The sequence below is a fragment of the Cheilinus undulatus genome, linkage group 18, assembly GCF_018320785.1.
Source record: "Cheilinus undulatus linkage group 18, ASM1832078v1, whole genome shotgun sequence".
In the NCBI taxonomy this organism is placed as follows: domain Eukaryota; kingdom Metazoa; phylum Chordata; class Actinopteri; order Labriformes; family Labridae; genus Cheilinus; species Cheilinus undulatus.
The window spans coordinates 42,344,268-42,416,356 of record NC_054882.1 but is presented as its reverse complement, the minus strand read 5'-3'; the positions used below and the strand labels follow the sequence as shown (position 1 = coordinate 42,416,356).

Below are 72,089 nucleotides of genomic sequence, written 5' to 3'. Positions count from 1 at the left end.
GTGAGCCTGCGTCTTTGTCACTCCTTTGAAATCCCACTAGATCCATCCTGACAGAGAGCTTCATTCAGCACCCATTCATGCGTAATAGCACTGAGCCAAGTTTGAGAAATAGAGAGAGCAGCTTTATAATTCTGTCTCTGTTATGAGCTGTGAGTTGGTTACAACTTACGCCTTTATCTGTCATATTTCTATAGCTGATATCCACATAATACACCGGAAAACTACGGTGTTTGCAGCGAGAGTTCAGGAGCGGGAGAGAGGGAGGAGCTGGACGGGGGTGAGTGAGAGAGTGAATAAAGAAACAGGCACTGATCTGAATCATGAACCACACATCTATCTGTTATATTTCATTGGTTTATATCCACAGAATAATGAGCAAACTTTGGTGTTTAAAGTGAGGTTAGTGTGAGAGAGAAGGAGAGAGAGAGAGGGAGGAGGAGTCTGGCAGGGGGGAGCAAGCGAGGTGAAGCGGGCGCTGTTTTGAATCATCAGTCACCCGTTTAAATGACTTGGATTGATGCGAAATTTCACATAAAATCAAACTTGTTCCAAATAAACGTCATTAGAACAACAAACGTCATTAGAACAACATGAGCTCGATTTTCTTTTATAACATACAAAATTCGGACAAAATAATCGGACCCAGTGTACAAAGGCCTTAAGGCAGGGGTGTCAAACTCAAGGTCTGGGGGCCAAATCCAGCCCGTGGTCCAGTTTTACTCGGCAGAATCATATCCTATTTTCATTAGAACTGGCCCACAGGTCTGAGCTCTGCAGATTTCTTCCGGTATAGAAATGTAAATTTAACCTTGAAGATTTAAAATATCCTTTCTTAGTGGAAAAAATGTGAAAAACTAAAGAATGAAAATAATGAGATCGAAAGTAAGGAATGAGAGAGGAATGAATTTGTGTTTTCATTTAATATTTTATAATTTTCATCTAAAAAATTATGATTCAAACTTAGGATTTTAACTTTCTATCTCATATTGAGAACTTTTAGATTTCTATTTTTAATTTCAAGTCATATTTTGAAATTTTAAGATCATAATATCAAATTTTATCCCATATTTTGAGTTTTAAACTCACGATTTAGAATTTTATCCCTTATTTTGACCTTTTAGATTCACAGTCTTGAATCCAAGCCCATGATTTGGATTTTATCTCATATTTTGACTTTTAAACTCATGTTTTTTTACTTTCTATCTCATTTATTTCCTTTTTGGAAACATTCTGAATTTTGTTTTTGTGATCTGACTTGTTGAACTAATATTTGGACTTACAACTTATCATTTTGACTTTTTTTTAAACAATCTCAAAATCATTTATCATCAGTTTTTCTCCCCCCTTATGTACCACCTGTGAAAATAAGGTTTACAGTTAATGGTTAAATGTTGACCCTGTTGGGCCCTCAGGTTAGACTTAAATTCAGATTTTGGCCCCTGCTGTGATTGAGTTTGACACCCCTGATTTAAAGCATGGGGTATCAACAAAGTCAAAAGTTCACACAACGTCAGGCTGTAAAAGAAGACGTAAGAACAGTCCTGACGTGCCAGTCTTGTTGAATCGTGGTCATAGGGTGTCTATTGTTGATTATGTCACACTACAAGACCATCTGCAGCTCCTATCCATCTATCCAAACAGCTGTCACCGAGGAAGAGGCAGGGCTACACCCTGGACTGGTCACCAGCCAGTCACAGATCAAAAACAGACAAACACCCAGACTTACGTTCACATCTACGGGCAATTTAGAGTCCCCAGGTTAACCTGACAAGAAACAACTGGAGACAGACCCACACAGAAAGGCCCTGGGAACTTTCTTACTTTGAGGCAGCAGCTCTAACCATTGCGTCACCATGCAGCCATATTTTGTTGTTCCTGGCAGTGAAGATCTGATCAGATGAAAATCTGTCTAAATCTGTGTAGCCTGATCTGGCCTTAAAGTGCTCACAGCTGGTCACAAACGGATGAAAGGCATCAGAGGGATGGGTTTAATCTTTTTTCTCTTCCTAAATGTGTCTTTGACAGTGATAATCTGGAGTTTACTGCAGTTCTGGATTTGTTTGTGCAGTCTTGTCACACTGGCAGCTCATCCAATACGGCCTCTTGTTCTGTGGCTTGATGCTTCTTCTAAATGTGCCACAGTCCTCAGTGTAATTGGTGTTATATGCAGTTTGGGCAGACTCCAATTATTATCCAATTAGTCCATAATGAACGCTACAATTAGAAAGTAAAAGCCTCTGCTTCCTCTCAGCAGCAGAGCAAACAGAGCCGAGCTCAGACATCACATTTAAAGACTATAGTAAGGTACATGCTAGAAGATCAGCAGTAGGGATGGTCATTTCAAACAAGGGTTGTTTAAAAGCAGTCCTTTGGTTGGTTTATTAACCCCAATCCCAAACCCTAACTTTATTGCTTCATTTGGAGATCTTTTAGAAGTATTATAGTCAGTTAAAGTACTGCTTTTTCACTGAGTGTCACTTCATGTACTGCCGCCTCAGTGTCTTTATCTTCAGGTTTGCTCCCATCCTCTCTCTTTGACCCTCAGTCATCACTGGGGACATTTTTGTGTATTTGGGGAAATGGTTCCTCTTTCTCTGCTCACCATTTTGGCTGTGTTAGTGCATATGGGCTATTTTTTGCAACAGTGTCTTTCGAGGCAAATCTTCTAATTCAAATTTCATTTGCTCTAACAGGTCAGGGGAACACTGTGAAACAAATTTACTGCCCTTTAAAGCCATTAAGGACAAAAATGTCTACTTCCAAAAAACTGCTATAAAAACTAGATTCATATTTTGACCTCCACCAAGGAGGTCATGTGATCAGGTGGGTTTGTTCGTTAGTTTGTTAGCAACATAACTCAAAAAGTTACGGACCAATTTAATGAAATTTTCAGGAAATGTCACAAATGGCATAAGGAGGAACTGGTTAGATTTTTGGAGTGATCCGGATCACCATCTGGATCCAGGAATTTATAAAAATATTTTTTGTTTTTTGGGTGTTTTTGCTGTGTGGATTTATTGTGAGTTTTTTTTCTGAGGAGACTGGTGGATTATAGACTTTTGCCTTTGCATTTACGTGAGTCATAGACATTTAAAAAAGACTTAACAGTGCTCAGATAAGGACCAGGTTGCTGTTTTTGATAGATTTGGGGTTTTAGTTCATTATGAAATTATAAAGACTGAGATAACATCTTTAACTTGTTGTGACCTACTTTTCATGTAAGTTTACTTACGACGTGCGCTTATGTTCTGGGGAGTGTTAAATAAATGAAAAGTGCTTTAAAGTCTTTAGGTTTATTGATTATATTTGTTCAGAATTGTTGTTTATTGCATTTTGATATATTCTTTACTTTAAAAGGTTTTCTATTTTCCTTAAAAATCACCCCTGGTGTGTGTTGAGAAAAGTTAAGCGTTACAACTTCACACAGAACATCAGAAAAACAGGATCAGCAGATCCCAGCTGTGACAGCTACCGTACGGAGGAATGACCCAGATACAAAAAAATGTAAACTTGCAAGGAGTTTTGTCATTGCAGGTATTGTGCGACTCCTCCTCATGGTTGGCTCCAAATCCAGTCTAAGTTCCTCCAACAGCTCCAAAATGGCAAGGCTGGATAGGCGATATGTTTTCATGACTGTTTCCTCATTCATTCCAAAAATGTTCACACGAGGGTGAAAAATGGGTTCTCTGCGTCGTCTTTCACCGTTTCAATGTCTCCTTCTTGCCACAATAACTGCAGCCATGTGTTCGCAATTACGCGTACAAACGGTTCGCACCTCCCTTTGAGACGTGTTAAATATAGACGCAGTTTCTATGAGCTAAATTGCTTTCAGGTTTGATAAATCGCTTTGCGTGCGCTGAAATAATAAATTTACATTTTCTCCCCCGATTTAAACTTTACTACCCTTTCGAGTCATTAAGGAAAAAAATGTCCACTTTCAAAAACAGCAATAAAATGAACATACATTCACATTTTTTCCTGCTTTTCTAATCAAATCTTTTGATCAACTTCAGTTCTAATAAAAAAAAATCAAATATTGAATAATTTCCAGGATTTTAACCCTTTAAATGCCATTTTGATTACAGGATGGTCACATTTTCTCTAAAAAAAACACACAGAACAGTAATTATTTTCCAGATAACTAACGTTGGGGGGTGGGGGTGTTTTTTTAAGCCAGTCCTGGGTTTGTCAAACATTAGCCAAAATATTGACTTTGATGCATTATTAGTTTTTGTGTAGCATCAGATTTAAAGTTTACGACCCTTTCGAGTCACTTGTGGACAAAAACGTCCCATTGGCTCCCATTCAAACCACATTTTTTTTACCTCATAGCCATTGCATGATACCATCATGCATTCTGTAATTATGGTGTCATTTTTGAGACAAGTAGTCAAATTTGTCATTTTTACTGTTCATCACTTAAATCAGCCGTTTCCCCATTATAGGCCTCTGCGTGAAAAGCCTGTCATTTCTTTAGTTTTCATGACTTTAAAGGTAGTAAATTAAAGCGATGCCTGAGGGTTAATCCTCTTGGCTAACAGATGGAAAGTTTTTTGTATTTTTATGTGAAACTAAGATGATCTGGATGGATGAAGCTGTGCTGTGAGGCCTGTTAACAGAGCCAAGGTTAAATCTTGAATGTTAAACAGTTAGTATGAATCGAAGCTGAAGCCCGTTCACCGGTGAAATGAACCTTTATCTACTACTGAGGACAGAAGAAATCTTTTGTCGTCTCCTGTATCTAAATTTCAATTCTCTCTTCTTGTAAAATCCCCGAGTCTTTTCTTCCTCCACATTATCCCACCGCAGGCCGTCTGCTCGCTGACAGAGATTGAACTGATGTGAACACAGCGTCTTTCTCTCTGCTGCTGCACGCAGAGCCTCAGAAATGAAGGATCACTCTGAGCTCAAAGACAAAGTCACGTAAGGTCCTGGATCAAAATCGACTGATGTCAGTGACTCATCAAGGTGGATCAGACGGCCTCAGGATGACTCTGAATACGATGCAAAGAGGGAGTTATTTCCAAACTCACTTAGACATTCAACTTTGGATTAATTTATGAATACTGCAACATAAATGAACTAGCTCAGCCTTGAAGAGTGAGAGGCAATAGTAAAGATAATCCTGTAAAGAAAAATCAGAAATGAATCCTCAATCACACTAAACATGTTGGAATGAAGTTTTTCACCACTTTAAAGGCTGCGCTGTTTCTGTGTGTGTCTAATATGAAGGTCTCTGGTCATGATAGAAAAGCACTGTTATTTTAAGGTGTGCTAACATTCGGTTTATATTATAGGAATCCTCCTTTCATGTGCACTCTGATGCAGCAGGGGGCAGTATGCATGCAGCTGGTTTGCAAATCCACCAAGAAGAAGAAAGAAGCGAGCCCCTGGGTAATTCTGAGCCACGGTTGTTTGTTTCGAGTCCATCCTGCCACCAGATTTGAAATCATTTTAAGGTGCCAACATGGACCCTCTTATTACTCCACATTATGGCAGGGGTTTCAATCTTTTCAGCCCGCGACCCCCAAAATAAAGGTGCCAGAGACCGGGACCCCCACTGTACCTGACGGTGGTTGAACAGCCAGGAATATTCAAGAATAGTCATGTGGAGACAAGGCCGTCCATGAGGAGGGATAAAGGGGGAGGTTTCTGGGACCCAGCCAAAGTGGGGGTCAGTAATGGTCTGTAATAAAGTTAAGCTGTGGAAACCATATTTTATATTTGACCTGAATAATAACCACTCTTATCAATGAAACAAATATCTTTATTTATTCATCTGTGTAGAAAATAGCCTTCTTAAAATGAAAATAACTTGTTGAAAACATATTTACAATGGGTTAAAACATGTTAAAATTGGTTGATAATGCCAAAAATGATGTAAAAGGTGGTGGAATTGTATTTCTAAATAACACAAATGGGTTAAAAACAGCAAAAAAAATAACCAAAGATGGGTTAAAGTGGCAAAAATGGGCACATAAAGTGGTGAAAGTGGATTTAAAGGTGGCTGAAATGGCTTTAAAGTGAAAAACAATTGTGGAACAAAGGTAGAATGGGATGAAAATTTGTTATAAACTGACACAATGGGTTAACAGTGGTTAAAATGAGCAAAAATGGGTGAAAATAACGGGTCAACAGAGGAAACAATAGGCAGAAAGTGGCAAGAATTGGTTTAAAGGTGACAAAAGTAGGCAGAAAAAAAAGTGGAAAGTGTTTTAAATTTACACAAATGGGTTTAAATGGCAAAAATGTGCTAAAACTGGCTAAATTGGTGTTAAAAGTGACAACAAAAGGGTTAATGTTTGGTAAAATTGGTGTAAAATAGCAACAGTGTAATGTAAAAAAAATATATATTTAGTTGTTTCTAAGGCATCTGACTCCCGTCAGGGTCTCGACCCCAAGGCAGAGGTGTCAAAAGTATTCACATTCATTCCTCAGGTAGAAGTATAGATACTAGGGTTTAAAAAGGGTTTAAAAAAGCTTTTTACTCAAGTAAAAGTATAAAAGCACTGGTTTCAAAACTACTTAAAGTATAAAAGTCAAAGTAATGTAAAGGGGAAAAAATGCCATTAAGGACAAAAGCTTAGGCCGCGCCACAGGGGCCACCAGTGCACCCCCCCCCCCCCCCCAAAAAAACTATTTCTAAAGGCCATAATGACTATAATGTTATATGAAAATGTTAATGTTGAAAATGTTTCAGCTGCATTTATGTCCATTGAAAATGAACCCATTCTAGTACAATGCAAACACATTCAAGAACCATGTATGTACTACTGAGCATTAATGTGTGTTAATGCTCACTATGATGAGATATGATGACTAGTTGCCTGTAAGTATTGGTCTTCCTGGCTACCAACCTCCTCGCTGGTGATTGGTTGGGACGTTTCGCTCCAGTTCTCTTTAGTCTCTGCCATGGACATCTTCGTACTAGGCTACATACGTCTGCTATTTCCTTGCTGGAGTGTGACGTGATTTGTGTGATATCCGAAGATGCAATGGATCACGTACAAACCAACAGGGTGTCAGAATGGTTATGTTTATACTTCTCATCCAATCACAATCAAACTCACTCTATCTGGATGGCGCGATTTATCCGGATAAGTTTTGGGGTTTTTTATTTGTGTTTTTTTGGACGATGACAAGCCAGAATGAAAACAAGCTGAAATGAAACAGGAGTAACGAGGATATTTTAAAAATGTGAGGAGTAGAAGTAAAAGGTAGGCTGAAAAATAACGACTCCAGTAAAGTATAGATACTCAAAATTTCTACTGAAGTAAGGTAACGAAGTGTGTGTACTTAGGTACTTGACACCTCTGCCCCAAGGTTGAGAACCCAGCATTACGTTAGAGCTCAGAGATGAAATGTTCCAGTGGAGGCGTTTAACGCCTCTGCAGCTCTACGCACCAACCACAACTAGCCTTTCTCCATTAGGTGAGCCGTGACTACGGTGGCAGGGAAGTCTCACACTCAGGGGCGGGTTTAGCAATTTGGAGGCCCCAGAGATCACTGTGGAGGCCCCCCCATCCTCGGTTTGGTTAACCACAACTGCTCCCTGCTTTAACAATTTTCAGCAAATAATAAAATAAGTACAGAGCACAGTGCAGAACAAGGCACCACAGCTTTGATATTTCCATTTTAAGAGCAATTACAGCTGAAGTGTCAGTAAGAACTGGATTTCATCAGGTAGGATGGACTACTTCCACCCTGCACAGAGAACAAAAGCGTCAGTGTGGGCCTGAGGTCCTTCTCTTAAAGAACAGAAACCATTACCTGCATTTTAATTCTAATCTACTTTCTTGTCCTTAATGTTTCATTTTTTCATATACAACCTCTTTATACGTGTATCCGGCCCCAAGAAGTTATGTCTATTAATTTACAAACCACAGGACTGTTTCAGAACCGTTTGATTTATAAATCACAACTTGAGCTTTCACAGTGCACCTGTTTGGAGTTTTGTGTCAAATCAGTAGTTTTATGAATTTTATTGTGTGCTTAAGAAAATAAAAACTATCAGTCCCTGTTCCAGAACTGTATTTATTTGTGAAAACAATACTGTACAGTGGTAAAATCTCAGTTAGCTCTGCTTAGTTTAGATGTGGAAAAACCCAAACAGAATATACAGACCTCCACTATGAACATCTACTAAAGCACATGGAGTACCAGCATTTCCAGTGAACACTAACCAAAAAGTCAGATAAACCAGGTCTGGCTCAGATAAACCAGGTCTGGCTCAGATAAACCAGGTCTGGCTCAGATAAACCAGGTCTGGCTCAGGCTGAACACCAAACAACATCCTTTGGAAATTAAAGTCTTTGGGGTCAACTTTTCAGTTCAACAAGTCTGGGATTACAGATGATAATCCCTGAACAACTTTTTTTTTCTGTGGACATCTGATGGAGGATTTGGAGGCAGGACGCATGGAGAACCCAAACAGGCTACTGATCAGAGATGGACAGGGAGGTCTGAATGATAAATCTGTTTACGTAATAGAAGAAGGGAGGAAAACAGAGACAAGAAACAAGTTCATAACTAAATTGAGTTATTTGAGAATTTTAAAAGTACAAAAGTATAGTAGTAGTATGTAGCTCACAGAATAGATCATATCAAGGTTATTGCAGTGAACAGAAAAACTACAAATGAAATGTAGAAATAATTGAAGATAGCTGAGACATGAATATCCAAGCCTTGGGGAGTATTAAAATGCCCGATTTGTCAGAATCTAAATGATCCAAATAAACAACTGCAAAGTGAAGTGCAGCCCTTTTTAATGTATTTTTGTATTTACTTTTTCAGACTCCCTTGGGTCTCTCCTGGGACGAGTATCAGAATAAAATTAACACTAACTTTTATAAAAACTCAACTTAAATGATGCACTTTTACAAATTAAAAACAAAACTAATAAAGACAGTAAAACCTAATATAAACTAAACTGAAATTAAAACAGAAAGTGAAACTAATGAAAATATAAAATGATTACAGCCTTGATCTGTTCGTACTGTGTGTAGTCCACAGTGGTGTACTCTCATTACGGTTCTGTGGAGGTCCCAGGCTAGCCTCACCTCCGAATGGGTTTGGGAGGCGATGCTGCTGTGATGGATGCGAGATGAAGTTTAGCACACAAGGCACCCACCAGTACCTGAGGGTAGACTGGATATTTAAGACCAGCATATGAGTTATACTGTAGATATCGGTAGAAATGCTCAATACGAAAAAGCCAGTGGTTCTCACATGGTGTGGCGAGGCACACTACCTTTACGCAAGTCTAGGTGTGCCTTGGGAATTTGTACGCTATGTTATTACAACTTTATGGCGAGTACTGTAACCAGGCCTGCCCACAGGTCTGGCTGGACCCCTGAAAACCCCCAGAGAATGGGACCTCCCCAGTTGGGATTTATTGATGATATCAGTGCATGTGTGTTGGATCAGTAGCATTGGTGCTAGCATCCTGGCTAACAGTTACCTCATTAAGAGCTGAAAAGCATAGCAAGCTATTATTGGTGTTTAAATGATTAATTCATGCTATTTTAAACCAAGTTAACCAATTTTTCTACCCCTTTTGTCACTTTATTTACAAATTAAATATTTTGCTGCTACTTTAAGCATTTTTGCCACTTCTTATTACTACTTCTGACCCATTTTTGCCACATTTAACCCATTTTTGCTACCTTTTTGCCACTTTTCACATAATTTTGCTATTACTGGCAATTTTTTCCCATCCTTTTTAACCTATTTTTACCACCTTATAGCAACTTTAAACCTTTTCTGCCACTTTTATGCCACTTGTGATTTGCCACCTTTTTGCCAATTTTTGCTCACTTTTCCTGTTGTTTGACCCCTTTTCTACCTTTTCTGCCCCTTTTAATCACTTCCAACACATTTTTACTGCCTTATTACATTTAATCCTTTTAAGCCACTTGTAACCCATTTTTGCCACTATTTTGACATTTTTAACAAGTTCTTTGCCAATTTCAACCCATGGATTTGCCACTTTTTGCCCAGTTTTGCCATGTTTTTTCATCACTTTTAACCCATTTTTGGCCACTTTTTCCATCTCCATGATCCCAGTTGGCTGGACCCCAGAAAGCTCTCCCCTTTTCTTCCCTTATAGGCCATCTTGACTATACCATTATTTAAAAAGTCTATTTTGCATTGATTTAGATATGGTGTGCCTTGGGATTTTCGGTTAACCCTAGGTGTGCCTTGGGTGGAAAAAGTTTGAAAATCACTGCAATAAGCAACTATAAAGGATGGGTTATGCTTCCTGTGTGGATGGCCGTATGGACACAAGCTGGCGTTGGATCGTGGCGTGGAAGCCTCTGGCACATTTATACTAGATAATCAGAGCCTGGCATTTTGCCAGTTATCCGTATCAGTATTTTATTCCACCAATCACCAATGAGTAAAGGGATCATCAGAAAGACACTGGGCAGAAACGGCATCATGGGAGAGTTCCAAGGCCAAAACCACTGCTGACAAAAAAAAAACACAAAGGCTCGTCTCTCATTTACCAACAAACATCCTGATGATCCCCAAGACTTCTGGGAAATATTCTGAGGACTGACGAGACAAAGCTGAACTTTCTGGAAGGTGTGCGGCCCATTACATCAGGAGTAAAAATAACACAGCATTTGATAAAAATAACATCATGCCAACAGTCAAACATGGTGGTGGCAGTGTGATGGTCTGGGGCTGCTTTGCTGCTTCAGGACCTGGTCCTGCTGTGATTGATGGAACCATGAATTCTGCTGTCTACCAGAAAATCCTGAAGGCCAACGTCCGGCCATCAGTTCATGACCTCAAGCTCAAGCACTCTTGGGTTATGCAGCAGGACAACGACCCGAAACACACCAGCAAGTCCACCTCTGAATAAATACCTCACCTCAAAATAAAAGTCCAGACTTCAATCCAACTGAGATGCTGTGGTGTGACCTTAAAGGTAGAATATCCGACATTTTACACTTAAATGTAATAAAAATCAAACATTTGCTCTGTAAATGTTTTTCTGAGTATGGTATCAACACACAGAATTAAAACTTCGGTACCCTGTAGTTTTGTTTATATGGGATGTTTATAACTCTGTCCGGACCGGACTGGGGCGGTAACCTTCTCCTCTGGCACACGCCCCTCTCCTAGAAATCCGCAGTGCTGCTGCAGGTTAACGTTTCACCCAAACAGCTGAGAAGAGCGCAAATGGCAGACTCCAGTGCGAAGCGTCCGACCGAAGGCCTGCCACCGACTTCCCCTCCACCTAAAACGCCTCGACATTTGTCTGGGAAACCCTCCGACAAAGCGAGAGGAAAAACTAGAGTTAATATCGGACTTGCTTTTCCTCGGTGGCGAGCACTACGCGACACTAAAAAGCTCTCACATGACTCACAACTGGCTTTGCTTCTCCTGGATGCGTAGGTACATCTTTTCATTCATTGTGCGCATTGCCTCAACATTTGTCCAGTGTTGATTTATTGACACGGCATTATTCTTACGGTTGGACGTTTAAGCTGAGTGTGATAGCGCGGCTGAAATAAATGTGGGGTAAAAATGAATGGAAGCTAGCCGTGCTAATGTTAGCCTGCTGCTAATCAATGGAGGCTGCAGATGGAGGTAGCTCAACTCAAATCAGGTAGTGTCTCAAAATATGTTTATCTCAGATCACCCAAGTCTAGTTTGAAGCTGATGTTTTCATTTTTAATTGATGCTATAACAACCGGCCAGGATAAGGAGAGCTCGTGAAATGATTTACTGCAGCTGAAAAAAGATATTAGCAGTAAAGGTAGCGCATTTGCCTTGAACGTTACATATAAACTTGTGTATGATCGTTGTTTAGGATCAACAGAAGCTAAAGAGGCTAAAGGGGGAGGCTTCAAAATGGCGGAGGTGTGTCAAAAACTCCTCTTTGTTTACATTTTCAAGGCTGTGCTCTCCTACTAGTCTACCTTTAAACGGGCAGTTCATGCTGGAAAACCCTCCAATATGGCTGAGTTAACCTTTAAAACCTACCATTGTGCAAGTCCGCCAGGACATATTCTTACATTTTTACATACTGTAGTGCCATTTTTGGGAGTATTTTTATTTGCTTTACATCAATATAACCCTTATATCCCAAGTTTTAAGAATATGTGTTGACTTATGTCTTCACTAATACAATAAATTGCTTAAAAGTGCAATAAACCTAAACAAAATGAAAATCGTTTTTGTTTTTTTCACATATATTTCAAAATGTAAAAAAGTTGCACAATGTCCTTCGAACCACAGGAAATTTATTTGGAGTCTGTACATAACTTGCTTTTTGAGATGTAGTCAATTTTGTAACCTGTAAAAAACCCGAGCCATATATGTAGTTGAACTCTTCATCCAACACTGTAATTAGTCCAAAATCTCATGCCAGCTCTAAAACTGTTTGGCACGACCGGGGTTTTGCAAATCCATAACTACATATGTGTGGAAGTGTGTCAGAGGTGTGTGATGGATGTCTGGTGTGTGTGGGTTGTGTGTCTGAGTGTTTTTGTAAAAAAGTAGGGGTGAAATGAGAGCGAGGGCGAGTATGCACGCAGGCTAAGTTCTTCAGTGTATTCTGTGGAAAAAACTACAACTCTGGAGAAAATACGCCACTTCCTGTTGTTGGGGTGGGGAGCCAATGAGGTAGGGACACTTAAGAATCATGTGACAGGTCATGCCCACAACGTGATGACGTTTATTTCAACGTAGGAAGTGCTGCAAACACCCGTGGTCTCCTTTATAAAGATTTTTGTTATGTGCATTTTATTGTGTATTTTTACAAACTCATCACTGTAATGAAAAAGTGCTCTGAAACATGGTGAATGAGTGAAATGTTAGTGTAACTCCCCAGGTTTTCTATGCAAAAAGAATGATCGATCTATCTGATCCAGCTTGAAATCTACCGCCAATCAAAAATGGATATGCTTATCGTAGCGCCGGCGCTATGCTGGGCTCTATAGGTTAAAACAATTCTGTGAAGAAGAATGGGACAACATTCCTCCACAGCGATGAGAAAGACTCAGCAGCAGTTATCACAAACGCACAAACGCTTGATTTCAGTTATTGCTGCCAAGAGTGGAACAACCAGTTATTAGGTTCAGGGGGAAATAATTTTTGATGGCACTGTTTATTTAATATGAGGGAGAAGAAAAAGATGGAGGCAGCAGATGGACAGACTACGGTAAAGTGGCTGATGGTCGTCCAGATAGCAAAGAATCACTGAAATGTTGATTCAACATTAATCCCTCAATTTTGCAATTTCAGAATCAACGTGAATCTGTCACCTCAATGATGTTGAGTCTATGTTAGTGTCCATTGCTGTTTGAATATCAGTTTCAACTAACACTCAGACAACAAAGAACTCATAACACAGACCAACAGTTCTTTAGCTATCTGTCAACCATATTTCTTTTACCACTTTACCACTGTGTTCGCTGTGCCTCCTTAAATCCCCTCTGCTGTCTGAGTGAGCCCTGATCTTTGTTTTCAAGGCTCAACATGACAGCAAAAAAGAGAGAAGAAGCGCAACCATAAAGGCGGACACTTGTTCTTCGCTTCCTCCTCTCCGTCCTCCGTTGGGCCGTCCTGAGCTGCAGCGTTCTTCCCCTCCTCTCTCTTCTGGGTCTCATCTTTCTTTTTCTGTAAGAGATGGTAGAAAGAGATACAATGAAAGGTCTGACTGAGATTGTAGCTCATAACACTGAACAGAGCATCTGATCTTCTATCCTGTCTGATTTTGGTTGTAGCTCTAAAGCAGTGGTTCCCGACCTTTATTCCTTGACCCCCCCCCAACTGATTTTTTTGATCACTTCCCACCCATTTTTGTCACATTCTGCCCTTTTTCGCCACTTTTCTCCCAGTGTTCTCCACTTTTTGACCACTTACGCCACCTTTAACTAATTTTAATTGCCACTTTTTACCACTTAGATAGTGACTCTTGCAAATGTATTTTTCTACAGTTTGGCTCTTTGGTTGAGCAGGGTTGAGTAACACGGCTGTAAAGTAATAGCACTGATCTAAATGTTGAAGTTATGGTACTTACCCTGCAGAAGTTGAAGCTTATGCGCTTGGGTCTCTGTTGGTCCCTCCAGGCCTCGTACTCTTTGAGGTACTTTTCATAATCGACAAGATCCTGGTTGTGATTCACAACGCCCTTCCAAAAGACATCTCGGTCGTAGTCGAACTCAGGTCCTTCCGTGTTCTCTTGTGGTTGTGAATCAGTTTCGTCCTTCTCATCATCAGAGGAAGCTGACTTGTACCAAAATGCTGACAAGATGCTTCTGTTCCATTTTCTCCTCTTTTCCTCCTTCCACAGCCTCTTATTCTCCGCTCTGATCCTCTTCCTCATCTCCTTCTCCCTCTCCTTCCTCTTCTTCTTCTCCTCCTTCATCTTCCTCTTCTTCTCCTCCTTAATCTTCCTCTTTTCCTCCTTCATCTTCCACTTTTCCTCCTCCTTACGCTCCTCTTCACTCTCATCGGTGTCCCCTCTCTGTAGACAATCAAAAATGTAAAGGATTTAGTTTAAAGGTTAGGAATCATAACATTGGATGAAAATGTTTGACATTGCATTATCTTTTATATTTTAGCTCTAAATAAGAATTAATGATGAAAAATGACATTTTTTATACATACCTTCCTTAAAGGGTTGCGGAACTTAATACGTAACCGTGGTGGTCTCTGTTGTGCCTTCCAAGCCTCGTATTCGAGCATGTATTTATAATGCTCTCTGAACGCGGGGCAGTCAGCGCACAGTCGCCTCCAGACCTCGTCCATATTATCATAAATAGATGGAGCCGGCTGAGTCGTTGGTTTGTCCTCCAAGATTTTGGACTCATTGGCCTGTTGCTCTGAGGAAGAGGAGCTGAAAAAAGACCAGAGTGATGCTCTGCCCGGCCTCTCGATATCTTCTGATTCATCGGACCCTGAAGAAGAGGACTTTGAAGAAGACGAGGATGATGCTCTGCCCGGCCTCTCGATATCTTCTGATTCATCGGACCCTGAAGAAGAGGACTTTGAAGAAGACGAGGATGATGCTCTGCCCGGCCTCTCGATATCTTCTGATTCATCAGACTCTGAGGAAGAGGAGCTTGAAGAAGACGAGGATGGTGCTCTTTCTTGAACTCTATCTCTAACCTGTGAGACTGCAGACTCTGTGATCTGTTGGTCTGAAGAGATGGAGCTTGCAGAAGATGACGGTGATGTAGTGTCACTGCTATCATCTTCGTCTTGCATTTTGGCACTCTTCTGTGGACAAGGAGAGTTTCGTTGACTCTCTCCATGGCACCAGGACATGGATTCAGGACTCTGTGACTTGGTGGTAGCATTGCTGTCATCGACGGGAGACTGACTGACCGTGTTCTTCTTCTTCCACCACCCTGTTAGAAAGTTCCATATCTTGTTTTTATTTTTCCTGTCTTCCTTTTGCCCCGGCTCAGCTCTGTCTGACTTGATGTCGTCTTTGCAGGCCTCGCCAGGAGCTGGATCAGCGTCGCCCTTTTTCCACCATTTCCAAGAGAAGGGTTTCTTCTTCTTGTCGGACTTTTTGCCTCCTTCCCAGTTCAAGTCAGGAGTCTGTGGCTTGATTTCATTTGTTGAATCATTGCTGGAAGATGGGGTGACTTGATTCTTCCTCCACCATCTGAAAAAGAAGCTTATCTCCTTCTTAGTGCCATCTTTACTTCCTTCCTCTGTCTTCATTTTTGTGTCTACTTTTGAGACATTCTTGGCAGAGAGCTCTTCTTTCTTTGTCTGGACCTCAGAGACACTAGAGGACTCATCTTCTGACTCTTCTTCTGAGGTGTCTGAGGAGCTTTCGTCCTCGGACACCTCAGAAGAAGAGGAGGTCTCTGAGTCAGAGGAACACTCCCATTCACTGTCAGAATCCTGACTGGATTCACTGTCCTCAGCTGAAAGGACATGGATTTGTGTGACTTTTTTATCATTAACCAAATCCTCACAGCAGCTGAGGTCTTTAATATCTTCACCCTTTTCAGGGTGTGAGGAAACCTCAAGATGATTGTTGATTTTTTCCATTACCCTCGATTGTTTGCGTGGAAAAAATCTTGACGTTAAAATTCAGTCCTGTGAGCAGCTGATAACTTTGGTGTTAGGATAGCTGGTAGAACTTTGAGCATGGCTTTATGACATCATAAGATCAAAGCCAACATTCCAAAGCCCCGCCCCTCCATTAAGATCAAAGCCATTCCAAAGCCCTGCCCGTCCATTAAGATCAAAGCATTCCAAAGCCCCGCCCCCTCATTTGCATCAGAGCCAACATTCCAAAGCCCCGCCCTTCCATTAAGATTATAGCCATGACAAAGCAACACCATTTTGTTTAGATCAGAGCCAACATTCCATAGCTCCGCCCCTTGATCTCACTCACACAAACAATTGGTTGTTTGCAACATAGATATCTATAGAACACTAGATACGCCAGAGTGCTGTAGCAGCCTGCTAAGTGACGTGCCTACGTGGCGGCCATCTTGGCGGGGGCGACATTCTCATTAAAGGCAATGCATGTACATTGAAAATAAATCATAACTTGCTCATTTCTCAACCAATTTCCATGTCGTTTGCTTTATTGACAAAGTCAAAACATGTGCTTTTAATACAGGACATTTGATTAAAAAAAAAAACAAAAAACAAAAAACAAAGGGCTTTCTACCAATGTAGCCTACAATTTTAGTTATTTTACTCTTTAAGTCCAGAGGTCTGGGAATCTTTTATGTTCAGCCATTATATATTTACAAATGTACATACATAGACATATAGTTGTATGTATAAAAATAGAAAGATAAAGATATACATATATAGAATATATAGAAAATATGTTTTTAGATTGAAAGATTTAATTGTAAATGTGATCAAATAATAATTTGTATTAATTTATTTGTCTCTCTCCCCCTCCTTATCTCTCTCTCTCTATATATATAGTAGCGTTCTCTATCTTAATCAGCCAGGAGACGTCTGACCGTTTGTGAGGCTTTATTTTCTAGCTTTACATGGGCTGCTGCGGGCCGCAGCCAACGCCAATACAACAAATCTGCAGCCTGAAACTCCAACTCTCTCGCATGCAGCCGAAAACTCTCATCCACAGAGGCACACACAAAACGAGAGATGCTCACATACACCGAACACAAGCACCTCCTCTGCACGCACTCTCAACCAATCACGAGTCTGAATCTCATAACAGACAGGTATACGGTTTCTCACGAGCACTGCCGAACATGGTGTGTTTACTGACATCATGGAAAACTCAGTAACAGCCATAACAGAACGTGTTTCATCAAAAGAGCAACTTAACAACAAAAACTGAGTCCGTTACAATATAAATATATATGTTAATAGAAACAAACACTCTGTGGAGATAGAATAGAAAATAGTTTATTGCTATTTGTACAAGTTAGAGACTGAAATTGTTGTGCGTGTCACTGATTAAATAGTAACACTTCACTTCACCTTGGACTTAAATAACATAAGTCTAACTTAACTATAACATTAACGTATATAACTTAACTACTACTAATAGTAGTGGTAGTACACCAACTACTACTGCTGATACTGGCACTGCTACTACAACTGGTAATACTATTACAAATGCTGATACTACTTCTATGACTCTAAATGCTTTTTATACTACTACTGCTGCTTGTACAACTATACTACAGCTAATATTTATCGTCTGGTATTTGGCTGTCAAGCTGCTAGCTCGCGTTAGTGTTTTGCTAGTAGCTAGGTAGTTACTGAAGCTCTCAACAAGATTTAATAATGAAAAAAGAGTCAAAAACTATTTTTACCTATGAAAGGTTATTTCCAGTTTCCTTGTTTCAACCGTACGGTGTAGTGTGCAACCATATGCAGCACAATGTGCAGGCATCCTTGTTGTTTTAGTTTTCGTGCCATCTACAACCATGGACTGCCCCGATCTTCATATATCATGTAGATGCTGTGATATTAAGTCTTTTTAAAATTAGGAATATTTTTCTGAAGTTGTTCCACAATCTTTAGATGTAGTTTTTCTTAGATTGTTGAACCTCTGCCCATCTTTGCTTCTGAGAGACTTTGCCTCTCTAAGGGCACATTCACACTAGAGCTGTTTGGTCCGCTATAAACGAACTCTGGTCCGTTTTCCGGGATAGTCCGGTTCGTCTGGAGTGGTGCGAAAGCTCACACGAACTCTGGTGCAGACCAAACAGGCGGACTCTGGTCCGCTTGAAAACAGGGGGTGTCAGTCCGCTTCCAAACGAACCCTGGTGTGGTTCATTTGAGGTGTGAAAGCAAAGCGGACCAACTTGTGAACCAAAGGCAGGAAGTCGCATAAAGCGTAATGATATACAGATTTATATGTGATTTAATACACTCAAATACATGTCGGTACCTCGCTTGGCGTTTGTGTAGCCATAGCAACACGTCATAGTCCAAGCTGATTTATTCATCTCCTGTTCAGTTTGACATGCTGGACAGCTCACCGCCTCACTGGCCGCTCCTAATGCCCCAGTGCATCCAAAAAAAAAAAAAGTAAATTTGGTGTTTTTTCATTGTTTATGTAGAAAAAAGACCAATAGAAAGAGATGGATTTCCGGATTTCTACGCCTTCTTTTCTTCTTGGTCGCCTTTTGTTTGTGAAGACAGTGCCCCTACCAGAGGTTGTAGGTGTTCGGATGGTTTGGTCCGTTTGAGCCAAGAGCAGTGTGAATGCCAACCAAACCAAAGGAAAGTGCAACAATGCTGCAACTTCTGTTCCAAAACGGACAGAGTCCCCCGGACTATCAGGTGTGAAAAGGACCTAAAATGTTCCTTGCCTGTTACTAATTAACCTAATTAGCTGCAAATGCTACAGCTGTTTTTCATTAGTACCACTTACTTTTCCAGCCTTTTGGTTCCCTGTCCCTACCTTTTTGAGATGTTGCTGCCATCAAATTAAAAACAGTAAAATGACTCAGTTTCAACATCTGATGTGTTGTTTATTGTTTATTGTCTATAATATTGGTTTATGGGGTTTGGCAATCGTTGATATTCAGCAAATATAACATGACTGAATGTAAAAGATGTCATTCTGTATTTCACATTTCAATCCTCCTTTTAAAGTCAAATCAAGCAATAGAGCAGGGATGTCAGAATCCATCACAACAGGGGCCAGATTCTGAATTTGGGTCTAACCAGAGGGCCCAACAGGGTCAAAATTTCCCATAAACTGTCAACCTCATCTTTACTGATAATGAATTATAGGGAAAAAACTAAACACTGATGATAAATGATTCTGAGACTGAAAAAAGTAAAAAATAAAAACGTTCAACAGTTAAAATGTTGGATGAAATTAAAAATCATGAGCTCTAAATGTCAAATTATGAGATTACATTCAAAATCACAAGATTAAAAGGTTAAAAAATGAGATGAAAATGTAGAATTTTGAATCGAAAAGATCAATATTTGGGATTAAAAGTCAAAGTTAGGAGTTGAAAAGGTCAAAATATGAGAAGAAAAAACAAAATAGTTAATTAAACGGTGACAATATGAGATAAAAATATGAGATCCAAATCAAAAGTTTCAAATCCCTAAATCATGAATTTGAAATGTTTAAATTATGAGACACAATTTAAAACTAGAAAAGCACTCAGACAGCGCAGACCTCCACCATTAGCCCTCTCTCCCAATAGTGGAGACTCCTTTAAAATCATTCCTGGATCCAGACAGTGATCCAGATCACTCCCAAAATCTAATTCGCTGATTACTCCCTCCCCAGTGGGGTGAAAACACGGTGAGGCAAAGCATTGGCTTCGCTACGTGTGGAAGTCATGGCAGAGGGTGAATATTCCTTTATTCCTCCCAGCATTGTGAGTATTCTCGCTACATTTCGCTGTCTTTCTCTCTGTTACGCTCCAACTCGTCTCCTCAACCGGGCATGCGTCTTTAAAACTCTCTAAACTCCAAAACTTTGAATAGAAACACACCCAAAATGCTGCTGGGATTGACTCATGACTCATGTCTGCCATCTCCTGGTAAAAAGTAGTAAAAGCTCAGACCTCAACCATTAGCCCTATCTCCCTATAGTAAATAATCCTTTAAAAAATTCCTGGATCCAGACGATGATCCGGATCACGCCCAAAATCTAATTAGTTCTGCCTTATGCCATTTCTGACATTTCCTAAAAATTTCATGAAAATCCTTCCATGACTTTTTGAGTTATGTTGCTAACGAACTAACAAATGAAGAAACCCACCAGATCACATCACATCCTTGGCGGAGGTAATGATTAGTTTTAAAGGTCAAGAGATGAGATGAGATGAAAATTTAAGAATTTAAATAAAAAATGTCAATATTTGTGGTTTGAAAGACAGAGTTAGGAGATGAAAATGTCAAAATATGTCTTAAAAATTAAATAGTGAATCTAAATGGTCAAAATATGAGAGAAAAAGTCAAAGTTATGATTTGAAAGCACGCCGCCACTGGACTCTAGAGCAATGGAAACACCTTCTTGGGAGTGAATCGTGAATCGTAAACATGAATCGCGCTTCGTGTTTACACCACTGCATCCACGCTTTGCATTGCACTTGGTGATGTATGGCTTGGATGCAGCTGTTACCATGGAAACCATTCCATGAAGCTCTCTACCACTGTTCTTGAGCTAATCTGAAGGCCACATGAAGTTTGGGGGTCTGTAGCCATTGACTCTGCAGAAAGTTGGTGACCTCTACGCACTATGACCTCAGCATCCGCCGGCTCCGTTACTTAACGTGGCCTACCACTTGGTGGCTGAGTTGCTGTCGTTCCCAATGGCTTCCACTTTGTTATAATACCACTGACAGTTGACTGGAATATTTAGAAGCCCGGAAATTTCAACACTGGACTTGTTGCACAGGTGGCATCCTATCACAGTACCACGCTGGAATTCACTGAGCTCCTGAGAGCGAGCCATTCTTTCACACGTTTGTAGAAACAGTCTGCATGCCTAGGTGATGATTTTATACACCTGTGGACATGGAAGTGGTTGGAAAACCTGATTTACATTATTTGGATGGGTGAGTGAATACTTTTGGCAATATAGTGTATATGCAAAATAGTTTCCATTAACAGAAATGATTAACATAGACTGCTTGAATGGAAGTAGTCAATATAAATTGCATGATTTAATTTACATTATATGAAAATAAGAAATGCACTGAACCATGGGCAATTTCAGACCCTTTTGGGGAGAAATGGAGCCCTAATTTTATCCTAGCACCCCTAAAATAATCATGACAAGAGCAAGACCACATTCTTTTCAAGTGTTGGGGGATAAAGTGTTTGACTTGTAGAAAATAAGTAATAGCACTCAGTGTGCACTCAATGCTCCCAACTTTGTGGGAACAATTCGGGGATGGCCCCTTCCTGTTCCAACATGACTGTGCACCAGTGCACAAAGCAAGATCCATAAAGACATGGATGAGAGAGTTTGGTGTGGATCAACTTGACTGGCCTGCACAGAGTCCTGACCTCAACCCCATAGAACACCTTTGGGATGAATTAGAGCGGAGACTGAGAGCCAGGCCTTCTGGTCCAACCTCAGTGTGTGACCTCACAAATGTGCTTCTGGAAGAATGGTCAAAAATTCCCATAAACACACTCCTAAACCTTGTGGAAAGCCTTCCCAGAAGAGTTGAATCTGTTCTAGCTGCAAAGGGTGGACCGACATTATATTAAACTCTATGGATTAAGAATGGTATGTCACTGAAGTTTATATGAGAGTCAGGGCAAGTGAGCGAATACTTTTGGCAATATAGTTTATATGCTAAATCTGCAAAAAAATCAGGCAATTTTTTTTTCATGTATAATGTGTTTGCCAACTTGATTCTCTCTGACCCAGTAACATATAAACACATTTACACTCCTGAACAAAATTCACACGTGCCGTCTTCGTTATTTTACCTCAATCATTCAAACAGAAGTTATACTCATTTAAAGATGGCTGGTAATTTCGAGCAGTAGCCTAATGAAAGAGGCTAGGGCTTAACAGGTTAAACTCACTATTATCCTTTTTTTGCCATTTTTTTGCCACTTTCAACCAATTTTTACAGCTTCACTGCCTTTTTTGCCTCTATTTTGTAACTTTTCATCTATTTTTGCCAACTTGTTTTAGCTAGTTTTACTCATTTTATTCACTTTCCACCTTTTTTGCCTCTTTTGGCTGTTAGGTAAATTACAAATACAGTAAACTTTACGATGTGTGCAACTTCCTGTGGTAAAAGGACTGTGTGTATGTAGACAAACATTTTCAGAAACCAGGATCTGGCTTTATCCTGGTTTTATGAAACTTGGTTTTACTCCCTGGAGAACTCTGGGAGACAACAGGACACTGCGGTATGTTTCGCCTTGCTGGCGGCCACCAGGTGTGACGTTGATGATGGTTTGGTCCCACCACTTGTACCTGTTCAGGTCCAGCCTGTGCCTTCTTTCCCACGTTTTTCCCTACTCTCTCACCTTAAAAAACTCTAACTAGCTAGCTAACTAACTTCTCATGAATATTGTGATGTTAGCAGACATAAAATATTCTCATAAAAGTGTCTGATGATTGTTAAAGTTCTCATGGAAAAGGTCAGAGGTCAAATAATCAAGCAGTGGTTTCACAATGCCTTAGTGCCGTTCAAACATCATAAATAAATGCTTCGTCTTTGTGGAGGACAGAGAGAGAGAGAAAGAGAGAGAGAGAGAGCAGACGCCATCGGAGAACAAACAGCAGAGAGAAAGTCGTGTGAAGGTAGGCGCGCTCGCCGTCTCTCTGTTTCTGTTTAACTTGTGATGATGGCTCTGATACGCTCTGTGATCATTACACAGAGACGCCAAACGCCCAGTGCCCTGTTTGCTCACGGCTCCTCTCTTTGGCAGGCCGATCGCTGATGAATATTTAACGCTCTCACACTGAAATAGATCGCCGTCAGGGTCGTGTGAGGTGTCTGCACAGAGTCCTCATCCTGCTCATAGCTGAAGGACGACGAACGAGACGCAGACCTGAAGGCTGACGCGCTGATCCGAGGACGGCTCCAACAGGAAGCAATCATTTTTCGCTGCAATGAAACCGGAAGCAACAAGTCTGGCAACATCCTGGTTTGAGTTAAGAGAGTTCATCCATTTAGGGGGGTCATAAATGTTCAATCCTGACCCTTCTCACTATGTCAGTATTAAACAAACAGCTCCTTTCACTGGAATGAAACGCCACAAGTGAACAGAGGAAGCAGTAGTGGCACATGAGACTCGGAGCGTGGGCAGCAGCACAAGGAAGCCAGAAGCAGAGCTAAGGTTGCCAACTTTTTAAGAAATGTGTTTTAGATCTGTAGTTTAATGGAAACTCAAGTATTTAATTCAGAAAAATCCTCTCCTCTCACCCCCCAAATATTGTCTTCTCACTGAAAAATTAAAACTCAAATTTTAGATATAGTTCTATGGGAAAAGACTAAAACTATTAGAAATGTTTATATTCTGTCATTTAAACCTAAGAGTACCTGGATGCAGCCAACACCTCCACTTCACACCGGACGTCAGAAAATCGCCGCCTTATCTCGTCTTCTAATACCAGAAGTCACTTAAACTAAACCTCTTCTTCGGTGTTTTCTTCGTGTGTTGCTGCCATATTAATAGAGGAATGTCCGCCACCTAAGGAAATACAGGTAGCCGAAAAATACGTGAGTTTTCAGACTTTACATTACATTTATGATACGATTTATGATCCAAATTCACGTAGCACTTTGCACAGACATAATATGGGACGGGAGTTTGTCTGGCCGGATGCTGATATTTCCACCACATTGCCAGGGGCAAATCTGCTATGTCATTTACACAGTAGACAAGGATTGTGCACGTTTAAAGAATAAAAAAGCTCAAATGACAAGATTACATGGATTTAAATGAATCATTTATAATAAATGATCCATGTTAAAATAATAAATGACAGTAAAACATAAAAGCAGAATCCACTTTCTTGTATTTTCTCAGTTAAATGAAAAGATGTACACCATGATTTAAAATAAAATAGTTTTATATACAGTTTCATATATGTAGAGATACTTTTTATTTTGAATTTATATATATACAGTGCTTAACAAATTTATAAGACCATCCTACCCCTAACCAAAGTCAGGTTTCTGCCACAGCTGTGGTGTTTATTTTGTATTGAGTAACTTATTTTGGTGAAACTTCCGGTTTCCGGAGCTGGCTGCTGGCTGCTAACTATCATTTGTTTCTCCTGAGGCTTTCACCCTGCCCCCCTGGTGCTGTGGAGAGTTACACCTGCAGCGAATCAACTGATTACTCCTGCTATTTAAGACCGGCTGCAGCTCTCTACAGCGCCTGAGTCTTGTCTACATTACCTCACGGTAAACGTCGTCTCCGGGCTCCTTCTCCTGATCCTTCAGAGAAGTTTTCTTGTGCTTTTGATGATTCCAGTGATCTCTAGTGTTTGCATTTTTGCTTATATTGTCGCTAACGTGCCTCTCCTCCTTTTTTCCAGTGCCTCCTGCTCAGTTCACCACAGCCAGCTCCAGCACTCCCTCACTCCCTTCTGGACTCTTGGAATCCCCTTCCCTGGTGCACTTATCCTCACAATAAAACTGTTAAAACTGCTTCCGTCTCCGCACCTGAGTTCAACCCACACACAAACATCACAACAGCTGCCCTAAATTAACAGCATTGGTAATTACCAAAATCATTTTTTTTTATATTTCTGCAATGGTTAATACACCAATAGGGGAGAGTGGGGTGAATAGTGCCAGTTTTTACTCAAAGTGATTTTAAAGTGAGGTCATGACAGTAACGCCTCCAACTTAAGTATGTACATATATTTCAGGATGTGGTGCATCCCTGGGAACAATAACTTTTGATCTGAAATTAACTGTTTGAGAAATATAGCTTTCGCAAAAAAAGTGGTCTCATGGCACAACTTGCCCCCGGTGCGGGGTAAGTTGTGCCTTTGGGGAGAATACGCTGGGGTAAATTGTGCCAGTGATTATTGAAGATTATTGAAGTAAAACAGAACATTTTAATCTCACAAACTGTAATGCTATATAAAAGCAAGACAAATATGATATAAAATTACTCATTTAAGGTTTATTTAGATATTGTCACCCTATTAAACTAATGGCATAAGTCATATTTTCTAGTTTTTGGGAAAACACAAAAACTTGAATACACAATATTGATATTTGTGAATCATTTCAGGCAACAAGGCTTTGGCAATAGATACCTGTTGACATACACAGAATGCTGTCTGTCAATTATGTAACATATACGAATGAAGTGAGTTAGGCCAATTCTGAACATCTCATTGTGGCTTAGGCCAGTTAAAAACTGAATAAAACTGCTCTTTAATAACAGTGCGAACTCTAAACTGAAATCAGTGTTAGCTAAATTAAACAAATGGCAGGTAAATCAAACACTGATGAGGCATGGCCATCTCCTCACTTCTCCAGCTGTTCTTGGCCCTTCTTTGCTGGGTTCTAGGTGTGTAGGTCTCCATGTGTGGTTGTGTGAATTTGTGAGGGTGGGTGTGTGGGTTAGGGTCTAGGTCTGTTGGTCTGGGATTTGTGTCTGTGGGTGTGTGGGTCTGGATTTGTGGGTATTTGGGTCTGGTTGTGTGGTTGTCAGGGTTTGGGTGTGTCTGTGGGTCTGGGTTTGTGGGTGTGCCACTGGCACAACTTAACCCAGGCCCTTTGGCACAAATCACCCCAGCCCCACCATTTTGAAAAACTAGCATGATTCAGAAGGTTAGAGCTAACGTCATGCTAACTGTATAGACTCATTGTGTAGCCTACTGAAGCACTAAAACATGCATGAAATGTTTTCAAACTTGTCTGTAATTGTTCAGACACAACAATCAAAAAACCTTGATCATAGAAATTTTACTTTGAAAGGCAAAAATCAGTTTTTTGAGCTAAAATGTGCTTACCTCTAATGCCATGTGCCCCTCTTTTATGCAGGATGAGTAAAATGGATGGCTCTTCAAAAATATGTGGTCACATGACCAATTTCTTCTATGGTTTTCTATAAACAAGGGGTGGCACTACTTCCCCGTTGGCACAAATCACCCCATTCTCCCCTATATAGAAGCTCTTTAACCCAAATGATATTTTTAATGCTGAAATAGAATTATTATTGTTATCCATGAATTCTCAAATTTACTGATTTACAAAAAAAAACAACTGAAAAAATAGTAAAGCAAATTAATATTTCTTTATTAATATGTCAAATTATAGTTATTTATTTGCATTCCTGAACAGAAAAATGAGTTTTAGTGGTTGAATGTTATGCTTGATTCATTTCTGACTTCTCAGAGAAGCTCAGTGAGCCGGCTCAAATTTGGGTTTAAAAAGGTGAATTCAGTTTGAAATCCCTCATTCCTGATAAAACGGTAAAACATGGAGAGATGACTGAAAATGAAAGAGTCCGCATTAAAGCACTTCATGATGCTGGATGGTCTCTGAGACAAATATGACAGCTGGTCTAATACATTTGTTAAGCGCTGTATGTTAAATTGATCATTTGAGATTTTTATCCCAAAAAGTTGCACAATCCTTGTCTACTGTACTGGAAAAGGTTGCAGACTTGCCTCTGGCAACATGATGACAACGTGGACGTCCAGCCAGCCAGCCAATCTCCTGTCACATGTCTGTGCAAAGTGATACTTGACTTTGGATCATAAATCTATTTATTCAAATTAATGTTATGTAATCACTGTGCTTGTTAGTCTGAAAACTCACGCATTTTTCGTCTACTTGTATTTCCTTATGTGGCGGACCTGCCTATGATAATATGGCGGCCATGCACAAAGAAAACAACGAAGGAGACATTCAGTTCAAATGATTTCCGTTATTAGAGGACCAGGTATGGTGGCACTCGTCCCACTGACTGGTATGAATCGGAGGTCCTTGGCTGCATCCAGGTCCCTCTCTTTAAAGTGTAAGTGCTGGCTCAGAGCTAACTCCGCCCACCTCCAAAATTCAAAAAATTCCCAGAAAGTGAGCGGGTTGGTAGTGAGAGGAGGGAAGGGAAAAGGATGGGGTTTTCCAATTGAGGCAGGAGGGACAGTGATGTCCCCTTGTCAGAGAGAGACACAGAGTCCCCCAGCACTGCTGCGGGGGTCTTTTAAAGGGGGAGTTTTTCCCTCTAGAGCCCCCTGACGCAGGCAGCAGCCCTGCTGAAGAGGGAAAAAAAATGCGAGTGTAGGGGAAACGAGATACATACGTCCATTGGCAAATGGTATTGGCAAAAGCCCGGTGTATTCTCAACAATAAAAATTAACTTCACCAGCGGGAAAACTCACTGTTAACAGCCTGCACACAGATAAATACACGGTTAGTTTGTGCCTTTGAGATAACTAAATGTCACACAATGTTAAAAGGTTCAACAACTACACCAGCATAAGACAGGCTTTCCACTGTTAAAAAAACTAACATAGGCCAGTGATCAGTTAGAAAGGTTTATTTTCACAGAATTTAAAAACTAAATCAAGATAAAATAGGCTATTTTACCCAAGACCTTGAAATAAAAATTGTTCTTTTGTGGCGCTAAAATCAGGTTAAAACACAATCAAGAGTCTTTGGAGGTTAAAACTAGCTAAGACAGTTCCAGGTTACTTCCTTAAGAAAAGAGTTTTTACAGAGAGCAGGCGACGCAGGTCTGTAGGAACACAGCGCGGCTTCCTCTTTGGGCCTCCGTACCTCCGTGGCCACCTCTCTGTCGTTCCTCCGATGTTCGGGAGCGCTGTGGGGGAGGTAGAGGGGCTCAGTCTCGGTACAGCAAAAACTGTAATAAACCACTCACTCTCCAGTAGATAGGTCTGGTTGCTTTCCTTTACTAAGCTTTGGTAGGCGTTGTATGAAGCTTCCTCTGCGTCTGACGCTGCAGTCCTCGGCCCCTGCCTCAGCGCAGTCACAGCCCGGCTCCAGTCCGCTTCCGTCCTCCCCACTCAAACCAGCGGCTTTACTTATCTCTTATAGCGTGTTGTCTCAGTCTCTGGTTTGGTCCTCAAGGCCTACGTCCACGCCCAGCTCCCTTCACTTCGTTTCCGTCTCTTTCACCGTGCGTTCACACCAAGCGCGAGTAAATTTATTCGCGCGAATGAATCCCATGTGAAGTCAATGTAAAGTTGACGCCCCTTCGCCTCGGGTGGCGCGAATCGCGCGAATACACGATGTGTGACGCGCGATACGCGCGAGTGATTCGCGCAAATGAGGCGAATTCGCACCGCCAGTTCGCTTCATCGCGTCTACGCTCGAGTTCAAAAAATTGAACTCCGGCGAATTTTCGCGCCACGATGGCCAATCAGCATGGCGATCCTCCGGCGACGTCACCGGATGTTTCCGAAGGAGGGCCGGCCCGGAGGAAGCGGCTCATTCAACCCGAAAATGGAGCAGAGACCGGGATGTCTGTTTCTGACGTGCCTGTTCCACCGGCACAGGAATAAAAGGAGCTCGCTTGGATTAAAGTCAGGGAGGACGTCGGATTGTCTGGTAAGTTGTACAAACATCCGTCTATCACTCGTTTTCTTCCATCTATTACCAAGTTAGCATAACATCGTCAGGCATGCTAATTTTCCCCTCACTACTGGACAGTTGTGTGTTTTATTCAGGTGGGAAATGGAAGAAACAGAGGGACACGTACTTGCAGAAGAGGAGAAAGGAGACAGAGTGGAGGAGCAGGGCCATCAGGACCCTCCATCACCAAAGGGGGACGAGCAGTAACATGGAGAGGGGGGTCGAGAACAGTCGGGCTGGACTTCCATGAAGATCAGGGCCAGCAGATGAGGTATAAAGTTTCCTGACAGCACACACAGCATAGGAAATATTTAGGGAGAAATGTCTTCATAAGCCACAAATGGAAAGTTGTCTTCTTTTGCCACTTTGTGGACAAACAAGAATATAAATAGTGTCATAGCAGAACCTGTGTACTGTGTTCATATGTACACGTTTGTATTTTATCAGAACATCATGTACTCCTCTCTGAAACACTACTACCTGCTGCTGCTTCTGCTCCTCCAACACCTGGCCCATCCACTCCAGCTGCTGTTCCCACAGGTATGTAAATGAATAGAGCCACATTAATCAACAAATGATAGATTTGTTATTAAACTGATCATTCTGAGCATTTTAAAGGAGGAGGGAAGTAATCTCTCACAGCTTTCTTTAGACCAGATATTTTATAATGTAATTCATGCATGTATGTTTATCTTTGGTAGAGCTAGTGCTGCCTCTCATGTCACAACCTGATCTTTTTCTGTGTATTTCCTTAGTAGTATTCTATTGATAAATTACAATAGTATCACTAAATATGTTGTTTCCATTACAGAGACCCCAAGGAGGAGATCCCTGAGTGACTCCAGACAGCAGCTCATGGAGGTGGAGAGGATGTTGCTGGAGGCCCTGAGGACCAGTCCACCTGCAGCAGGAGGTGGAGAGGATGAAAAGTCTGCTTCCTTCCCTGCAGAGATTGCTGCTTCAGATGAACAAATTTGTCTTCAAATTCATAGACTGATGTATAAATATAGCACCGTTCTGCTTAATCTATAACAATTGGAACCTAAAGAATAGTTTTGGTTTCTACAAACTGAGGTAAATATCTCTGCAGGGAACGAGCCAGACTTTAATCTCCTGTCTCCTCTCCTTCTGATCCCTCTCTCTTCCATTCAACTCCTCCAAGCACGCTCCTTTATGTTTCTGTTGTAAATTGATTTAAGTTTGTTTAAATGTTATGTTAAATACTTGTTCTTTTTATAAATCAAATTGTCTTTTAATAACAATCATAGTTGGACTTTTTAAGGTAACAATCTCATGATTCTCTTATTATCATGGAGTAGATATTTGATTAACATTAACACTCATGCCAGTGTCAGCACTGTGTATGATCATTTTAAGTCTAAATATTGCTCATGTTTGGTTGGCTGGTAAATCTGGGATAACTTTCAGTCAAAAATTTCTTAATAATAATAGGACAGGTATCAAAGCACTGAAACAAGTTTATTATGGTGTTTATATGAAATATAAAAGTACAGGAAGTTTGTTGCTGTGGCTGTCTCCTTAAAGAGCTGTGGTGATGTGATGCTTTTTGCACTACATGTTGGGTTGCCATTGGACTGCTCCTTGAGGTTTTCAGATCGTAGTGATTATATCCAGGATGATCTTGCAGACGGAGGGAACACTGAGCCAGAAGCAGCTAGCAATGGTCCTGAAGGAGTCATCAGTGGAAGATATCTATAACACAAGAAAAACATTTAATTTAACTGAGTAGCAGAGAAAAACTGTAGCTGAGAGTCACCATGAAGTAGGATCATTATAATATTACATGTGTACATGACTGCACATGCGTGTCCTCATGTCTTCTGCTGTAAATTGGTAATGGTGGTGTGTGAAATCTACCAGTCAATTTTATTTTTCCATTCATCTGGGTGAGATCATTTCCTGCCTCTGTTTACTTTAATGTGGTTAATGAAACTACAGATGGTCATTTCCACCTGAATGACCAGACAATAGCAGAAAGCAGCTCAAGAGGTTTTCAGAGTTTTATGTCACACAGATTAACTTTACAAAGTGAATGAAACAAAGAAAGGTGTATGAAGATAGCTTGTCAACCCCTTGACATGTGATTTTAATTTATAAATCACTGCATTAGGGTGTTTATGTGCTTTAAACATACATACAACAGCACACGTGTCTGTATATATATATTCACTGTGGCAAGCTGTGATGAGATATGGATCAAAGACAAGTTCTGTAACTTCAGTATGTCCTCATACAACAGACATAATCAGTGACTTTTCAGTGGAGTTCTGTAATGACCACAGACACATACAGACAGGCTACTCTGCAGCTATGACTCCCCTCTCATGTGTCGCACTTTGTAAAATATTTTCCACTAAAACATGAGCTAATCCACAAAACATGCATAATTACTCACCGGAGACAGGTGGGCGCGTATCTGCAGCTGGGATATTGTCTGTAGTTGATATCCTGGAGTGATATCACAGCACCGATTAAAGCTAACGGGCTAACTGGGCTAGCCGACAATAGCACCGGCTGCCGTCATCTAGACAAAGCTCCTGGAGAAGGTGGTGGTGGACTTCACTGAGCTGTGTGGGTCTCCCAGGGATCTGATGCACCCAGACACGACGAGTGTCCGTCAGTTATGGACTTTCCACAGCAGAGAAAGCAGCTGTCTCTTGCGTGCGGTCCAGCTCCGCCATTGACAACTGACTGATGCCGGATGTGGAGAAGAAAGCCCCTCCCTCCTCGCGTTTTTTGGCAGAGAGTTCGCGCGAACAGGGCAAGTTTATTCGCGTGTGTCATTCGCGTGAATTGAAAAATATCAAGCGAGTAAACTCCCTCTATTAGCGCGAGTAATTCGCACGAAATAAGCGATCATTCGTGCTTGGTGTGTACGCACAGTCAGTCTCTTGTCGCCTGCTCTCGAGTCCGCTCTCCATCTCTCTGTTTCCTCTACCAGTCTGTTGCCCTTTGTCGCACCTATGAGTCTTTTTAAAATCAGCTCAGAGTCCTTCTGTCCAATCAGTGGTGGGTGCACAGTCCAATCAATCTCAGCTGCCTTAATCAGTCATGTCACACTAAAAGTCCATACTAAAACCAGTAAAACTAAAAACACACATCAATGATTAAAATGGCAAATAAAATTCACTCAATTAAAAGCACACAAATCATGCAAATAAACACATTAGACATGACTGTTAAACAAACCAAATAACTGGCACTGTGACATAAACATGACATGTTTCTCAGCAGATAGCTGCAACAGTTAGCACCACTAACAAAGGCTAATACAGTTAGCTCTTACTGTTCTGTCCCTGGTGGTCTGGCGTCCTGGAAAAAGCTCACAGTGTACTGGAAACAGGTGAGAAAATGCTAGAAAAGCTGCTTCCTGAAAGGAATCGTGGAGAAAAGTCACTTCGAAAAATGGAGAGTAGGGAAAAATCGCCTTCTATCACAAGGATGTCTGGCTCATGGAAGGAGCAGCTCAGCTCACTTTAACAGATCGCTTTACTGTAAAGTGCTAGTTTCAAATCGACGCCTTTATACTGTCGCTACCCATTCAAGTGAAGAGTCCTTTGAAACAGCCAGTCACAGCGCAGATCGTCAGAAGCGTAACATGACGAAATTCAAAAATTAGTTCAAACAACACACAAAGATATGGAAGCCTAAAGGACGAAATTGTCACAATAAAATAGAATAAATAAAGTTGCCCATAAAAAAATCAGATAAAAACCCTATAAAATAACGAATTTAAATAACAAAACAAAAGATTATATCAAGGCTCCAGACTGCCCCTAAATGGTTGGATTTTGCCCCTCAAATTTCAGACACTGCAAGTAAATTTTTCTTCTACTCCCGCATGTGCCACCAGTAAATTTGCTAATTTTTAAAATTATTATTAAATATTTTTTGTAGTTATTTGTAGACAAGTCTGGCCTACCTGGAAAGTTCAAAGCCTGGATCTACCAACATGGCATTCTTCCCAGAATCCTATGGCCCCTTCTCGTATATGCCATCCCAATCTCTACAGTCGAGACCTTAGAGAGGAAGGTCAGCAACCACCTTCGGAGATGGCTTGGACTACCAAAGAGCTTGAGCAGCATCGCTCTCTCAACAACAAGCTGCAGCTACCCTTCAAATCCTTGGAGGAGAAATTCAAGGTGGCAAGAGCAAGAGAAGTGTTGCAGTATAGGGACTCAAGCCATCTGAAGGTAGCCAAAGCAGGAATCCAAGTGAGGACTGGTAAAAAGTGGAGGGCGGAGGAGGCTGTCCAAGAGGCAGAGGCAAGGCTGCGTCACAGGAGCCTTGTGGGAGTGGTCACACAAGGCCGTGCGGGGCTAGGATGCTTTCCAATTCCCCAATTTAGCTCCACAGGGAAGGAGAAGCGGTGTTTTGTACAAGAGGAAGTCAGAGCAGCAGTGGAAGACACAAAATCCTGCAAGGCCGTGGGGATGAAACAACAGGGAGCATGGACAAGATGGGAGGATGCGGTTGAGAGGAAGGTGACCTGGAATGAGATCTGGAAAGCCGAGCCTCACTGCATCAAATTCCTCATCCAGGCAGTTTATGATGTGCTTCCAAGCCATCTAACCTCCATACATAGGGCATAGCAGAGTCACCAGCATGCCCCCTGTGTTCCAAGCGAGAAACTCACCAGCTGCACTACGGCACTTGGAGATGGACGATACCACTGGAGGCATGACCAAGTCCTTAAGACCATCGTTGAAGCATCAGCACAGGACTTGAGTGGGCAAAGCAGTACCGTCCCTCCAAGAAAACCATCGCCTTTGTCAGAGCTGGGGAGCAGGCAACCCCTGCAGCCAGAAGAAGACCTGCAGGCATCCTGACCTCTGCAAGAGACTGGCAGCTGTTGGTGGACCTCAAGCAGCAGCTGAAGTTCCCCAGTCACATCGCTGTCACCACCCAGACATCGTCCTTGTGTCTGAGAACACCAAGCAGGCTGTGCTGCTGGAGCCGACGGTCCAGTGGGAAGACCGCCTGGAAGAAGCCTTTGAGAGGAAGCTCTCCAAGTACATGGGACCGGTCAGCGACTGCCGACAGGCTGGATGGAGAGCGAGGTGCTTCCCAGTGGAGGTGGGTTGCAAAGGTTTTGTGGCCCGTTCTTTGGCCAGAGCCTTCAGCAATTTGAGCATCGAGTGAGAGAGGAAGAGGAGAGCCATCCGCAGTACAACTGAAGTGGCAGAGAGGGCCTCAAGATGGCTGTGGCTCAAGAGAGGAGATCCTTGGAGTCGTGGTAGCTAGCTAGCCATCTGGACACAAGCTGAGGTCTGATCAGCCCCTGCTGGGTCACCTGGATGAGGGTGTATGATGTTGAGAGACCCGAAACACCCAATGATTTCAGCAACATCACTGATGATGTGTCCAGAGGCATCGGCAGATGTATTTTTCACAGTGTTGCTGACCAACTTCTGCTCCACACTTTAGCCCAGTTGTTGGTGATAATGCACAAATGAGCTGGTTTGCCAACCGACATTAACTCCAAAAGAAGAAGGCATATTATCTGCCTTGAGGCTTCGCTTAAATCTGTCATGGATCCATATTTGCTGTGGTATAAGCTTGACATCGCGCTGTGGCGCACGGTGTGCTGTGTTTCACACGGATGGTTATTTGTGTGGCACAATGTATTTGTTTCTACTGTTATTATAACGTAACATGCAGTAAACCTGTACTGCGCTGTGTAAAAATCATGAGTGAAGAGACAGAAGACGATGCATTCATGTTGACAGACATTCGTCCTGCTGCGTTTTTACACATTCACGGGCCGTGACATAATGGCAGATGCGGCACTATGCTAACATTGTAGCGATACTTTATCGTAAAAAAGGTTTCAATAAAGAAAAACAGTTTCCTACGGAGATTGAAGAGCCTTTAACAGGTGCAGAACTCCGAGATTACGAGCAGCCTGCACCACGCGCTCATACGAGATAGCGGTCAGTTTATGTCTGCAGACTTCTGGGGATTTTATGAACTTCACTGAAGAGAGACACGCTTCATTATTCAAGTCTTGCTCAGGTGCTTTCTCTCTCTCTCTCCTGCGTGTGCATGTCATGCTATCTTTGTTTCAGCGTATTTTTTTTCTAAATCCTTTGGCACCCCGATGCATTTCATAAGACTACATTTTGATGATTAGATGCCAGTTAAATAGAAACGTTATTGGTACTCACAGTGACTGAGACTGAGAGAGCAAAGAGGGCAGAGTTCACCATCATACCATCAGGATTCAACAGATCACAGATTCAGCTTTACCCTAAAACCTGTTCCCAGGTCCAGATATGGTGTTAAAAAGTCACGGTGGATCACACAAAAATGTGGTTGCAAAAATTAAAAGTGAACACTCTTTGAGAAACTTCTGAAATGTTAAAGTCCAGCTTCCAGAAATTCTCATACCATTGTGTGGATAATGGAGATTTATTTCTTGCTAGAACATGAAATATTGCACTAATGCTTGAAGTAGAGAAAGTTAAAATAGTTAAGTGTCTCTTTGCCTTAATGAAAAAGTTAAAAAGTAAATGTAGATTACAATAAAAGAAATAAAGAATTAGCAGCCAGACTTTCCTGGGAGATGATCCCTTAACCTCAATTATGGAATAATCCAATGGAATTATTTAGCTTCCTTTCCTTTCAACTTTAATAAATGTAAATTGCCATCAAAACTATTTTAGATATTTTGTTTAGATAACCTTTTATTACCTATTTCTACCATACAAGTTGTCCATTTAAGGTACCCACCATATTTTATCATTTGTCTGGTACTATTTCTCTTGAAAAAAGCAAAAGGAATTGTTTTAAAAAATGCATTTTTTGTTATTAGAGTACTTGCTTAATCGTCAGAAGAATCAATAGAGTATTTGATTACAAACAGACTTGATAACTGCTGCCCTAATACCCACAACATGCAGGGAACACGAAATTTGCTGATAATACTGGGACTACACAATTAAAACACAAGACTTTGAGCAAACACAATGCCAGTCCAAAACATAAAATATGTATTTATCAGTAATACAGCGAAAATGAGGGGAAATGTGAATATTTATTCCGCAAGTCGATTTACAGTGTGTGCCCCTAAATTTTCTGCTTGCGCCCCTAAAATTTTAAGTTAGGGGCCACTGTGCTCCTAGGAAAAAAAGTTAGTCTGGAGCCCTGTATGTATACATTTTGATGTATTCGTAGTATTTTTACATATGATAGAATAAACTACATTCACCACATTTGTCCCTTACTTTAACGTAATGTTTATGTGATTAAATGTACATCTGATCAATAAGTAGTGTACATGTCAAAAGGCTCAAAGCACTCTGTTGATACAAAAAGGAAATGGTAATCTCTAAAATATACAAGCATGCTTTTTGATGTAAAACAACTGGTTATTAAATAATTTGCTTGATAGCTTGTGTGATCGTAGTGCAAGTTGTGACGTAATTTTGTAGGTAAACCCAGAAGTTCCCATAGCATGTTCCCTCAGCGCCTATGAGATATTTCAGTGGGTTTTTGGATTATTGCTGATAAGAAGCTCTGTGTCCAATAAAAGTTTATAAAACTTACACATTTTGTTCATAAAGATAATCTTCATAAACTGATACTATAAGCATCATATCTGGTTCATTAATCTAACTGTCGAAAGTAAAAAGCTAACGTCATGCTATATTGAACTACAACATGGTTGACTAAATTTAGCGTCATCACACGAGGATACAACTGAACGGCTCAGTTGCTGCGCTTCGGATGATGACGTATGTAGTCCTTGTTAGCTATCTTTTAGCAACCGTGAGAAGATACACTATTCAAAGGTGCGGCACGTTCCAGATATATTTTATGTTGTAGGATAAAACCTTAATCTCTCCTGAGCTTGTGTTCACCACAGACCTTATTTTAGGCATTTAACCTAAAACTCATTCAAAATTTCCAGAGACTTTCAGATGAAGGAACCGAAGTGCTAAAATGCTAACACTTCCTTGTTTTAGGACTCATTCCCGCACCACTCTATGGCGCCACCTACTGTAATATGTCAGTACGATTCCTACAAAATATTAAATCTCTGTTGGTTTATTTTATTTAATTTTTACCACTGCCACACAAATTAAAACGTCACATTGTCACCTTCATCAGTAATGTTACCATTACTGGTAACAAATATGAGCATATATACTATGTTTAAAATGTTAATAATTTAAAATACTGTTTTTTTTTACTTTTCCACTTAAAAAGCCCTTGGAAAGCCCTTTTAGCATTTATTTTACATCAATCATTGTGTAACTAACGAGTGCTCATTTCACTTATTCACACCATTTTATTAGCTTTAACCCCTTAAAGCCCGCTGTATCATATTTGATACATACTTATTGATATCTCTATCAAAACAATATGATCAATACATTACTAAAAAAATTCTGAATGCAATCTGATAAATGATAAAAATGCCCTTAAGTGGATGATCAGTTACCAAAAACACTCAGGGCCAGATCTACTAAGATCCCAATTTGCATGTACTAATTTGCTTGCCCAATCTAGAATTTTGCATTTGTGGTTGGACCGCGATTTGAGGGTGATTTACTAAGAGTGCGCAAATGACAAGAGGTGCAAATGTATTGGAGACACGTCTATTTAAATGAGGGTTTTGCGTGTTTCATGGTTTGCAGCATGGCGAGTTTGGAGAGCCGAACGTGCAAAATGAAAGTCAACCTTACAGAATTAAAGGAGTTGATTGATGAAGCCAATAAACACAAATGGGCTACAGCAAAGAAACCCTGTTTGGTCTCATTCAAGGAGTCCCGAGTGCATGGAAACCTAATAAACCTGGCTATCTGGGTGACATAGCATCTAGGACTTTGTGACCATGTCACCAAAAAAGTAAAATAAAATGAGTTTATTTAAACATGTGGTAATGAAGGGTCTGATGGAAAACGGCAGGTTTTCTTTGAATATGTAAGATGAAATATTCCCTGTAAATTTAACGGTATGATTTGTGGGTACCTGCTGTCTTTCTGGTATGTTGATGTAAATTATATATATTGATATGTGGTTAAAATAATCAGAAAAACAAAGATGAAATAATATAAGGAGGATGTGTCCTGGAGGAAGAGGCAAAGAAGCAGAGAACTGGGAAAGAGACAGGAGCAACTGTGGATTAGGGCCTGAACGAGCCATTAAAGTAACAAGCTGTGCACGTAAACTAAGTCTAAAAGATGGAAAATTAAATAAATAAGTTATGACTGGAGAGGGTCAAAAGTATCCCGGCTGGGCTTCTGGATTTGGGTGATAACGTCTTGTTTTTGTATTTTTTACCTGGTATAACAGTAATTAGCGGTCGATCGCATATTTTTAGTTTTTGGGTTTTTTTGCTCTGTGGATTTATTGTGGCTTATTTTTCCAAAGGAGACTTGTGGATTATAGACTTTTGTGTCACAGACATTTACAAACAACAAACAAAAATAAATAAATAAATAAACATCCAGGGCTGCCTCCTGGACGTCAGTCTGGCAGGACTTGTCATCAAGCTCAATATCTGAACAGAAAACATGAATTAAGAGATAAACATTAGAATTCTTTGAGATAGTTTTTACAAATGGTATTATTAACAATACAGTCAAAAGTAGTATTACATGGGCGCGCCGGTAGTCGAGTGGTTAAGGCGCATGCCATATACACAGGCGACCCAGGTTCAAATACAGCCCGTGGCACTATTTCCTGCATGTCTCTCCCCGCTCTTTCCCCTCTCTCTCCCCTGTTTCCAACTCTATCCACTGTCCTATCAAATAAAGGCAAAAAGGCCAAAAATAAATCTTTAAAAAAAAAAAAAAAAGTAGTATTACATGAACATCATTTAAAAGTTACTCAACAGAAGCATTATGTTGGCAATTTTTTCTAATAATAATAATAATAATAATTTCTAATTCCGCCTGCTCCTGCAGCCTTGCCACTTTCCTCCTCAAATTTTCCAGCTCTCTCTCTCTTAGCCCGAGCTGATGATCCTGTTATTACAGCACGTCTTTTAACACAGATTACACGTTACCAGAACTTAAAAATGACTGATAAAAGACATAATTCCATCTATTGCTTGCAAGTTGAATAGAAAAGATCATAAAGTATGGCGAGCTGCTTCTTATTTGCCTTTTGTTGCATTTCACACATTAAACAACCAGTAGCTTCAGTAAACTCCCAGTTTGCCCATAGCTTATTAGCCATCATTTGCAGCTAACAGCCACATATCCTCCACACAAAACACCAACAAAAAATTCTGCATTTTAAATGAACTAAGTTGCTCACCGATTGATGACTTTGGTCCTCATAAGGTGATCAATTCAGCTGTTCTCCTTACAATCTAACATCCAGCCATCATGCTTTAATTTGAGTAGCCTCGCCATTAGAAAGAAAAATGGCTCCTCTGGTTCAGTAATAGCCAAAGTCGCAAAATTGCTACAAGCAATATTGCTGAATTAAACAGGCTGTAGCTTCAAATATGGTGCCTAATATTGTTACCACTTTACACCAGGAGATGGCGGACATACGTAACTTTAATCCCAGCAGCATTTGTGGGCTGGGTTTTGGAGGGAGTTTGATAGACGCACCACCGGTCGAGGAGACGAGGAAGTGGTTGTAGTCAGTGTGTAAAAGAGAGAAAGAGAGCGAATTGTAGCAAGAATACTCACAATGCTGGGAGGAATAGTGGAATATTCACCCCTGTGACGATGACGTTCAGTCATCCGGTGAGACCGAGACTGCCAGGGTGTCGGAGCCACAGCATCCGTGCGTCATGAGAGTCCACACGAGAAGCACCTACCGAAGCCAATGCTTTTCCTCACCGGGCCGGGGTGGGAGTAATTGGCGAATGCCGAAGAGGGGACGTGGTGGGGGTGTCAGGGGTGGTCAATACACGACGTTCAGTTGTCCGGTGAGACCGAAACTGCCATGCGTCTGTGAGCAGTCTATGCGCCATGAGAGTCCACAAGCAGCACGTACTGAAGCCGTTGCTTTTCCTCACGGTGGCCAGGGTGGGGGCACGGTGGGGGTCGCAGGGGTGGTCAAAACACGAATATTGATGGAAGTAGCAGGAATAAAAAAAACACCATGGAGGTAGGGGCAGACGTGGTAGAAGCAGTGCAAATTATATGCATATTTAGATGAGTATATTTATATGCAAATTAGATGAGTGAATTTACTCCCACCACAAACTTTGGGTCATACATTTTCTCATTTACAGTATGCTTTTATCTCTAACCACTTTCAAGCTACAGCCTTTTGAAATCTGGATATTACAATTGTATATTTACTTGAAAGAACTGTGGTGCCTAAAGGGTTAAGTGTTGTCCCCTGCTCATGATAGTTTAGTGCTGTCCTTTTGTCGTTAATTCCTCCATCAACTGAAGTTACGTCTTCACTGCTGTGAGCCTGGATAGGCTTTAGCATGCTAACCAGCTCCTACTTCCTATTTATCTCATGAATATTCAATTAGCCACGTGCTGCTTTCGTAGATCAATAAAGCTCTCCTCTGCCGGTCCAAATTCTGTGTAATCCATAAGGTGTCACACAGGCACACTCCTCCTGAAGTAAAGGCTTGTGCTCAAAACACTCATTTTTTTCCAAAAGCTGTAGTTTTCCACTGCTGTTATGGCAGCCTAACACTGCATATGTTCTCCCAGATCGCCCTGGCATTGTTTTTCATAGTGATAAAACAAAAATACTTAGATTTATGTTGAATCTTCGGACTGCTTTCATGCATATGCTAGTTAAGGGGCTTTTTCCACTGCAGTACTGGCGGCCAGTTAACAACCGGTGTTTCTCCGGATTCGTCTATAGCAGTGATTCTTAACCATGGGCCTGCCGCGAGCGCCTGCTAGTGGGCCGCCAAAAAATATCCTTTTTTCACCTGTGGGCCATGAGGGCCGCGAGGAGTAAGTATTGGCCGTGAGACACTCAGTTGTAAAACACCCCCCTGCCACTTGGTGGCAGTAATGCGTCAGTCAGTTGACTAATAAGCTCAAACAAGCAGAAGAAGACAGCCGCGAGACTGGAGCAGAAGTTATGAATAAGTTTGTTAAGCCAAAAAAAGAAGATGAAAGTACAGAAGCAGATTAGGGCCATTTTTGATGGATAAAATAATTGTGAGAAAAGTCGAGATCAAAGTCGAAATGATGAGAATAAAGTTGAAACACAATTTCGAGATTAAATTGGAAATGATGAGAAAAAAGTGGAAACTTGTTATTATTAACAGTGGATCATGGACGCTGTGTGTCTATGTGGCAAAGAATGATTCTCTTTGTTGGTAAATCCAATAATGAGGTATAATTTCACATATTCACTGATATGTGGCATAAGGCTGTAGAGAGTCTGTTATTGTCGTAAATACTCACACATTACCAGGAGCACAGCAGCGCTCGTGTCTCTTTTCCTCTTCCTTTTCCGTCTGATCACCTGTAGGTACATTAGATGTAGTTATTGAATACAAATCAAATCAAGAGTGTTATTACCAATTCAGTGTTAAAATTTGAATGGGTACTGGAAAAGGTTGGGCCCCGTGGTCAAAAAGGTTAAGAACCCCTGGTCTATAGTGTGGTGGCGGACCGTGGCGGTTCTGAGCACTACCTGTTCAGGTCGTTTGCTCCAGCAGCAGCGTTACTAAAGCTGTAGCTCTCGGAGCCAGAGAAGGGCAGGTGCAGGCAGGAGAGGATGGGAGTGGTCTCTGAATGGTAACGTCAGTTAGAGGCGGTGACATTCTACCTTTTATATCGAGTTTGTGACATTTCTATGTCACATAAGCCCCACCTTTTCAGAAAAGATTTTTCAAGGCAGATGTCTGTTTGAGCTAATTAAGAGCCGTAAAATCCAGATTTTTATCAGTGTGGTGCAAATTTCAACTATAACATCAACACTGATATGTGTTTTTTTTTAAGATTTATTTTTAGGCATTTTTGTGCCTTTATTAGATAGAAGAGGACAGTGGATAGAGTCGGAAACAGGGTCAAGAGTGGGGGAGAGACATGCGGTGAAGGGCCTCAGGCCGGATTCGAACCCAGGCCGCCCGTGTACATGGAGAGCGCCTTTAACCACTAGGCCACCTGCTCCCTGAGCCTGGTGTGTTTTATTATAGTTCAGTAAATTACCTCAGTGTGTCAGTGATCAATAAAAATGTTAAAGTGTACACCACCTCTTTAAAGCTGATTTTACCTTAGGACTCTGGTCCATCCCTTATTGGCTTCAGTGAGACATCAGTGAGATAAACCACAGCTTGGAGCCTTATGAAAATTTAGAAAAAAGAAAATTTTAATACAAGAGGTATGACTCACCAAGTTCATCTTTTCATGGATATTTCTTGTTGTTTTAGCAGCTTTGAGGAGTCTTTAGTCTTTTCACACACTAGAGAAAAGGACGAGGGACATTCAGCACATAAAGTTCAGTGTTGATCAGCTCCGTGCTGCTCCTGCACCAGGTGTGTGTGGTTCACGTACGCCATGCAGTACGAAAAATGCATCAATATCACTGGCTTCTTCTGCTGCTGTAGCTGTGCATCACTGTAGCAACATGCTGTGTAAAACTCGGCACAGATTAAACAGAAGCATCCACGAGTTTAACTTCTCTCGTTTGAATGTGTGTCTTTTTGTGCCGCAGGTATCGCTGATGTGTGTGAGATGTCTGTGACTGATCAGAGCATGATAGTCTACGGGCAGTTCCTTTCCACACCTGGCTTTAGTATGATTGATGTCAGAGAGCACCTCTTTAAGCGGCCTTTACCTGCAATTTCCATATAAGACGACTGCGCCGCGCACCGAAGCACCGTGGGTTTTCCTCGACCGCAGACGAGCGACCTCGCCCACTGGAAGCGTGGTTAGAGTGCTGCACTAAGGGGTGCATCACGGGAGAACTGCGAGTTCACACAGGAATAGTATGTCAACAGTGGACTATTTTACCTTTTAAGGGCTAATTTATCGTCCTTTCAGGCATGATTCCATGATATTATATCTTTCTCCATTGGGTGAGTACATTAGGAAGTTAAAAGGTTAATGTTTGCTTAAAGGATCGGTGGTTTGATGTAAGATTCTGTGACTAAATGTCCTCAAAAGTTGACTTTTTCTCCTCAGTGGCGCCTCTTACCTCTTGGTGACTCTTTGCTCTCTGCAGGATGAGACATAATGTTGATATAATGATGAGTTACCATTGGTAGTCCGTGCACTGTGTTGTATTTTGAAAGAACCGGATATTCTATGCTTGTAACTTCCTGTTTTGTGCATTCTGAACGACCGGAAATTTACGCGGTTTGGCAATGGCCGGCTCCGAAAGTAGACCTGCAGCGTATCTCAAACGAAGCGGAGTGAAGTGGCGCCGCTGCAGGACTGGAGCGCTGGCTGTGGAAATGCTCTGATTGACTAAAGAGGGAGCTATTTGCTCCGCAGTATGATTCACCCGACAGATCGAAGCACGGTCGCTGCGTGTGGAAATTGGAAGTTAGAGTCACGCGTACTCGGATCAACTTCCCACACAATGCCTCCAGTGGAGCTTTTAGGGCTGGTTTTGATCATCAGAGCCCTCCAGACAACAATCAACAAGTGGCCCTTACCGATTTACGCTGGCTGGCACCCACCAAAGTGTAATGTCGCTGTGGTTAACGCCTTTAAGTGGTGGTAGTGTACGCCCCCCCCACCTCCCCCCCCTTTTGGTAAGCCACAGAAACATGGTGCATTAAATCCAGGTTTTCCTACACAGCATGCTGTTTGCTAACTGCCTACATGTAGAATATCATTATGTGCCATAATTACAGATGATTGTGTTGCTTTTTCTCACCAAAGTGAACGTTTCTGCAATAATCACTGGATGGAGCTGGACCAGGATTATTAGGAGAAGATTTCAATGGTTGTGTTGGCATGAAGAGACTGTTTCTCTGGCAGAAAAAGGATCATTTCTACATTACATGAAGTCATTAGATAAACTGTGTGTGGGCCAGGGCTCTCTTCATTTACATCTGCTGCATTTTAGGAGGGACAAAACATCATTTACATGAAATTATGAAAAGCTGCTGAATTAAGACAGCTGCTGTTGGTTCATTACCTCCTGAAATCCCTAAACCTGCAGATCTGTAGCTCGGATTTTCAGACAAAGAAGAGGCAGATTTCTAACACGGTAGATGGACCTGAGCTGTTCTAGTCGTCTGACTGCTTAAAGCACTTCGATGACCAACTCCACCTACTTAGCCACACGCTCCACTTGATTAGCAGTGTGATAATGTGTCAGAGCAGGGACCCACAGCTGGATTTTTGGGTGCTCGTACAGTCTTTCTCCCGTCGCTCCAAATCTCAGAGGACATCGTCTGACAGGGAGGAGACTGACGGTTGTTCCTTAATGCCTCCTGACACCGCTGAAGACTTCCTGGAAAATAAAACACAAACAAGGTGTGAGCCTAATCCAGCGCTAACCTGATTCCTCCTCAGACGGAGGGCCAGCAGCTCTGCACACGCTTTGAACAGTGGCGATAAAGACTCGCTGCTGTCACGCTGATGTAATCTCTGCTCCTGCAGGCGTCTGACAGCTCGTCTGCTAAACCTTGAGGAGAGCTCGCCGCCGGAGCCTGAGGAGCTGAAGATGATGATGCGGTACCTTTGGTAATACTTTCCAGTTTGAAACATTAATGTCAGAAGAAACATGTAGAGAGAGGGATGGAGATCCAAACCTAGAACAGATTAGAGGTCTTGTTAAGTTTATAACTACTGATCAATTTTATCAGTAATTCTAAACTTTTTATCTGTACCAGAGTGTCATTACTGTTCCTTAGGGATACCCACACCATCAGAGAATCTCCTCACCCCCTGTGACACTTGATGCTGGCTCACTCCCTCTCTCCACACGCCTCATGGTGGGTGTGGTCATGTTCTATTGCAGTGGCGTCTCGTTGCCCTCGTGTCTCGCATGTGTTTTTGTCGTACACATTTGCACCATGAGTGAAGTTATCCACTTAGAGTTAGCACGTTAGCATAGTTAGCATCAGCATGCATTGCCTTGCAGTGAGGTTAACTCTCTTACTTTGTTGCTAGAGGAGGCCAGTGTTGCCACAGATGTTCCAGAGTCACTGCAGCTCTGTCATACTGTATTTAACACTTTAGAAGTGTAGTTTAGCTCTATGTGCTGTGGACCAACATAGAAACTTTGGAGCTTTAATTTAACTCTGTATGAGTTAAATTCAGCCTCTCAATTTTGCTGTGCATTTTTCTTCATATTACAGTAGGGATGCAGGATATCATCGGCGTTGGCAGAAATCAAAATTTGCAATCATGCAACCATGATGAAGCATAAAGTGAATCCAGTGTGTAAAGGTTAGTGTGAAGTATCTGTATGCTGATGAAGAGAGCTGTCAGAGACTCCATCTTTACTGCTCATGGCGACTCTCTCTGTCTGCTGAATCCCGTGTATGTGAAGGGATAAAATGAGCTCTGACCTGCAGTGAATGCTGGGTAAATTAGATCAGATCTTCAGGGGGACAGAGGGGAGACGGTTTGACAGATTCTTGGCTCCAGACTCCAGGTCGATGTTTGCATCAAAGCTAGGACAGAGAGGAGGGAATGTTAAATATCTACAAGATCAGAGAGGGGACGATATCTACAGAATCAAATATGAGCTTTTATTATCCGTGTTTATGATCTTTCAAACTATGTTTAATCATACCGTGACTGTTACAGCTGCAGAGGCAGATGAAATATCAGATGACTGCTGAAAACAGCTGGCATTAACGTTAGATCTGAGTCATCAAACGTGGTTTATAAGGTTTCATGATGGAGAAGTAGAGTTAATTTTTACTGTTATACTATTTTTTCAGTTTACCTGTGTGGTTACATGTTAAATAACTTAACTGTAATATAAAACTCAAATAAAAACTGTAGGATTGTTCACACCATCATATTTAAGACTCAAGGCCACCAGCTTAGGTGTGGATTAAATGTGAGGAGAGAGAAACGCATGAATCATTCTTGTTTGCTTACCTGGTAACTCTGGAAACTTTTAAAGCAGCCTTGTATTGAAAGTCACATCATCTGTGAACAAAGTAAAGTGTGGATTTATGCTGTGATTCTGTCTGCCAGACTCAAGGAAACAAAGAGAGACACATGATTGATGTTTCTGATCAAACCAAGGTGGATCTCTGCTGTCTGTAGGTCATGATGAAAGTGAGGATGATGATGATGATGATGATGAAGATGGTGATGATGGTAATGATGAAAATGAAGATGGTGATGATGGTGATGATGAAGATGAAGATGATGGTGTGGATCTCATTTGTCCAAAGATGTTGATGATGATGATGATGATGATGGTTGTGATGAAGATGAAGATGGTGATGATGGTAATGATGAAGATAGTGATGTGATTATGATGGTGATGATGGTGATGATGGTGTTGATGATGATGATGATGGTGATAATGATGATGAAGATGATGGTGTGGATCTCATTTGTCCAAAGATGTTGATGATGATGGTGATGATGACGACGATGATGATGATGATGATGATGATGAAGATGGTGGAAATGATGATGATGAGGATGAAGATGATATAGATGATAGAGATGAAGATATTGGATATGATGATGATGATGATGAAGATGATATAGATGATAGAGATGAAGATGATGGATATGATTATGATGATGATGATGAGGATGAAGATGATATAGATGATAGAGATGAAGATAATGATGAAGATGATGGATATGATGATGATGATGAAGATGAAGATGATGGTGTGGATCTCGTTTGTCCAAAGATGTTGATGATGATGATGATGATGGTGATGATGATGATAATGAGGATGAAGATGATGGTGTGGATCTCATTTGTCCAAAGATGTTGATGATGATGGTGATGATGACGACGATGATGATGATGATGATGATGATGAAGATGGTGGAAATGATGATGATGAGGATGAAGATGATATAGATGATAGAGATGAAGATGATGGATATGATTATGATGATGATGATGAGGATGAAGATGATATAGATGATAGAGATGAAGATAATGATGAAGATGATGGATATGATGATGATGATGAAGATGAAGATGATGGTGTGGATCTCGTTTGTCCAAAGATGTTGATGATGATGATGATGATGGTTGTGATGAAGATGAAGATGGTGATGATGGTAATGATGAAGATAGTGTCGTGATTATGATGGTTATGATGATGGTGATGATGTTGTTGATGATGATGATGATGATGGTGATAATGAGGATGAAGATGATGGTGTGGATCTCATTTGTCCAAAGATGTTGATGATGATGGTGATGATGATGATGATGATGATGAAGATGGTGTGGATCTTGTTTGTCCACAGATGATCATGATGAAGATGATGAGGATGGTGGAAACGATGATGATGAAAATGATGGTGTGGATCTCGTTTGTCCCAAGGTGTTGATGATGATGACGATGATGAAGATGATGAGGATGATGGATATGATGATGATGAGGATGAAGATGATATAGATGATAGAGATGAAGATATTGGATATGATGATGATGATGAAGATGATATAGATGATAGAGATGAAGATGATTGATATGATTATGATGATGATGATGAGGATGAAGATGATATAGATGATAGAGATGAAGATATTGGATATGATGATGATGATGAGGATGAAGATGAAGATGATGGTGTGGATCTTGTTTGTCCACAGTTGTTGATGATGATGATGATGAAGATGATGATGATATAGATGATAGATATGATGATAACGATGAAGATGATATAGGTGATAGAGATGAAGATGGTGGATATGATGATGATGATGATGATGATTATATAGATGATAGATATGATGGATTTGATGATGATGATGATGATTAGGATGATAGAGATGAAGATGATGATGATGATGTTATAGATGATAGATATGATGATAATGATTAAAATGATGATGATGATGATGATATAAATGATAGATATGATGATAATGATGAAGATGATGGATATGATGATGATGATGATGATGATGATGCTGTCAGAGGACGGAGGACGATCTCGCCTTCCAGGCCTCTGGAGGGAAGCGGCGGTTTCTCCTGCCTTAGAGGAAGCTGGCTGTCTGACAAGGCCGCGTTATTGCTCCCAGGAGAACTCAGTGGAAATGAAATATGGATCCACCAAATCTATTTACTGTCAGTTTCCTTTAGCAGAGAGAGATGTCAAAGCAGCAGGTAGAGCTGTACGACAGTCTGAGAGCAACAAAACCTTCAGAGTGAGGCTTTTTCACCTACTGTGACCAGGAGAGACACTTCACTGATCCCTGGTTTAAGCATGTCGATCGTTGTTAAGAGCACGGCCAGCTGAATGACCATGTGGGCGGGGCTAACGGAGTGTGAAGGCGGCAGATATTGATCCGTTTGCCTTCAAAAACCCAGTGTCCTCTGGTTTTCATGGCTGATCAGGTAGAGCTGTGCTGTGAGAATATCTGAACACTGTTTAGACTTCTTTATTGACCCGGACAGGTTAGCAGAGCGCTTTAAGAGAAGAGGAACAGTGATGGAGAGACAGTCCGCCTCTACCAGTGACTCACTGAGGATTTTAACACTGATCACTGTTGTTAAACCCACAAAAGCTTAAAGACTGCATGGTGCTTTAATTCAGTAACACATTTATTACTGTGATATTCTGGTAGATTCATCAACGCACTGTCATATTTGAGCTTTCAAAACTTTCATTTTCAAATTTATATTTACAAAGTCAGCCTCCTAAAAGTAACAATACACCACTTTCCCACCTTAAATAAACTTAGATGATCTAACAGTACAGTAACATTCAACAAGGAGAACAGATGATGATAGGACTTTGACAGCAGGCCATGGTTCTCTGGTTTAAGGGAGTAAATTCCTGCATGGGCTCAGGAACATTCCAGAAAATCTTTGTCTGTCAACATAGTTGACCGTGCCATCCACAAATGACAGTTAAAGCTGGATCATGGAGGGAAGAAGCCATATGTGAACAGGATCCAGAACCACCACCGTCTTCTCTGGACCAAGTCAAATTGGAAAACTGTTCTGTGGTCAGATGAATCAACAGAAGTGGTGTCCTGTGGACTAAAGAGGAGAGGGAGGATCCAGCTTGTTCTCCTGGTTCAGGTCTAAAGCCTGCATCTCTGGTGGTATGGGGTTGCATCAGTGCCTATGGCGTGGGCAGCTCTAACATCTGGAAAGTAGAGAGAGCTTTTAGAGCAACATCTGCTCCCATCCAGACAAACTCTTTCAGAGAAGTCTAGGTCCTGAACTGGTCTGCCTGTAGTCCAGATCTTTCACCAATAGAACACATTTAGAGCATCAGAAAAGAAAAAAAATCAGGACTGTTGAGGAGCTAGAATTCTACATCAGACAAGAATGGGACAACATTCCTCTGCCAAAACTGGTCTTCCACTTACATGGCCCTGTCCCTACTTTGTTGAGATGCCATCAAATTCAAAATGAGGAAATATTTTTCATGAAATACTAAAATGAAAAATGTTGTATTCTGGTGGTTCCATTTATCTCTTTAAAAAAATGGCCCCTCAGGGACCCCAAAACCTGGAGCCCCGCCTACAAATTTGAGTGACAAGTATGAAAATGGGTACACATATGTATCATGACTAGACGAACAAAAAAATCTTCTGGGGACCATCCTCTAAAATGCACAGGAAATGGCCATTTTTGGCCCAAATTTGGCATTTTCGACAAATTTACAGTCCTCACATTTAATCGAACTAGTCCGAGGGGACTCTAGAACAGGTTTTCCTCAAATTAGACAAGATAGACACCTTTAGTCAAAAAATCAACGCATGGCTCTTTTGTGATGATTTGTGGCTCTTTTATGTCTTCATTTGAAATATTATTCCCCCAGAAAACCTTAAAAAAGGAAACTTTGACCTCAGAAATTATCCATTGCAAGTCCCTTTAATCAGTTTGTTTCCCACACTTACACAGTACGCTTTATTGGTCAAACTTAATTGTCAACCTTTATTTTTGCCTGTTATATTTCCATTGCCCAATTTGCAATTTCCCTCCCCCTTACTCATTTAAGCTGCCTTTTGCTATATTTGCCACTTTATCCCCACTTTGCTGATTTTTGCCCATTTTAGTCCCTTTCCACTCATTATTTGCCTTTTTTTTTTTTTTTTTGGCTGCTTTTTGAACATTTTTGCTTTCTATAAGTTATTTTTTTGTCACTTCTCTCCCATTTTTAGCTTTTTTAATGCCTATTTAGTTCCTTTTCACCCATTTTTGCCACTTTTTGAACATTTTTGCCAAATCTTAACTTATTTTTATTGCCACTTCAACCCATTTTTGCCATTTTTCACCACTTAGATTGTGGCTCTTGCAAATGTATTTTTCAACAGTTTGGCTCTTTGGTTGAGCAGGGTTGAGTAAGGGTGTACTCACACAAGTGCCTGGGCCCGTTTCAGCCTAAAGTCCGGTACGTTTGGCCAGTGTCCGCGCAATCGTTCCGTGCTTCGGATGGACGAGGTGGGCCTGGGAACGGCATGGGTGCAAATGAAGGAGCACAAGCGCGGGAATATGACGTAGCGTGAAGTAACAACAAGAGGACCCGCCTCAGAGAGCCCACCAGGCAGCAGCAGCATGCTAGAGACAGCAGGATCCCAGTCCAGTCCACATTTCTGACGAGTTTCTGGCAAAGTCAGGCTTTAATGACTGTGAGAGGATTTTTGGTTTGTAAAATAAAGCTTCTTCTTTTGTTTTAGTCACAAAAACCTTTCCTTCTCCGTGCGTAAAAGAGAGTGCCAAATATGCGGACAAGTGTGTGCCGGGATTAATCACCCGGCTGATTTAACCTCTCTTATTAATAAAATAAAATGCCAAACTATCATCCACTGAATTAACTTCCCTTTAATTCTATTTCATGTCACCAAGAAGTGAAACTGTGATCTTGATCGCTGACGTTCGAACGGAGCATCGTTTATTAATCCTGTGGTGTTTTCACTTCCAGCTCTCATCAGATGGTTAAAATCGCTCTCGTCACGGTAAAAAATTAAACTTTTAACTGAACATTTAACCCTGCTCTGGCACATGAGGGCTTGTATGTTGCAGCAGACATCCAGGATTATGAGGAAAGGAACAGTTCATGGCGCATAAAGGAATGCCAAGGGGATTCAGACAGTACATGGACACGCAGAGGAACGACTGTAGGGGCTCATACGAGTTAAAAAGTCCGGGTTTCAATCAGCAGAAGTGCTTGGAACTCTGATCAGGCTCCAGATTATATGCTGTGGATGATAACTCTGCTATGAACCGCTTTTTCTCTCTCTCTCTCCTCACTCGGCTCTGTATAGTTAATGTAGCTGATTCCAGGTCAGGGGGAATCATTCTGGTGTCAGATCAGATATCATAGAAATCTGTAACTATTTTACGGCCTAAAAAACAACACCTATGCATACCGAGTCATCAGCGGTGGATCCTTTGTGTGATGATGTCGGCACCTGGCATATCCGTGCCCAGGCCTGGATGTGTTGAGCAGTGTGAGTGCGGGCCAAGGGGGGGACAGGGGAGGGGGTCAAATGGGCTTCAGGTTAGAATGGGCTCTATGCATGAACTGCTTCCGCATTTGGCATTAGACCGCTCCCACACTCCCAGTCAGGAGAAGAGAAAGGCGTACGATGGCAAATTCATTGCAGTTTATTCGCTGTTTGCAGGAGTTGCCTGAGCTGACTGTCAATGACAAGTTAAATTTAGCTGAAGATGTACATTGCAGCACGCAGCAACGATGTCCAGAAGTGCTTTTAACCCGTTTTAGAAACATCATTTTAGCATGTTTGGATGCCAAGCGATGATGGTAGAGTAAACACAAACAACAATCGAAACAAAAAAAACAACGAAACAATGCAGACAAATGAAGGCAGTAAAGGAGGGTTTAGTGTGAGTACACCCTGAGTACTAAGTACTGCCTGAAGTTATCACAGGCAGGCCGTTTTAAGCATAGATAGGACACGCCCCTTTGAGCTGCGTGCCTACGGCGAGGCTAAGCTAGTGGGGGCAAAAGTGTCGGGGCAGTCCATGGTTGTAGATGGCACGAAAACTAAAACAACAAGGATGCCTGCACATTGTGCTGCATATGGTTGCACACTACACCGTACGGTTGAAACAAGGAAACTGGAAATAACCTTTCATAGGTAAAAATAGTTTTTGACTCTTTTTTCATCATTAAATCTTGTTGAGAGCTTCAGTAACTACCTAGCTACTAGCAAAACACTAACGCGAGCTAGCAGCTTGACAGCCAAATACCAGACGATAAATATTAGCTGTAGTATAGTTGTACAAGCAGCAGTAGTTGTATAAAAAGCATTTAGAGTCATAGAAGTAGTATCAGCATTTGTAATAGTATTACCAGTTGTAGTAGCAGTGCCAGTATCAGCAGTAGTAGTTGGTGTACTACCACTACTATTAGTAGTAGTTAAGTTATATACGTTAATGTTATATGTATAGTTATTTATTTAGGTCCAAGGTGAAGTGAAGTGTTTCTATTTACTCAGTGACACAAACAACAATTTCAGTTTCTAACTTGTATAAATGGCAATAAACTCTATTCTATTCTATCTCCACAGAGTGTTTGTTTCTATAAACACACATAGATATATATATATAGAGAGAGAGAGATAAGGAGGGGGAGAGAGATAAATAAATTAATACAAATTATTATTTGATTACCTTTACAATTAAATCTTTCAATCTAAAAACATATTTTCTATATATTCTATATATGTATATCTTTATCTTTCTATTTTTATACATACAACTATATGTCTATGTATGTACATTTGTAAATATATAATGGCTGAACATAAAAGATTCCCAGACCTCTGGACTTAAAGAGTGAAATAACTAAAATTGTAGGCTACATTGGTAGAAAGCCCTTCCATTTTTTTTTTTTTTTTTTTTAAATCAAATGTCCTGTATTAAAAGCACATGTTTTGACGTTGACAATAAAGCAAACCACATGGAAATCGGTTGAGAAATGAGCATTTTGATTTGTTTTTAATGTACATGCATTGCCTTTAATGAGAATGTCGCCCTCGCCAAGATGGCCGCCACGTAGGCACGTCACTTAGCACGCTGCTACAGCACTCTGGCGTATCTAGTGTTCTATAGATATCTATGGTTTTCAGGGCCCGAACTTGAAAAACAACTTTTTTTCACAGATTTCTGATTAAATATGGTGTAAAACCAACAATTACTGCCTTTAACTGATATGTTGTTGATGCTCTGCTGGGTTTTATGTTGAAATTGTGTGGTTGTATTTAACCACCGTCAGTTCAGTGTAAAGATAGTCAAATATAGACTTCACAAAGTCTCAGATCTGACATGAAGAAATATTCTCCTACAGGTTCATGAGCAGTTTGTCCCACCTGTACATAAATATGAGATTAGACACATAAAAACTCTGTTTGAGCTTTATTCCCCTTGTTTTCAGAGTTTAAAATTGCAGTTAAACGGCTGAATAAACTTCGATTTCCTCTCTGTGCAGCGTCAGCAGATTAGCGGATTAAGGCTTTTGTCTTCATGACTTTGTCTTTATTATGCAACAGGACTCGGTTTCATTGTGAAACATCCTCAGAATTGGCAGACAAGCTGCTCTCCTCATCTCCTGGCTGACCCCTCCTCTGAATATCGGCATATTTCTGCGCTCTGCATGTTTGGCTCTTGGCTCTGACTCGGCGTTTTGTTGCCTCGGTCTCGTTATTGCATGTGCACAGTTCTTCCCCCGTGACGCCAGAAGCTCAGCAGCAGGGAATATATGTTAACAATGAATATTTAAAGGCTTAGAAGCATGTTGCACAAAGAAAGTGAGCATCTGCAGGTCAAATGCTTCAGTGTGAAGTGCAAATTAAAACATGAGGAAAAAAGCTCTGGTATGCTTAAAAAGATACAAATAGTCCAAAGAGAGAGAATATCCCTAAGAGCTGGAGTTCACAGCCGGTAATTATACTTTTCTTTCTGCAGAGGAATGGCCCGAATTCCTCTCTGAATTGTTTATCTTGTGAGTTGTCACCACAAAGTTAATTTCCCCGGGGAGCGCAGTATAAATTGCGTGCCACTGAGCAGAGGTAATAGCTGTGGTCTTGGAGATATGTTTGGCAGCAACTTCCAAGAGGCACACAGCGAGAGAGCGAGGGAGAGCGGCTCTGATTCCTCTGTTCCTCTCTGCCGCCTCATACTTCCTGCTCATTATTTTACAATTGGGAACAAATGCTTTGGCTCCATCGCTCCTCATATTGCCTTGTGGTCTCTCTGCAATTTGTAGTGATTATGCTCCTATTTTTAAGAGCTGGGTGAATTTTGAGCTAATCGAATGTCGTCGGGTTTGTACAGGTAGTTAAAACAGCCTCCCACACGCCATCCTCACAGATCAAACACACGGCACCATGGGAATTATTTTTACCAGCCCTCTGGGAAAGTAGGTTAGGGAATATTTTTAACACATGCATCTCTTCGAAAGTCTAAAATCTCATAAACAAGCAAACATGATGAGACCAGGAGGCAGAGATCCAACTTTCCTGCCAGTGATGCTCAGCAGGGACGTGAACTACAAATACTGGACTTAATCACAGCAGGGGCCGGGTTCTGGATTCAGGTCTAACCTGAGGGCCTAACAGGGTCAACATTTAACCATAACTGTCACGAGTAATAAAATATGAAAAAAAAAAAAATAACAGCACTGATGATGAATCATTTGGAAATTCAAAAAGTTAAAATGATAAGTTTAAAGGCTCAAATCTGAGATAAAAAACCAAATTTATTAGTCAAAAGACCAAAACACAATATTAGAAATAAAAAAATGTTTTTAAAGAGCAAATATATGTGAAGAAAGTTGAAATCATAAGTTTTAAGAGTCAAAATATGAGTTCTAATTAAAAATCACAAGTTTAAAAGTCAAAATATGACTTTTAGTTTTAAATTGTGAGCCTGATAGGACCAAATATGGGATTAAAAAGACAAAAGTAGGAGTTAAAAATGTCAAAAAATGGGCTAGAATTCAAAATGATGACTTGAAAAGTTAAAAAAATATGACTTAAATTCAACACCGGGAGTGTAAAAGGTCAAAATATGATATAAAAAATTAAAAGTATTAATTTTAAATGTCAAAATGTGAGAAAAAAAAATTGAAATCATTTGTTTAAAAGTCAAAATATGGGATTAAAAAGCTAAAGTGAGGAGTTGAAACAGTCAAAATATGACTTAAAATTTAAAATTTGTAATCTGAAAGATAAAAATGTGACATATAAAGTCCAAATTCTGAGTTGAAAAGGTCAAAGTATGAAATGAAAAGTCAAATCATAAGTTTGAGTCTAAATCTTGATATGCAAAATTGAAAATACAAACCCATAATTCCTATTATTATAACCTTTATTTAGACTCGAACATCATTGAGGGCGAGCCCTCATTTACAATAATGTCAAGTAGACAAAGGAAAAACGCCTGATAGACAATGAAGAATATAACAAACATATTCTATACATAAAAATACAGTAACAAGATAAAAAAGGACATAATATCAATTAGAAAGGAACACCAGAGTCAGTTAAAACAGGTGCAATCACAAACTCATAACAAAATGTAAATAATTCATAATAATTATTATGATAATCTTGTAATTTCACCGTTAATGTCATAGGTATGCTTTTTCCCTCATATGACCTTAAATCTCACATTTGAATTTTTATCCCATAATTTAAACCCGTTATCTCCATCTCTTATTATAAATAACTGTGACTTTATCTCATAATTTTAATTTTTACAAGGTACTTCACCTTATCTCATAAGAATCACTTTTTATTTCATTATTTTGACTTTAAATTTTAACATTTTTACTTATTATCTCATATTTATGACCTGAAGTCTCATAATTTTAAGAAATAAATCCAATATTAAGACTGTTTATCTCACCTTTTTATTTATTATTTCAAAAACAAAATTTTAACTTTTTGTCTCATTTTCTTTTTTCTTTTTTTTCTTTTCATTCCAGCTTTGTTTTGTCATAATTTCTCTTAATTAAAAAAATGTAAGTGACAACCTTTAATAAACACTATAATAATATTCTAATTTTAACTTTAGTGACATAAATGACGGACACAACAGAAAAACCCACAGCCCTCCAAACTGCAAGAAAACGCAAAAATCAAATTACTAGAAGAAAATAAGTCTGAGTCCAACCGTTACAGTTTATCTTTAAATTATGAAATAATCTCACTTTTTATCTTCATGCCATAACTCAAACACTCACTTTCCAACAATCTAAGTAATATTTTAATAATTATTATTTTAAATCTTTTTTTTTTCAATAAGGCTAGTTGGATTATCTCCACATTGCTTAGTTTAAATCTCACAATTTTGAATTTTCATGCCACAATTTGAATGTTTTATCTCAATTTTTTGCTTAGAATCTGTCATTTGTGACCTCGTGACATCATTTTATTTTTTAATGGCATTATTATGACTTTTTATCAACTGGTGATTCACTTTAATTTCAAAATTTTGACCTTTCAACCCATAATTTTGCCTTTTACCCAACAACTTTAACTGAAAATATCATAACTATGGGTGGCATCACATAAATATTATTTATTCTTATAATGAAATCTTTTTATCTCATAATTACTTCAAATCTCACAGTTTGGACCCTTTAACCCATTATTTTGAATATTTATTAGAACAATTTGAGGATTTTAATCGCCCAACTATGTTTTTAAATTTTGACTTCAGATTTTCTTTTCATTTTTTATACATTTTTAAAATGTAATAGTGTTTTTTCACTATGGTGCAGAAATGGTCCTCCATTCTTTCTGTGGCTGAACAGCATCACATTACTATCATAAAGGTGAGAGGAGCCGTGCTGAAAATAATAAAAGCCTTAAAGCCTCACTGTTAGTCTGAAAAGGGCTCCTGAATTCACCAGGGTCCGGCCTGAACAGCAGACGGCTCCGTCTGATCTCATGTGTGTTTGGAGGGTTAAAAATCTGTCCTCATGTCTGCGCTCTCCCCGGTTTTTTATCCGCTGTATGGCCAGCCTTAAACCCTGTTAAACACATCATAGCTGCTGGTTTTAGTCGATAGCTGAAGGATTTCTGTGCTAAGATGTGATCAGGTATAAATCTCTGCCTCCTGTTGGGAGGTTAGTCGCTCTTTTCCTCCAGAATCAGAGGAATATAAATGATTGATATTTGCCCAAAGTTATACCAATGAAACGTCTCTGCAGAAAAACATTGTCTATCTCCATTTGACTCTCTTGGCGTGACGCGTGCACGCAGCTCGGCGTTCCTTAATAATGCAGAATATAAAATTGGATTTTTCTTGACTTTCACATAATTAGAGGAAGGGGAAAGGCGACCCATATGGTGCTGTTCATAATTTATAACCTGCTGATAGAGGCGGTCTTACTGTGATGCTGTAATGAATCAATCAGAGCGCTCATATTTACGTTGATCCTCCATGATATCTTATTTTTAGACTCCATGTTTAATAGGATCACACATGACATCATAAATGTCCCATAACCATCCAGATTTAGACACAAGATCAATGAAGTCTCCACACATGTTGATTTATGAGATTTTACACACAGAATAAAGCGTGTAACCTTTATGAGCATGAGCAGGACGGGGCGTCATTAATCCTGAAGGTTAACCACGGCGTCTGTGTGACACGTTTCTGATTGTGTTCGTATGGAGAGGTGATTAATACCGTGGCACTGGTGCCCTACTGAGACCAATGACTGCTTTATGCTTCAGCTGTACAATAATTCAGCAGCCGGCCGCAGCCCGGCATCCATCAAAGAGAGCGCTAATTTCACCCGCCATGGGAAAAGGATCCGTTATGAACCCATTTTTCTGTCTCATTTTCTTTCAGCAGTATTTCATCTCTGTTTTTAACCAATGACTTCCACAGGCACTGGGTCGGTCTGCATCTGAGTCCCTCTATCTCCAAGTCCTGGTCTCTGTGATCTCTGCCCAAACGCCGGGTTGCTCCCTCCCCACGAGTCCCTGCAGCGTCAGCAGTACTGCAGGTGTTGTACCAGACAGCGGTGGTGAAGATGGAGCTGAGCAAGAAGGCAAAGTTGTTCCTCAACCATCCGTCTTTGTTCCAGCTCTCCCCGTTGGTCCTGAGCTCTAGGTAGAGACTGGAAACATTCGATTTCCTCAGGGGTGGCTGGGCTGAGACTCCGCATCTAAGGTCCAGTTTAGGCCAGAGTTTGCTCCCCTGATGATCATGGGGGGTCCTCAAGTCCTTACTAATGAATGTTTGTCCAAATAATCCTCAAGCATGTGGTGTCTGAACCAGAATTTTATTGCTCCTATTGCATCGACCTGGAATTAGGAATATCAGACATGCTTGATATTTACAATTCTAGGGCCTAGCACTGATTTAAACCAAAGCTTATAAATAATCAGGATTTACAACGAGGGTTTAACCTCCTAAGACCCTGTATGTATGTAAGGACATCACATTTATGGCTTTCCAACAACATAGTTATAATTTACCTTGTCCCTGTGACACTGATACATTTTCACAAAAATTTATGGAATTAATTTGGAAATTTTGGTCTTTTTTGGTGCAGGGTGTCTTTAAAAGAATCTGCTTGAAAATTTCAGGGAATTTGTTTGGATATTTGTCATTTACATGGAATTTTTTGGAATGTATTTCAGGAATTTTCATGGGCATTTTAGGGAATTTGTTTGGATATTTGGAAAGTTCTACTGGACATTTTGGAGGAAATTTGCTTTTTTGTTTATTAATTTATATGGGAAATTTCTTCAGATGTTTGGGGGTGTTTGGATTTTTTTATTATTATTATTTTTAAGGTGATTTTGTATTTATTGTAAGTTCAAGGAAAACTGACTGGGAAGTTGGGGAGGGGAGCCCTTCGAAATTTTCAAGAGTTTTCTTGGAAATATCACAGAATTCATTTGGCTGTTTAGGAGAATTTTCTGTTTTCTTTTTTCATGGAATTTCGTGGAATGTATGTGTAGATTTAAGGGAAAATTGAAAAGGAATTGGAGGAAGAATTTGCTTTTAAAATTGTCAGGAATTTACATGGGGTCTTCAGTCAGACCCCCAACAACTGACCACCTGACACCACCAGAACCATCTACAGAGATCTTTCCTGCAGGAACAGGATCCTCAGGAGATATGTGGATATAATTTTTGTCAAAACTACTTCCTGTTCAAAGCTGTTCCTGCAGCCTTTCTCTTGTTTTAGTCATAGAGAGTCTGAACAATCATCAGAGACCATCAGAGAGCTGTTCCTGCAGCTTTTCTCTTGTTTTAGTCATAGAGTCTGAACAATCATCAGAGACCATCAGAGAGCTGTTCCTGCAGCTTTTCTCTTGTTTTAGTCATAGAGTCTGAACAATCATCAGAGACCATCAGAGAGCTGTTCCTGCAGCTTTTCTCTTGTTTTTTTTAGTCATAAAGAGTCTGAACAATCATCAGAGACCATCAGAGAGCTGTTCCTGCAGCTTTTCTCTGGTTTTGTTTTTAGTCATAAAGAGTCTGAACAATCATCAGAGACCATCAGAGAGCTGTTCCTGCAGCTTTTCTCTTGTTTTTTTTCAGTCATAAAGAGTCTGAACAATCATCAGAGACCATCAGAGAGCTGTTCCTGCAGCTTTTCTCTTGTTTTTTTTCAGTCATAAAGAGTCTGAACAATCATCAGAGACCATCAGAGAGCTGTTCCTGCAGCTTTTCTCTTGTTTTTTTTCAGTCATAAAGAGTCTGAACAAACACTGGTGCTGCCTTCCTGAAGTCCCCGTCTCCCTGAAGGTCACACAGATGATTTTTAGAAGCGGTTAAGATGTGGCGGCTGATAAAAGTCTTCCTGGGAGATTATGGAGGATTCCAGCGGGGACCTTTTAGAGCCGGCTGATCGCTATCTGAGCTCACAGACGCTCCATCACTGCCCAGCAGAGCGGGGATCAAATCAAAGTTTCCACTTCATCCTAACTTCTGCTCTCAGTTGGACTTTGGCCAGAGATGAGGGAGTATTATGGGATGTTCAGCTTGAGGAGCATTAAACACAGAGTCTTACTGTGAGGCACAAGGGAGACTAAACCTGAGAGGGTTAAACGCCTCCAGGAGTTCCCTCACTGGACAGAGAAGTACAGCCGAGCTGGGCTGGTTTCTGCCGTAGAATCAGATTCTCTAATCACTCAGTGTGATAATCCCACCAGCAGGGGGCGCTCTCAGTCACAGCAGTTACAACGATGATGAGTAGAGCTGCGTATCACGACGTAAACCCAAGATTATTTCATTTTATGAATAAAGAAACTTCTTTTTATATTCTGAGATTGTCAGATTTCCTAGATTAAATTCAGAAATCTGAGATTAAATAAAGAATTCTGAGATTAAATTTAGAATTCTAAGAATTAAATGTAGAATTCTGAGATTAAATTAGGAATTCTGAGATTAAAGCCTGAATTTTAAGACTAAATTCAGGATTCTTAGCTTAAATTTAGAATCCTGAGATTAAATATAGAATTCTAAGAATTAAATTTAGAATTCTGAGATTAAATATAGAATTCTAAGAATTAAATTGAGAATTCTGAGATTAAATTAAAAAGTCTAAGAATTAAAAATAGAATTCTCAGATTAAATTAGGAATTCTGAGATTAAAGCCTGAATTTTAAGACTAAATTCAGGATTCTTAGATTAAATTTAGAATCCTGAGATTAAATATAGAATTCTAAGAATTAAATTTAGAATTCTGAGAATTAAATATAGAATTCTAAGAATTAAATTGAGAATTCTGAGATTAAATATAGAATTCTAAGAATTAAATTGAGAATTCTGAGATTAAATATAGAATTCTAAGAATTAAATTTAGAATTCTGAGATTAAATATAGAATTCTAAGAATTAAATTGAGAATTCTGAGATTAAATATAGAATTCTAAGAATTAAATTGAGAATTCTGAGATTAAATATAGAATTCTAAGAATTAAATTTAGAATTCTGAGATTAAATATAGAATTCTAAGAATTAAATTGAGAATTCTGAGATTAAATTAAAAAGTCTAAGAATTAAATATAGAATTCTGAGATTAAATTAGGAATTCTGAGATTAAAGCCTGAATTTTAAGACTAAATTCAGGATTCTTAGATTAAATTTAGAATCCTGAGATTAAATATAGAATTCTAAGAATTAAATTTAGAATTCTGAGAATTAAATATAGAATTCTAAGAATTAAATTGAGAATTCTGAGATTAAATTAAAAAGTCTAAGAATTAAATATAGAATTCTGAGATTAAATTTAGAATTCTGAGATTAAATTAAGAATTCTTAGATTAAATTAAGAATTCTAAGAATTAAATTTAGAATTCTGAGATTAAATATAGAATTCTAAGAATTAAATTGAGAATTCTGAGATTAAATTAAAAAGTCTAAGAATTAAATATAGAATTCTGAGATTAAATTAGGAATTCTGAGATTAAAGCCTGAATTTTAAGACTAAATTCAGGATTCTTAGATTAAATTTAGAATCCTGAGATTAAATATAGAATTCTAAGAATTAAATTTAGAATTCTGAGAATTAAATATAGAATTCTAAGAATTAAATTGAGAATTCTGAGATTAAATTAAAAAGTCTAAGAATTAAAAATAGAATTCTCAGATTAAATATAGAATTCTAAGAATTAAATTTAGAATTCTGAGATTAAATTAAGAATTCTTAGATTAAATTAAGAATTCTAAGAATTAAATTTAGAATTCTGAGATTAAATTAAGAAGTCTAAGAATTAAATTTAGAATTCTGAGATTAAATATAGAATTCTAAGAATTAAATTTAGAATTCTGAGATTAAATTAAGAATTCTAAGAATGAAATATAGAATTCTCAGATTAAATATAGAATTCTAAGAATTAAATTTAGAATTCTGAGATTAAATATAGAATTCTAAGAATTAAATTGAGAATTCTGAGATTAAATTAAAAAGTCTAAGAATTAAATATAGAATTCTGAGATTAAATTAGGAATTCTGAGATTAAAGCCTGAATTTTAAGACTAAATTCAGGATTCTTAGATTAAATTTAGAATCCTGAGATTAAATATAGAATTCTAAGAATTAAATTTAGAATTCTGAGAATTAAATATAGAATTCTAAGAATAAAATTGAGAATTCTGAGATTAAATTAAAAAGTCTAAGAATTAAATATAGAATTCTGAGATTAAATTTAGAATTCTGAGATTAAATTAAGAATTCTTAGATTAAATTAAGAATTCTAAGAATTAAATTTAGAATTCTGAGATTAAATATAGAATTCTAAGAATTAAATTGAGAATTCTGAGATTAAATTAAAAAGTCTAAGAATTAAATATAGAATTCTGAGATTAAATTAGGAATTCTGAGATTAAAGCCTGAATTTTAAGACTAAATTCAGGATTCTTAGATTAAATTTAGAATCCTGAGATTAAATATAGAATTCTAAGAATTAAATTTAGAATTCTGAGAATTAAATATAGAATTCTAAGAATTAAATTGAGAATTCTGAGATTAAATTAAAAAGTCTAAGAATAAAAAATAGAATTCTCAGATTAAATATAGAATTCTAAGAATTAAATTTAGAATTCTGAGATTAAATTAAGAATTCTTAGATTAAATTAAGAATTCTAAGAATTAAATTTAGAATTCTGAGATTAAATTAAGAAGTCTAAGAATTAAATTTAGAATTCTGAGATTAAATATAGAATTCTAAGAATTAAATTTAGAATTCTGAGATTAAATTAAGAATTCTAAGAATGAAATATAGAATTCTCAGATTAAATATAGAATTCTAAGAATTAAATTTAGAATTCTGAGATTAAATTTAGAATTCTGAGATTAAATAAAGAATTCTGAGATTAAATTTAGAATTCTAAGAATTAAATTTAGAATTCTGAGATTAAATATAGAATTCTAAGAATTAAATTTAGAATTCTGAGATTAAATTAAGAATTCTAAGAATGAAATATAGAATTCTGAGATTAAATTAAGAATTCTAAGAATTAAATTTAGAATTCTGAGATTAAATTAAGAAGTCTAAGAATTAAATTTAGAATTTTGAGATTAAATATAGAATTCTAAGAATTAAATTTAGAATTCTGAGATTAAATTAAGAATTCTAAGAATGAAATATAGAATTCTCAGATTAAATATAGAATTCTAAGAATTAAATTTAGAATTCTAAGATTAAATTTAGAATTGTGAGATTTAAATTTAGAATTCTGAGATTAAAGCCTGAGTTTTAAGACTAAATTCAGAATTCTGAGATTAAAGTACACCTACATGAAGACATCGCTCTTTGTGGACTTCATGTTTAAAATAAGTTCAGCATGCTGCAGCATCTGAGGGTTTTATGTTCAGTGATTAAAGATGTTTCTGAGTCTGCTTTAGATTCAGGATAAACTCGCGTGCACATGCAGAGCGGTATAATTCTGATGAAATAATGCATGTTTGAGTTTTCTGCTTCTGAGTTCTTGATGCACAGACAGAAGAATTTAGAGCCATCTCACTCACAGATATTTCTCTTTTATTTCTCAGACGGGTAGAAAAATATTCCTTCAGTCTGAGTTTTTGTCTCTCAGAGTAAAGCCTGTCTGAGAGGAAAACAGCAAAAGAGATTGTTCACAGAAACAGCGGTGACTTTACAAAGTTTGACGGCTTAACTTCAAATATTTTTGCATCCTGCATTTAACCCCACAGTCCATGATCAGTTCATAAACGCCACGATCAGTTCATGAACGCCGTGATCAGTTCATGAACGCCGGGATCAGTTCATGAACGCCACGATCAGTTCATGAACGCCACGATCAGTTCATGAACGCCGTGATCAGTTCATGAACACAATGATCAGTTCATGAACGCCGTGATCAGTTCATAAACGCCATGATCAGTACATGAACGCCGTGATCAGTTCATAAACGCCATGATCAGTTCATGAACGCCGTGTCTGTCTCTGTGACGGCTGCAGCTGCAGACACGCTCTGCTGTGGCGATCTCTGCTTCAGTCTGTCTGAATGAACTAGCTCTAATAATAGTAATATTCTCTTTAGTGCAAACTATCTAATCTGCTAACATTATCACCCTGACTGAAATCATTTTTACACACCATAATAAACATGATGTTTTTCATCTATTCATATAAAATCTATGTTTGCATTATTAGTTTCATGTCTTTATCTCAGGTTGAAGAGATAAATGAGACGTGTTCAACTCTCTGATCTGATTTAGACGGAGTTAACCTCCCAGATCCCTGCATGCACATCAGGACATTATATTCTGGATTTCCTACATCGTAGTAATAATTTCTCCTGTTAGCTTTTTGAGATAATCGTCCAAAATGTCTATTGAAGTTTAAGGAATTTGCCTGAAATGTTGGAAGAATTTGCTGTGAGCATTTACGAAATTTTCATGGAATTTTTGGGAATTTGTTTGGATATTTTGAAGAGTACCATATACAATTTGGGTGGAAATTTGCTTTTATTTTTCTTATTTTTTGGAATTTAGATTTTATATATATATATATATATATATATATATATATATATATATATATATATATATATATATAGGCATTTTTATTGAAATTTGGGAAATCTTGGCACAGGTTTGAATCCGGCCTGTGGCCCCCACATCTCTCCACTCTACTCTCATCCCATTTCTGACTCCATCAACTGTCCTCCTCTGTTGAATAAAGGCACTAAAAAGACCAAAAATAAATCTTAAAAAAAAAAAGAAAAAAGTTTTTGTTTTTGTTAAATTTTGTGAATTTTGGATGGGGATGTCCTTTGAATATTTTCAAGGATATTCATGAAAATTTCGGGGCATTTGTTTTGACGTTTGGGGAATTTCCCCCCAAATCTCCCAGATGTCAATTAGGAAATCTTCCATCATTTTCATGGAATATTGGGGAATACATTTGGAAATATATGGGAATTGGGAATTCGGGGCAGGTTGTCCTTTTAAATTTTCAAGAACTTTCATGGAAATTTCATGGAAATGTTTGTATTTCTTGGAGAGTTCCATTGGAATTTTTTTTTTTTTTTTTTTTTGAAAATTGTGGTTTTAAATTTTCTGGCATTTCTAAAGTAATTTGGGAAAATTGTTAGGAAATTTTCTGGCATTATTATGATTTTTTTTTCCAATTTTCATGGAATTTGATTGAGAATTAGGTGTGGGATGTCCTTGAGATTTTTAAAAGAATTTTCATGGAAATTTCAGGGAATTTTTTTCTATATGTCTATTGGAAGTGTTGCAGAAATTTCCTTGCTAAAATCTCAGTGAAAATTCATAATCAACTTTCTTAAAGTATGCCATAAATAGTATATTTAGAGCATGTAAAAGTAAGGCTTTCTGATCAAACTCTTTAAAACGCTCCTCCAGCTGTGCCAGGATGCTTGATTCATGGATGTAGCGAGACGGAGGCACCATCTCCATCCTGACACTCACATATTGTTTCTCCAGCCAGCTCCTCCGGTGTAAGGTGACTCCAAGGTTCCTCTGTGGCGTTTTATTCCCCGCACCGCCCGTGTAATCAGGACGACACTTCAGATTAACAAACGCACCAATCACAGAGCCCAGGGGTCAGGCAGATGCAGCCCTGCAGGGACAAACGGTCCAATCAGGAGGCTTCCTTCAGCCTCGGAGGACGCGTGGGCGCTCACTCAGACGGGGGAGTAGATCCAACAATTAGATTTCAGAGCCATTAAGTTTTCAAAGTTTGCGTGGAATGAGAGCACGCAGCTGCAGCTCTGTCGGAGTGAGCGGCTGATTTATCGCTCTGTTTGGACGCGTGGCGGGAGGCGAGAGGCGCTCTGATTGCATCTGAATGGAGGTGTGAGAGCAGAAAGTTTGAACAGGTGTTTGGCAGATTTACTGTTGCTGTGACCTCAAGAGTTCATGAGGGAATTTCTTTCATAAATGAGTTAATTTTACAGCTAAACAGCACTTCTACATCTGTCCTTTAATTACTGATCATCAGCCTGGGCCGGTAGCATTTACCCTTTCCTGATTCCTTAGTCTTATGCATGTTTGTCACACTTAACTGTTTCAGTTCAGCAAACACATTTTAATATTAGACAGAGATAATCTGAGTAAACACAAAATGCAGTTTTTATTATATTCTTATTTACTAAGGAAAAAAGTAATCCAAACCTACCAGGCTCTCTGTGAAAATTTACCCCACCCTATCCTCACTTAGTGACATCTATCAGTATGAAAAGGACTAGAAAGATGTTTCTGAAGCTTAGGACTCCAGCAAACCATGGTAAGAGCCATTAGCCACAAATGGAGAAACCTTGGAACATTGGGGAACCTTCCCAGGAGTGGCCAGCCTACCAAAGTGACTCCAAGAGTGCATGGGCGACTCATCCAGGAGGTCCCAGAAGAGTCCAGAACAACATCTAAAGACCTGCAGGCCTCCTGACTCAGTTAGGGTCAGAGTTCATGACTCAACAATCAGAGACTGGCAACAATGGCATCATGGGAGAGTTCCAAGGCCAAAACCACTGCTGACCAAAAAAGAACAAGTCCATTTGCCAAAAACACATCTTGATGATCCCCAAGGCTTTTGGGGAAAAAATTTTGAGGTCAGTAGGTCTGCCCTGCTCCAGCCTCCTGATAGTCATCGTCCAGTCCTGGTCCAAGGCCATTCCCCATGTCTCCAGGGATCCTCCCAGCCGACCCTTACTGAAAAATTAGGACCGCTCTAAGGTCCAGCCAACCCAGAATGCTGAGAGCTGGATCAGGCCTGGGAAAGCATGCCAGGTGCCAGTAGAAGTTCTGCTGCTGCAGCATTTGGCCCTTCCCATGCCTCCTCTCCTGAGCATGTTTGCACCAGACATGTGGTCTCACAAATAACACCCAAAAATGCGATGAAAAGAAGTCGTTACAGAGGAACCAAGCCGGCATCTCTGGTTGTCTGACTGGCTTGGCCTCACAAGAGTAAAGTCAGACCAGGAGGATCGTAAGAGTCCAACTTTCATCTGCATGCTCAGATACAGCGAGCGCCATAAGAGTTCTCCTGAAGAGAAGTCATGTTAAAATGGGCTTGGATGGGTTGACTTGATTTGGCCTGATTTTCCTTGAGTTGTGCAGGTTTTTAACTGTTTCTTAGCTGTATCTCAATGGAAAAACTGGGGGAGAAAGGCCTTTGATGGAGAGGCGACCAAGAACCTAATAGTAACTCTGAGCTCCAGAGATCCTGTGTGGAGATTGGACGAAGTTCTAGAAGGACAACCATCACTGCAGCCCTCCACTGATCTGGGCTTTATGGCAGGGTGGCCTCTCCTCATTGCAAAATGCACAAAAGCCCAAATGGACTTGGCAAAAAACTCCAAATGAGAGCCTATTGGGCTTTTATTCATTTTGCAATGAGGAAAGGCTTCAGTCTAGACTTGCTTTAGCCTGACACCCCTACTGGGGTATAGGCCGTCGACAGGGGATCTCCAGAGTAGTCCGTCACTGGCCCCAGCCTCTTTCCTCTTCCCTTGGGGGTTCCAAGTCAGAGCCTGTCTGGTGGTGTTAGACACAGGTTTTCGTAGTGTGTGCCCAATCCATCCCCATCTTCTTCAATCCTGGTTGAGAGGAGGGTGATCGGTCTTGAGGCTTCCAGAGGCTTCTGGCTTTTACTAGAAACCTGTGCAGCACGGTTGAACGTACTGAGGGTATAAACTCCAGAGTCACAGAGGCACGCAAGCAACCCCACCACGAGTTAGCAACACCAGGGGGTTGTTCAGTCTAGACAGCCTGCCATAAAGTCCAGATCAGTGGAGGGCTGCAGTGAAGGTTGTCCTTCTAGGATCTCTGGAGCTCAGTCAGGGTGACCATCAGGTTCTTGGTCACCTCTCTTACTAAGGCCCTTCTCTCTGGATGCTCAGTTTGGCCAGGCACCCGCTCTTGGAAGAGTCCTGGTTATGCCAAACTTCTTCCGTTTGAGAATTATGGAGACCGTTGTGCTCTTGGGAACCTTCAGTGCAGCAGAATTTATAAGAAATAAGCCTTCCCCAGATCTGTGCCTTGCAACAATAATATTCAATCAATTAAATTTACCACAGGTGGACTCCTATCAAGGTGCAGAAACATGTCAGCAACAACGATGATTAGAAATGGAGGTACCTGAGCTAAACTTACAGTGTTTTTGAAAGGGTCTGAATACTTTCTGGATTATCTAAACAGAGTTTAAAGAACTGGAGACATATTAACTCCATGAATACTTACATGATCATCATAATGACTTTATGAAGACTTTATGTGTTAAAAGTGGCCGTTATTCCTCCGTTTACTGCTCCTCTATGATCATGAGTCCATAAAATCTTCCTCTGTGTTCGTCCGTGCAGCGGGCTCATATAACCCGGTAGTGAGGAGGCGTTTTCCTCTCCGACCAGTGTCTGTGCTGTAATAAGGACCCATCCACTCTCTGGGTGTAATTTACAGCCCGGCTGCTCCCCGGGGATCCCAGCACCGTTAACGTTTTATTACCACACCTCTGAGGCCTGAGTGATGAATTCCGTTTCATCAGCTTTAACACGTTTGCTCCCTGATTTCCTTTAAAAGGCTCCGCTCGATGGAGACTATATGAGGTGCGTCCGCTTATAAAATGTCACTATTAAAAAAACCCATAAAGAGAGGAAGGTCTCCCATGATGCTTTGCAGCTGGCATCTCTTCCTCTCTGAGGCTGGCAGACCTTTCTTTTTTTTCCCATCAGAAGTGAAAAAAAAAACAAGTGAGGTAAAAAATGAGGCAATAGAGTCCTGCTCTGGGATAAGAGGGAGAGAAGTGGGGCAGAGCGAAGCAGCTCTCTACGGGGCCGGCTGATTGGCTGATGAGGTGTGCAAAGCCTCATGGGAAGAGATGAAGAGAGTTTAAGGTAACTCTTCGCTGCTCGCCATCGGCTAAAAGGTCTGCTGTTTGGATAAGCGTGATGGCAGACATTTAGATCCATCAAGGAGGAGCAGAGAGGCGAGGGGACTCGGAGCAGGTTATTCACACATTCATGCTTTTATACGAGTCATAAACCTGACTCTGTTGATTCTGCTGCGGTTAGCAGTCAAACAGAACCTCTTCTACTCTGAACTGCTCCTAAACAGAGCAGAAAAATGACAAAGCTTGTGCAGGCTTGGAATAAATCTCTGAAATTTCCCTGAAAAGGAGGTTTGCATTTATCGCTTTGTGAAGACAGTTTATGACTTTATAAGAATGTGTGAAACAGTGATGTCCAAACTATGGCCCGGGGGCCAGCTGCAGCCCTGGTTGATTTTTAATTGGCCTGCAGCAAATTCTGCGGTAAAAATAACCCACCAGTATGAAGCTTGTGCTGGACTCTGGTACTCAGTCTGGACACTAGATGGTGCTGCTGTGTGGATTCTGCAAACACATTTTGACTAAAAGAATTAATTGACGTGTTTTTTCATACAAATTTTTTGGACATGTCAAAATTTCCCTTCGATTTTTTCCATTTTTGTACCTTTTATTTGTGTCGCCCCTGATTTGGCTTTAAATCGAAACAACATACATCTTACGGACAAAAGTTTTCAGCCACCTGACCGTTACACCAACTAGAGCGGCAAAGCATTTTATCCTAATACTTGCACTTTAATCTTTAGGTGGCCACTTTTGCAGCTAAAACAGCCTCCACTTTTCTCAGAAGGCTTTCCACAACATTCTGGAGTGTTTCTGAGGGAATGTGTGTCCATTCATTCTGTAGAGCACTGATCATCAACCGGTGGCCCTAGGGCCAAACCAGGCCCCCCAAAGCTTTCTGTCCAGCCCCCAGAAGATCATTAAATTCAGAAAAGGAGGAAAAGAAGATGTTTTGGTTTTAGAAGTGTCTTTTGGTGTCAAATGTCTGCAGTTGTTAAATTCATCAAAAAATAACTATTGAAATAGTTTTAGAATGATCTGATGTTGACCTGTTTTTACAGAAATTCACTCGTCATTCATAATTGGTAAATATATTCTTAAAAATGGGTTAAGACTGGCAGAAATGTTGCAAAAATGGCCCGAGTAAGTGATGAAAAAGGGTTAGAGAGTGGCAAAATGGGTTGTGGAGAGACACAAAGAGGCAAAAATGTGCAGGAAAAGAGGTAAAAATGCAGCAAAAAATTATTATTAGAAGAAGAAGGGGCAAAAAGTATAAAAAATGAGTTATTAGTGGGACAAATGGTGCAAAAAAGAAAAGAAAAAGGGTTTAAAAAGTGGCAACAATGGATACAAGAGTGGCACAAAGGGGCAAAATGTGCAGGAAAATTGGTTTAAAAATGTTAAAGAAAAATGGTTTTAAAGAGGCAAAGAGTTACCAAAAAAATGAGTTAAAAGTGGCAAAAATATTGCAAAAATAGCCTGGCAAAGTAGTGAAAAGGGGTTCAAGAGTGGGACACGGGAACAGTAATTGGCAGGAAAGTTGCAAAAATGGGTTAAAGAGTGTCAAAATGGGCAAAAGTGGCAAAAATTGTCTTAAAAGTGGCAAAAATGATCAAAAATGAGCTAAGGTGCAGAAAATGCTGCAGAAATGTCCAAATGAAGTAATGAAAAGAGTTAAAAGTGTCAAAAATGAATTAACATCAGTGCTCAATTGCAATAAGGGAGGGCCCATTCTCTGAGATTTTCAGGGGCCCGGACAGTTCTGGGGGCCGGTCTGTCTCCTTGTGGTCTGCTGCATTATAGATAATGGGGATAGATCTCACTGTAATACATAAAAATTTCCTGTGTTTAGAAAAGAAAATACAAATACTAACACAATAATATTTTAATCAGAACAAAATATTTATTTAATTTTTGTTTATCTGAAAGTCCGGCCCCCAGAGTCTCTGTCGAGACTAAATCTGGCCCTTGTGCAGACGTGGTTGATGACCCCTGCTGTAGAGCATTTATCAGGTCAGGCTCTGATGTTGGACCAGAAGGCCTGGACCACAATCTCTGTTCCAGTCCATCCCAAAGGTGCTGGCTGGGTTGAGGTCAGGACTCTGTGTAAATTCATCGGACCAGGTCTTTCCAGTCCTCCTTTGGTCTCTGGGCCACAGTCATGCTGGAATAGAAAAGGTTCTTCCCCAAACTGTTGCTACACAGTTGGAAGCATAGCATTGTCCAGGATGTCTTGGTCTGCTGAAGCATTAAGACTGGCCTTCACTGGAGATAAGGGGTCTAGACCAGACCCTGAAACCAGACCCATACCATTATTCCTCCTCCGTCAAACTTCCCAGTCTGCACAGTGCCGTCAGTGGTGGGAGTATCGATACCAAATAAGAAAACACCTGTCTTCATCGCTTCCCCCTTATCTCTCTCCTCTAGACTCTGTTGCCTTCACTGCTTGTCGAGGTCACATGACTTTGGTGACCAATCAGACATGTCTATTCTACAGTACCATGTGACTCTGGGGACCAATCATAGACAAGTAACAAATCTAGTGCGTATATGAACTCCTTCTCCTCAGTGTGGCCTCCAAGTCAATTTCAAAATGGAAGAAAATACAACGAAAATACTCTGAGACCAAAAGGAAACACCACAGAATGTATGTCTCCCTCACAGTCTCTCATTTATTCTATCTGGATTTTTTTTTAAGAAAATAAATGGCTGGGGCATTTTTTTACGTTGTAGATATTTTAATTTTATTTTTAATTTGTGCTATAATTATTTATTTTCATCTTATTTATTTTTGTGTGCAAACATTTTTATTCAAGTGATGTTTTTAAGTTTTTAGGTTAAAATTAATGGAAGTAAATACATTTATGAATGGCCTGGATATGTCTTTTATTTGCCTGAGATGGGAACCTTTTAAAAAATTAATAGTCCAATATTTTATTCTTTCTTTAAAGTATTGGTATCAGTGTCGTTAAAATTACATCAAATCGATTGGTATCGCATCAAATTAAAAATATTTTGTATCGCCCATCCCTACAGTCAGGCAGGTAATGTCCTTCTCACAAACCTCCAAACCCAGACTCACCCATCTGACTGCCTAACGGAGAAGAAGCCTCTGTGTCTGACACTCGGCATGCAGCCGTTGCCATGGAAACCCATCCATGAAGCTCCTGCTGCAGTTTCAGTGTTAACACTGATGCTGGTGGAAGTTCAGAACTGGCCTTCATGGAATCAGCAGAGCGTTGGCAACTTTTCTGCGCCTTAGCATTCATTGACCCCGCTCTGATTTTGCGTGGTCTTCCGCAACGTGGCTGAGTTGCTGTTGCTCCTAAACTCTTCCATTTTCTAATATTTTAACTTACAGTTGACTGTGGAATACCCAAAAGCTTCATGAACCATCTTATTAAGAAGGTGTCGCCATCACAGTACGACGGTTGGCGTCGCTGAGCTCTTCAGAACCACCCGTTCAGGATCCCAGATGTCATCAGCATGAACGGTGCTCATTAGTTTCCTATCAGCACCACTGATTGGACTGAATCTTTGATGAACCAGTTCATGGATCAGGCCTGACTGATGGATAGTTACACCCTCACTGTGTCTGAAATAAAGGATTTGATGATCTGAGGTGGAAAAATGACATCTGGTCTGAATTCTTCTTAAAGCCGCCATCTGTCAGACGACATTAGTGCTTCAATAACTTGGTTCAAATTCGCCCCGGCTGGAT

General features: G+C 39.9%; 1 pseudogene; it reads left to right on the top strand.

Moving 5' to 3' along the window:
• The first annotated feature begins 31,211 nt into the window (after window positions 1-31,211).
• LOC121525997 lies at window positions 31,212-33,761 on the top strand (annotated as a pseudogene).
• The last annotated feature ends 38,328 nt before the right edge of the window (window positions 33,762-72,089 follow it).